Source organism: Vicugna pacos, chromosome 12, assembly GCF_048564905.1.
Source record: "Vicugna pacos chromosome 12, VicPac4, whole genome shotgun sequence".
Taxonomy (NCBI): Eukaryota; Metazoa; Chordata; class Mammalia; order Artiodactyla; family Camelidae; genus Vicugna; species Vicugna pacos.
In genome coordinates, this window is record NC_132998.1 from 60,726,389 (window position 1) to 60,797,583 (window position 71,195).

The window sequence follows — 71,195 nt, forward strand, 5'->3', positions numbered from 1 at the left end:
CCCAGCCCCTCAGCCCCGACCCCTGCCCCTCCCCCTCAGTCCTGGGCGGCGGTTACCTGCGGGAGCCCCCCGCCCGGTCCCTCGGCCTCGGCCGGGGGCGGGAGGGGAGGGAGCGGCGGCGGACGGCGCTGCGCGGGGTGGGGGTGGGGGAGCCTCCGCCGCCTCCAGCTCCGGCGCCCGGGCCGGCGGCGGGGCGGGCCGGGGCCGCGGCCCCTGGAGGCTCGCTCCGGCCCGCGCGCTCGCTCCCCGGTCGGGCGCGCCTCAGGGCGGGCTCCCCCGGCGGAGGCCGCGGCCGCCTCGCAGGGGCCGAAAGCCGCTCAGCTCGGGGTTTTTTCTCTCCATTCTCCCAACACACAGGAAATAACAGAGCGTCAGGTGACGGCGCGCGGCCAATCGGAAGGCCCCGGGCCGCGGCGCGCGGGCGGGCGGGAGGGCGCGCGGCGGGGCGGGGCGCGCGGCGGGGGCGGGGCGGCAGGGGGCGGGGCCGGCGGGCGCGCGCGTGCCCACCAGCGTGCAGCGCCGCCGAGGCCTGCGCGTGTTGGGCGAGAGGAGACCCCTGCCCTGCTGCCCGGGTCGTGCGGGGGTCCTCTCAGCAGCTGCGGGTCGCAGCGCGCGTGTCTCGTCTCGCGCCCAGTGCCATCTTGGCCGGCAGCTCCCGGCAGTCCTGGGAGTGGCCGTAAGCCAACTTTCTGGGGAGTTGGTGGCCCGGAATCTCTCCCTGGGATTTCTGGAGTTCCCTGAAGCCTCCAACGCCAGAATCGCGCCTCGGGCAGCCCGCGGGCGAGGGCCTGCTCTGCTCCCAATAACCTGCTCAGTCAGGCCGACTCCTGCCTGTCCAGTGCCCTCCCGGCCGCAGGCCTGGTTGCCTTGCCACCTCCACCCCTTGTTGCCGCGTGTCCTTGGATGAATGACTTGGGCCCTCTCGAGCAAGCCTCAGTTTACACTGCAATAAAAACTAGGAGGAGGGAGGCCCACCAACCTTGCCGGTAAAACAGATGCTCACCAAATACCAGTTGCCTTTGCCTGAGGCGGCACTGAAAAGCTGCTATGCCTGGCTGGACCCAGGGTCCAGAATTAATTTGGAGATACGGTAGAGCATTTGTGGTGCCAAGGCCTCAGAACGTTCCCAGCCTTCTTTGGCAAATCTCATGTGTTTTATGGAGCAAAGGAATGGCTGACTTAAAGAAAAGAAAAGAAAAAATCTTAGTTGTAGAACCACCACCGAGATGTTTGTGCCCCGTGACCCACTGCTATCAAAAGTGAGGAGGCCAGCGAGGGTAGGATGTTTTGAGAGTGTTTGTGATCCTCCCTCTGACTCACCCAGAGACCTGGCCAAATTCTCTCCCCACTCTGGGCCTCAGTTTCCCGTTAGTACAATATGGGAAGGAGGAGAGTTCGGACTCGATGTCCCTAATGTTGGCTAAAATTGCTGATTCTAAATTAGGCCCCCATCGGCCCTAAATGTTAAGGGAGTAGGTAGCTTACTTTCCTGAAGCAACCCAACTTGAAAGTAAATTGGAAGTGGAAGAGTGCTTTGGGCAGCAGGTGGAGGCTGATAGGAACCAAGTGTGGCCTGAGGCCCAGTTTCAGTATGTTTGAGGTGCACTAATCCTCTGGGGCCTGGCTCTGCCCTTTCACCCACCTTAACAGAGACATTAACTCTTTGCCCTGCCTTGGGCCACCCAAGGAGGGTCCTGGCTGTGGCAACACCTGTGCCCAGCAAAGAGATCTGAAGCAGGGCCCGAGTTGGTTCTGGCACCCCAGGAGGATGTGGTTGGGGAAGGCAGTGATTTCTTCTGGCTTCTGTCCAATCACACAAAGTGGGGGCCGGCTCCAATGTGGGTCAGGGCTATTCTTGGAGACTTGATTCCCCAACACCTCCTGCATGCCAGGCAGGGTGCCGGTCTCTTCCGGGGCAGAGCTGAACAGGCCGCCAAGCCCTGCCCTCTGCCTGTTTCCATTGTTCTGTGAGTTTCATTTTCAAATTCTTTGGCACCAAGACTTAAAAGACCAGCGCTGGCTTCTGCTTTGAGTCAGAGCTACAGAGGGAAAAAGGAAAACTCTCAGCATAGACCCATGTTTTCTGGACAAATGCAGGGTGATGCATGGGAGCTTCCACTTGGGGTTGGGGGCACCCTCAGTTTCTTGAGAGAATTCATGAAGAAAAGGGAAGTCCTTTTCCTTACAGTCTCCTGCCCGATCATTCTTTCCTTTCTTTCCCTTCTTCCTCAGCTCACCTAGATCTCAGACTGGGGACCAGAATGTGAAATGGATAGTGACAAGCTATGCAGAGCCTTGTTCAGAAGGGAAGGAATGCAGACAGATAACTGAAGTCCACGGTCTTGTTTGTTCCTGCCTCCTGTCCTGAGACTGAGCCTACTTGCCCCTCCCCACCCCTAGGACCCTGCCTGAACAATGCCTAGCCGACTTCCACCCAGAAACTTCCTCAGTCCCAGGGCCAGGCCAGCCTGGACCTCTTCACCCCTGGCAGCCTATCACTTTCCCTTTCAGTACCATTCAGAAAGAGAATATGTGTGGGCATCATGACCTACAGACAGATTTGAGTTACCTTGGGCTGTGTGGCCTTGGAACAGTCACTTCACCTCTCTGAACGCTGATTTCCTCATCAGTAAAATGGGGATAGTATGACATTCATTAGGTGTTATGGGAATCTAAAGAGATGTGTGTAAAGAATTCAGTATAGTACCAGGCACATATGAACAATAGCTAAGGTTCTATGATGTGGACACACAAGCAGACTGAGGCTGAGAGAGGTTAAATGCTCAAGATCCAGTAGTGGCTGAAGCACAATAACTGGGAGCCCCCTCTGCTTTGATCACATTTGTGTCTTCCATTGTTCTCTCATTGTCTCATCTGTGACCATCCTGTTTTTCCTACCACACTTTAAGGAAAGGACAGTAGATTAGTTGGGTTTTTTTTTTCTCTCTTCTAACCCAGTCCACTCGAAAAATACTTATTGAATTGAATCAGTGGTTTCAATTCCAGAAGCAAAATTAATCCTTTCCCTCCTCCCCCAGCTCAGAGATGGCTTTTGGAAACCCTGTGTCACTCCCTTTATTACAAACTCCTCTGTCCTCCTCCAGGCACCCGGGCCACTCCGGGATTACAAATGGAGCCTTCTGCCTCTAGGTCACTGATTCCACTACCATCTGTCAGCACGGATTGATTGAGGAGACTGGCCCTGCTCGGCAGATCAGTGACTTGTGTGAAGTGAGCCGGGGTGTCGGTGCCTTCAGCGGCAGGCAGATGTCCTTCCTCTCACTCACTGGCTCTCTTCAGTACACATACAGCCCTCACCTTTATCCTTCAATGGGCCCCAGCTCTCCTTCCTCTTGGGAGGGGCCTCCTGCTAACTCTAGCCCGCCAAAAAGGAGGCCTAGAATTCCTGCGCACAGTCCTCTAGGAGACAGCTTAAAACAGCCTCTGGTTAAGAGAGTAGGGAACCCCACTGTGGAGCCCATCCCAAGCCAGGCACTTTCCCCATGCAGAGCACCAACAGCAGGGGTGGCCAGAACCTCTGTGGGCATGCCCTCATTCCACACAGAGCACCTGCTGTGTGCTAGGCTGTAAGCCCTGATGACGGCTAAGTCATGTGGGGACAGCCACCTGCAGTTTCCAGGAGGGCTGTGCCCAGCACAGGGCTCCAGGAACGAGAGATGAGGCTGCGGAGGTGGGCAGGGGTGGGATCCTGCAGGGCCTTGTAACTGTGCCATACTTGGCATGAGTTTGTTTCACAGGGTCTCACAGTGACCTCTGCTCAGGAGATTTGCCCTTCAACCCTGCGCTCCACCTCACTCCTCCAGGATCCAAGTTGTGGCTCCTTCCTCAGCTCCCACTGGTCACACTGGGCTGTTTGTGACTGTATTTGTCTTTCCCTCAGGACTCTGAGCATTTGCAGGGCAGACACCTCTGCTTCCCTCAGCATCCTGCATAGGGTGAGGCACCATAACCATAAAAATGGTAATGTTAATAATGACAATACAGCCCAGAGGAGTCCAAGCTCACTGGCAACAGGCACCATGTGTTTGCAACAACATGATGAGGTTGGTACTGTTACTGGTACCCACTTACAAATGGGGCCACTAAGGCTCAGAGAGTTTTCAGAATTTGTCCCAAGTCACACAGCTTAGAAAAGGCCAAGCTGGGATTTGAACCCAGGTCTTTAGGGGTTGTACTCTTAACCAGCAAGTTTCCCAGCTCTTGGTAAACACTAGAAAGATGGATGGACACAGACAGGTGGTGGGTCCCAAAGTCTACAGGAGAATAGTGAAAGGAATGTGAGGGGACAGCAGGGTTGGCACCAGCCTCTCCCCACAAGTCACATGTTAAAGCCTTGGACACTGGGCAGTTTGCAAGTGTTGGACCCTCAGACCCCACGCCTGGAAGACCTTGGCCTGCCCAGCAAGCGGCAGTGACTGTGCACCTGTGCACTTGTCTTCCCGCAGGTGAGCAGAGAGAACACCAGAGGAGACACAGCTGAGCCACTTCAGGCCCCTGCACCCTGGCCACACAGATCACCCTTCAGGCCTCAACACTCCTGCCACTAGTGGCTTGAGTCTCCCTGGGCAGCCCCTGGCATGGAGGCCCAGCACAGGTCACTGAGCTGGGGGCCCAGCCTAGTTTCACTGATGTATGTCCTTTAGCAAATCACTCGATGGCTCTGAGTCTCAATTTCTTCATCTGGAAATTGGAATGGGTGAGGGGGGTGCTGAGTGGTCCACCAGCCTCCAGGAAATCAGGTCCCTTACCATTCACTCCTCCCAATAACCTTCTGAGGGGGGGATTGTCATCTTCATTGTACAGAGCAAGAAATGGACAAAGAGAGGCCAAGAAACTTGCCGGAGGTCACACAGCTAGCAAGCTGCAGAGCTGGTCTGAACTCAGCCTTCTGGCCCCGGATCTCCCGCTGAGTCACTTAAAGCACTACAAAGTGTTAAAGCTAAGATGAAATGATCTAACAATAGTAGTGACAAAGGCGTGTTCTAAGCACTTCACTTGCATTAACTTGCTTAATCCTTACAACAGCCCTATGAGGTGGCTACTATTTTTAGCTCATTCTGCAGATGAGGAAACTGAGTCACAGAGCAGCTAGGCAGAGTTGGAATCTGGACCCAGGTGGGTCGGGCTGCAGAGCCCCTGCATCGCTTTATCATTAAACAACAGTAGGGAGGTTCCTCTCCATTGGGATTATTTCTGCTTGAAAGCTCAAGACTTTTAGCCCCATCACTGTTGGGCTCCATGGGAAGGCAGTGCTGCATGCTGAGGCATGCTGGGAAAAGACTTTGTTCCATCCTGTTTTGTTGACATGCTCGTCATTTTAAGCCTGAAACCCAAGCTTCCTGCAAAGAATTCAAACCGTGGAGAAAAACGTGGCCATGATACAGCCACTACTTCCTGAGCCTCCAGCATTCCTTGAGCTTGGGGCTCCATGTGTGTCCTCAAACTTAACCTTCACAACACGTAAGTAACCCCCACTTCCCAGCTGAAGAAGCTGAAGCCCAGAATTGCTAACAAGATGCCTAAAGGCACACAGCTGCTAAGTAGTAGATCCGGGACTCGTCACCAGGTCCTTCTTGAGAATCCTGGCTCTTAACCACATCAGCTACACCCCGGTGGGGGCGCAGAGATGGGTCTTGTTTGCAGGGCTTTGATGGAAATGCTTCTGCTCATCTTCTGCCACAGGCTGGTCCCTCAACGTCACAATTCCTGGGCCACAGGGAAGGCACTAGGACACAGGTGTGAGAAATGCAGACATCAATGTTCCCTCCACTCCATCTATCCCTCCAGTGACTCAGAAATGGCTGCCCTGCCACCTAGGTGATTGTCTTCTGGAAGCAGTCATGCCCTGTGAGGTTCCTCACCACTGCCCTGCGTCTGCCCTGCATCTCCCCAGGAGCTCACAGGATAACTCCAAAACACATGTGTGGTTCCGGGGAAACAGAAAGCAGCAGAGTCAATGGATTCTCCAACTCCCAATTGGTCCTCCTGACTGCAGCCTCTTTCCCTGGCCCACCCATCCCTGCAGCAAACTCATTAGTGTTACCGGAAGCAACCTTACTCCCACTGGCTCAAAGGTTGTCGGTCCCAAGTAGCTTCAGAATTCAAGTCAATTCTCATCCACCTGGAACGCAAAGCCCTTGTCTGGCCCCAGCCCCTTCCAGCCTTCCCTCACATGTCCCATTCTGCCTGTTTGCCAAACGAAATGAGTTGTGTTCCCACCATGTGCCTGTCTGCTACCCAAGGCCGGAAGCCCTTCCCTCTGCCCTACAGAATGAAGTTACACCCTCTTTCAAGTCTTAACTCAAATGCCACCACCTCCACAAAGCATACCTTAATACTCATCATAAATTCATTCAGCAAACATTGAGACCAAGGGTCCCTGTTGTTATGGAGCTTTCAGTCCCATGGGACCATTAGGAAGAACAATTCATCACATAAATAATCATTTGGTAGCAACCATGATACACATTAGTAAGCATGGCAGGTGCACAGAGGGTATATAATGGGACCCCGGGTCTTGGGGATCCAGGACATTTGAGCTGAGACCTGAAGGACAGATAGGAAGTAGCCATGTGATGAGGTTGGGAGAGAGCTCCAGGCAGCAGGCACAGCATGGGCAAGTGCCCTAAGGCAGGAGGGAGCAAGCAGATTTCCAGGAAGAAAAAGGAGGCCAGTGCAATTCAAAAGAAATGGGTAAGCTGGAGATGCAGCTGGAGCAGGACAGCACAGACCACGAAAGGCTTGGGGACTTTATCCCAAAGGCAAGAGACGGAGCCGCTGAAGGATTCTGAGCAGATGAAATAATCAATATTCATTTAGAAACGATCCTGCCAACTACCCTATGGCTGAGCATCTTCTGAAAAGCCCAGGCTTTGTGTCCAGCCACCCCGAAGCTTGGACGTCTGGTCATTTAGGGGTAGAGTTTTTGCTCTTGAGGGCAGGGCTGACCTCTGATTCTCCTGCATCATCCTCACCACGCGGAGCTGCTCCAAAAACATTTGTGGAACGAACGGATAAGACAAGACACTTACCAGCATTTCCCCCGGAAGGGGCCAGGCTGCCAGAGGGGCCTTCCACGTTCTCTGGAAATCACAAAATTCAGGGGTTTTAGTGAGATCACGACTCAGGGAGCCCTTGAGAGTAGAGCGGGCATCTCACTGATGTCAGCGCCCGGGCCAGCATCCAACATGACACCATGCAGGCGTCTGCCCATGACCGTGTCATGAATGACCAGAAACAGAACCGAAAGATCCCAACAGCTCTAAGTTGCTTTCAGGTTTACAAAGCATATTTCACATGAGCAGCCTCACATAGGGTCAACCCTCTCAGGTGGGTACGGTTACTGCCCCGTTTTATAGATGAGGAAGGTGAGGCCCAGGCAAGGGAGGGTCCCTGGCAAGTTGTCTCAAAGCCAAGACTAGAACCTGACAATTGTTCAGGCTACTGATGGCCCCCGTGGGGTTAAGAAAGCTTTCCAGAAATTTCTTTTAAAAACGTTTTAAAGTGACATATTTCATCAGGATGTCTGTCACGCCAGCAGTGGGAGCCAGCACACCAATTCTCACAGGCCGTCCCCCCTACACGTCAGATCCACACACTCAGCCCTAGGCTCTGAGGCTGGCGGCTTAGCCCAGGGCGCAGGAGGGACCTGAGTGATGAATCCTTGCTCCCTGGGCTTGATGCTGGCCCCCAGCAGGTGCTCAGGAAACGTGAGCTGATTTAAGGGGATAACAATAGAGAACATTCCTAAAGCTCTCACATGTGCCAGGAGCCATGCTAAGTGAGTTACCTGCATTCATTCAAGTCATCCTTAGAACACACCTATGAGGTGAGTACAATTATCCCCATTTACAGGTGTGGAAACTGAGGTTCAGAGCAATAACTACTTGGCATGCGATCACAGCCAGTAGTGGCAGAGCTGGGATTTGAACCTACCCAGAGCCCTTTAAGTAGCCCTATGCCCTGGCTGAGTGAAGGTGGGCACAGACACTCCTGGCAAAAGGAACTGTGCATCCTTAACCATGACCTTGTGGAGCACCCCTCCCCCACACACCTGATTCCCATTCCCGATATATCCTGTGTGGGCAAGCACTGACACACTGGCATGGTAGCTACCTCATCACAGATTTTGTGTCTCCCCAGCCTCCCTCCCCCGGTGGTCTCTGGGCTCCCTTTACCTGTCCTGCCACCTATGGGCTCCCAGCATTATAATCCGTCTCAGCTCCTTTTTGGTAGTAGGTGGGTGTACAAAAGAAAGGAAGGGCAGAGGGTGATGCTGCCTTGAGAAAGCTCTCTAAGTTCTAGAGCCTCAGCTTTTTCATCTGTGCAATGGGACATTAACAGTCTGCCACGGAGGGCTGCATCCACACCAATGCTTAATCACTGACCTTGCATCTAAGCACTGGTTCCTTTATTCTGGCCTTAGGTGCCCCTTGGGAATCACTCATCCCTTGAGCAAGCATGCTCAGGAAAGTAAGGTGCCCACAGTCACCCAGTGCAGGCACAGTGGAACAAGGGGTGAGAGGTCTTTCTGACTCTGAAGCTTAAGCAGAGAGAGGAGAGAGAGTAAACGAACCATGTGGGTCTTCCACGGCAAGTCAGCATCACATTGCCAGGTGTGGGCTGGACATGGCTCCCGAGTCCTATATACACCCACTCCCAGCGCTCTCCCCAAACGGTGCACATCACATGGTGTTGGGGCAGCCCCCTGTCCTCCAGCGGCCTCCTGGAGGCCACTATCTTGCTGGACCCTCTCAGCCCTCTACCCCAGTCCAGATGAGGTGTGCTGGTGGGAAGGCCAGGCACCAAGGTTCACCTGTGGGCTGGTTACAGAACAGAAGGGAAGAAAGCATCCTTTCTGGAAAAAATCAATGGACAGATGATACTGACCAAGTCACAACCTACATGGAAGCAATCCAAGAAAATCAAAGAGACGAGAGAACTGCCACCCCTTACAGCAGCTGGGGACCTGAGAGGTGAGTGAGCCCAAGCCCTCATTAGACAGATAGGAAAACCAAGGCCCAAGGTGGGGCTATGACCAGCTCAGGGCCCCACAGTGTTTTGGCAGCTCTGCCATGTGCGAGGGGTGTCCGGACCCAGCTGGCCCTCATGCCTCACACCCCCACCATCCAGTTCCCTCTGGTCTTGCCCACACTACCAAGTGTGCCAGTTTAGCCTCACCTAGAAATCACCAAATCTCAGGGGCTCTTCCCTGCATGCTTTTGGCTCTTCCCTGCATGCTTTTGGCTTCTGGGCTACCCTGCCCACCCCACCCCCACCCTCATATGTTAGGGAGAGTTGGGGGAGATTGATTCAATAAACTACTACATAGTTATGCAATTAGAACAGAGCCTGCCTGACTCATGGGAAGTGCTCATAAATATTAGCTATTATTGCCAGGCACAGTTATCATCCCCATTTTACAGCTAGGGAAACTGAGGCTCAGGATTGAGTAACTGGCCCACAGATACTAGATGCTAGAGCCTTCAATCTCCTGGGCTGATTTGTCTTTAAGCTAACAGTTGTTGAGCTCTCCCTGGAAGCCAGGCTCTGGGCTAATAACTGCTTTGCAAGAGTTAATCTCACCTAATCTTCACCACACACAGCCCTGTGATTTAGGTACTATTGTTACCCTTGGAAACCGAGGATCAGAGAGGGCAGATGGTTTGCCTAAGGCCACACAGCTGGCCAAGCCAGGATTGAACCCAGGCAGCCCAGCTCCCAGTGCAGTGCCATCTCAGTCGAGGATGAACTGGGGGGATCAGTGACCCTGGCCTCTTTCAGGAGCTTCAAGTCACTGTGGGGTCCCAGGCTAGAGAAGCTACTCCAGGAACCCTCACTCAAGTTGAAGACTAGACGTCTACTCTGATTCCCCAGCAATGCTGCCCTGGCTTAGTGGGCCTGGGCCAGTCCTAGACTCCAAGAGTCCTGAGACTCCAAATTAAAAGGAGACCCAGGCTGGTCCTTAAATTCCCAGGCTGTCTGGGAATCCCAGCACCACAGGGCCAGCCCAAGAGGCCTGATTTGGGAGGAGCTAGAACAAGCCAGTTTTTGTGTAAAACCTGCCTGCTCTGTCATCAGTTAGGCTCTGCCTTCCCGACTCCCACTGCTGAGAGGAACAGGCTTTCCTCTCCCCCTTCCTGGCCTCCAGCCACTCAAGATGACTGACTGGCCTTTTACACCAGCAGCTCTGCTCTCGCTCTTTCTTCTGGTTGCACAACCTCCCCTACCTTAGCCTGACAAATTCCTACTCATTCTCTAAGTTCTTCAAATGCCACCGCCTCTCTGAAGCCCCTCTTGGTTGACCTTGATTGTAAGAATTCACATGGGTACCCCAGGGAGAACCTTTTTCGTTGTACCTCTAGGTTGCTGGCATAGCCAGTTCCCTCATAACCACAGCCGCCATTAATTGAGTATCTGCTGTGTGCAGGAACTGCACCTACAGTCTCCTTAATCCCCACAACAAGCCTGCAGGTAGAGGTTACTACCACCAGGTCACTGCCTTTTAAAACTGCAGCTCTGAGAGAAGAAGAAACTTGCCTAAGTTCACATAGCTGGAAAGTAGCCAGGGAAGACTGCAACTCAGAACTCTCTGACTCCAGAGCTGCTGGGGGCCATCAAATTGGGGCAGACATTGGGAGGGGCGTGGCTGTGTGTCTCCAACTATGTATGTCAGGAGGGTGGGCATACAGCTCCAAGTGGGCAGGCTCTGAACCTCGGCTGGGTGAAGTGAGCTGACCAGCCAGTTGGAACCTTGCCTTATGTTCCCAGCACCTCTGGCCAGCAGGGTCCAGAGCCCTGGCCTGGAATGGACCCAGCATCTTGGCCTTGGAGAGAGTCTATCCACTGTTTCTTCCTTTTCCATATGGCAAAGGAGGCTCCATGGGTACCAGAGCTGCACAGGTGAAGGCCAGGCGGGCAACTGCTCCTCACACACAGCTCCCAGCTCCCCTCTGCAAGTTGGTTTGTGGGCCCAGGACCTGGGGGAAATACTGGGGTAGATGAATGAGCCAACAGCCAGTTTCCAAAGGGACATTAGCCACAGGAGGCTTTCCAGCTCAGGGCAGACACCCCTCATGGACATGGCTGCTGCTTGTCCCCACATGTCAGGCTCCATGGGGAAAAGTCCCTTTTGGGTGGGTTTGCCCAAAGGAAGTGAGCCATCACCCCTTCTAGGGTGTGAGGCAGGGCGACTGTTCCATCTCGGTGTCCCGCCTTCCTGGGGTATCTGCAGGTCTGGATCTGCTCCCCTGGCTTCCAGGCACAAACCTCTGTGCCAGCTGTGGGCAGGTACTGGGAACACAGAGAGGATGCCTTAAATGGCCCTGTACCAAAGGACCTGACAGCAACCACAGTGCAATCAGCACTGTGATGGGGAGGCATGGCAGTGGGCATGGCACAGGCCCCCAGGCCATCCAGGTAGAGAGCTGTGAGGCTTCCTGGAGGAGGCTGAGTCCAGAAGGATTTGATCAGGCAAAAGAGGGAGTGAGGTCCAGGTGAGGAACCAGCTCCTGGGGAAGGAGGGCTAGAATGAGGGCCACAGCCTGAGGCCTAGTGTGTGACAGGCTGGACCAAGAGGGCCACAGTCTTCCCCTGACCCTCCATCTGAGGAAGGCTCCTGCCTTGGCTTCTCAGCTCAGATTTTTCCATCCCTGCTGGGGCCTGAGCTATGGCCTGGCCCTGGTAAAGCCCCACTCTCTGTGTTCTCTGGAGACTTCCTTTAGAGACTGACCACCTGCGTGCATACCACTGCCCTGGCCTGAGCCCTGATGCAGCCCACAGCCACGAACTGCGGTTGCTTCCCAGTCCAGGTCAGGCTCAAGCTCTCTGACCTTATGAGCCCCTCGGAGGAGACAAGGTCCTGGGATACTCTGCCAACACAGGCCTGGCTGCAGAACCCGTTGCTAGCCTCCCGAGCAGGCTGGACTGGCACTGCAGCTGGGGGCATGCTCAGCCCTGGCCTTGTATCTCTGAAGCCCCATCTCAGCCTCAGTCCCCAGCTCTCTCTCTGGTCATCCTTGGGAGGCAGTTGTGGGCAGAAGTAGCCTTCTGAGACCTCAGGCTGCCCAGGCTAAGAGAATGATGGACCTTGACCCTAGCTGGGACAGAGAGACCTAGCAGGGCAGCAGCCAAGATGGGGCGATGGCTAGGGGTCCTGAGAGTGGCCTGGGCCTCCCGCAGGAGTGAGGAGGGGGCTGGCATGCTAGGGAGGAGGGAGGACCAGCTCCTCCCCGCCATGCTGGCCTGTCTGTCTCCAGCACTTCACTGTAAAAATAAATGGAAGAAGAACATGCCAGACAGAAAAAAAGGAGGAAAAAAAAAAGAACCCAAACCGCCCCACACGGGCTCCCTCGGCGGGTTTGGGCCAAGGCCTTGGCCTGGGTTACTTGCTGCTGCTTTTCCCGGGAAGCTGCTGGTGCCAAATTTGCATTTACCACAAACAGAGACAACACAATGTCATAATCCTTCTCCTGTCATTCTCCCCTCTCTTCCTCCTCCCACCTCAGACACACACACGCTAACACAAAATGACGGCTCCCTCGACAGCCTGAATGAGCAAAGCCCTCGATCTGCCTCTTAATTGTTGGCGTTTCTCTCTGGCCCTGTGCTCCATGCCCCTTGCCCAATTTGGAGCAGACCACCCACTGCCCCCTCCTTTGTCCCGAATCACCGCTGACAAATGGCCTGCTGGAGGTAGAATATGCCTGGAAATAATGGAGGGGGGGAGCCAGCCTCCCGCCCGCCGCCTCTGCACCCTCCCTGCTGGGGTCCCAGCCCTGGACCGGACGCTGGCTGGACATGAGGGGACAGTGGCAGCTATGATGACTCGGCCCCTGGGACTCTGACCCGGAGCCCTGCCCTTCACGCCCCTGCTGCTGCCTCCCTGGCCGCTGCACTCCCAGAGAAGCCCCCTCTCACCCCTCCTCTTGCAGCCACCCTCCCGGGCACTGCTCTGAACATCCCCCGCGCTCCCCTCCCTCCATCGCTCTTTATGGCAGTTTCAAAGCTGCAGCCGCCACTCGAGCAGCTGCGGCCTTTGATGGGGACAAGGCAGTGAAGGCCGCCCGGGAGGCCCCTGGCCGCCCTGCCCTGGCCCGGCCTAGCCCTCCGCGCCCCCCCCCCCCTGCGCCGGGAGCCTTGGGCCGGGCAGCGTGGCGCGGCGGAGCACCCAGCGGGCACGCCTCGCACGCCAGAGCAAACTTTCGTGACCGGAGGGAGAGGCACCGCGCACGCCACGTTACCTTTGCAGCAGCATCCTTCCTGGCACTTGCTCCAGACCCTCCAACAGCCAGGCGACCGGCCAGAGGAAAACAACTCCCGAGCAAGGCTGGGGAGGAGGGGAAGGGAAAAAGGAGAAGGGAAAGGAAAGGGGGCAGTTTCTAGTCTCTCAGCCTCCTCGCGGCTCCTCCTGCCCAAGCCGGCAAGTGAAGTCACAGGGCCGGGGCGGTGACATCAGCCGAGCCTCTGACATCACGGCCCCTGCCAGATCTCACCTCTGCAGGGTGGAGATGGAGGAGCAGCAGGAGGAGGGGATGGATGGAGGAGGGAGGGGAGCACCGATCCCTCCATCGCCCTCAACTGCGGAGAGCGCGTGCCAGCGTGGTGGGGGGTGCAGAGGAGGGGCGGGTGGCTCATCTCTGAAGAGTATGTTTTATCTCTATAGATAGGGGTGATTATGTGTCTATTTATAATTGGCCCCAGAGTGAATGGCTTAAATGGGCGAACACCCACTGCAGGCAAGAATCACAGCTCGCTGCTGTTCTTAGAGCCCACTGGGTAAAGGCCAGAGCGACTGTTCACAAAGCACCTACTGTGTGCGGAAATTCACACCCGGCACTGTGGGCGGTGATCGCAAAGACCTTGTGGGGCTCAGAGAGGGAAGGGCCTCCCCGAGGCGGCTCAGCAGGAAAATGAGCTAGGGCTTGGGGCAGGGAGCAAAGAGAGTGGGAAAAAGCCGGTCAGGGCCAGCCAGGCAGCTTTGGGGCTTTCTGAAGCCTTTCACCAGCTGCTGGGTTGAGGCCTTGGGTCTGATTACTCAGCCCAGGCCACCACCCAGCAAAGGTGGACTTCAGAAGGAACAGGCAGAGTGCAGCAGTCCCCATCAACCAAACTCCCATCTCAGGGGGTGGCAGCAGCAGGCAGCCTGCCCTCAGCATGTGGTCAGCAGAACTAGTTTGATGGGCTGAGCACCTACTACATGCGGTCCCAGCACCAGGCATTCACACTCTCCCTCTTACTCCATGGCAAGGCCTGAAAGTAGGCACCAACGCCCCATGTCAAGATGGGGAAACCAAGGCCCAAGACATGGGACAAAATAGGGACCCAGGTGTCCAGTGCCTGGACTCCAGACCATGGCCAGATCCTCGGCCCTGCAATGCCCTTGACCTGAGCCTCCTACTCTGCAGATGCTCTATAGACGCTCTACAGACCATCCCCAGCCTGGTGGGGTCTCCCCTGTCCAATGCCCACCTCCACTGAGTAAACCTCAGGTGCTCTGGCCTCTGCCCTCAGATGAGAGGCCACACAGCCCACCCTGCTATGCTCCCTTTAGCTCAAGACCCCAACCCAGCCCAGGCCCCTCCAGGCACTAATGTGCCAATCCCAAGGCAGTACCCTCTTCCCTGGCACCTGAAGCGTCTGGGCTGCTGACCATTGGCTGCCCATAATTTGGCTCACAGCTTCATCTGAGCTTCTGGGCCCAGCATTTGGTGAGGGCCTACTAAGCACCAGGCTCCAGTTACTTCATTTCATCCTCCCCACGTCCAGGATGCCAGGGTTAGCAACCAGGACACGGGGCTGCTCCCAGTGTCTGGAAAGTACTTCCCTTTCCCTCAGGCTTTCCCCAAAGCCTGGAGCTAATGTCCCCATCTCAGTTTTCAGGATTCCAGCCAGACTTTGCACTGGTCCTTCCCCTACCAGGACCTGACCAGAGTTCACACAAGGCACTCAGTGAAGCCTTGAAGTAAATTGACCCTACTCACAGAAGAGGCCCACGTGAGCACAAACACTAGTGAGGAAACCCAGAAGGAACACTTTCATTCTGTTTCCTAAACCAACCACACTCCCTCTTTCCTCCAGGTCTTCACACGTGCTGTTCCCTCTGCTTGGAACTACTGAGACATCACTTCCTCTGAGGAGCATTTCCTGATGTCCAAGTCCAAGTGAGATGCAGCTTTCCATGTTTTTTCCCCATTGCAGCTCCTACTCAGTGTCCTGGGAGGCAGCAGGAAGTAGTGGAAAGGAATGGGGGCTCCAAGGCAGACTGCCCATGTTCATATCCCAGCTCCCCAGCTCACTCATTGTGACTCTGGACAACTTCTCTATATCTGTTTCTTCCTTTGGGAAGTGGTGGGGAACACAGCAGTGGGAGGGTCTCAGCACAGCACAGCCCCTTGCCAGACCCCGCAGAATCATATCTGCCTGTTCATCTGCCTGCCTCCCCAGCCAGGCTGCTAAATCAGCCAAGGAGAAAGGTCTGTTTTGTCTTCTGACCCCTAGCACAGTGGGCACTAAAGAAATATGTACTAAGGAAACCAGGTAAGGTTGGTTGACACAGTAGACTGGAGAATTTTTGGCAGGCACCTCCATCAGGCTGCCTGGTTTTAAATCTTGGCTCTACCACTTCCTTCCTGTGTGATATTGGGCAAGTTACTTAACTTCTCTGAGCCTCATGTGCTCCATGTGTAAAATGGGTATAATAGAACCTACCTTATAAGGTTGTTGTGAGATTACAAGATAGAAGAGATGCAAAATGCTTAGACCAGTGCTGACTCTTAGCAGGAGCCAGACCCATGTTAGCGTCGATCATTATTAGTCTCTCTGATCTGGGCCTGCCAGGTGCTACAGAGGATGGAGGGAAATCTGAGAGAGATGTGGTGGAACAGTGGGAAGGAAGTGGGATTTGGAGGAACACAGACTGGGCTCCAACATAATCTCAGTGAACCTCCATTTGCCACACTTGAAGCAGGGTAATTAATGCTCCTAACTTTGCAGACAAATGTGCCTACACAGAGCTAGGCACTTAGTAGATACGGAATAAATACAGGTTCCTTTCAGTCTCCTCAAACCATGGACACACATGAACAACTATTCAATATCTTTTCACAGAAGCCTCAGTGTGGGTGAGGTGGGATCACAAGTCAGGAACAGAAAAGAGGCTCAGAAGAGAGGGCAGCTTTGGGAAGGTACTAGGGAAGGCTTCCTGGAGGAGGAGCTATGTGAGCTGGGTCAGGAAGGTTCAGGAAAAAGGAAGAGTGAGTAAATGCATGACAGAAGAGTCGGGGCACCCAAACCCCTAAAGGTAAAGCATGCTTCAAAGCAGCAACTAGGAGGCACGCTTGAGTGGAGGGGGCACTGTTGCCTCTGTTTCGGAACGTGGGTTTTTGGTAGCATGGTGGCTGAGCTGGAGGGTTCCATGAGGACCAAGCCTCTGTGCCAGGCATGTTGTCATGAGAAAAGGCCAACAAGACAGAGACCAGAATAACTGAGCTGGGTGGGATGCTGGAATCATCTGGCCCAACCATTCCACACATGTGGAAATGGAGGCCCAGAAAGAGGATGGGACTTGTCCGAGGTCACATGGTAGGTCAGTGGTAGAGCTAAATCCTACACTTAGTCTTGTAACCGCAAGGCCAGAATTCTTTTGATGATAAGGGCAATAATGAGTTAATGGTACTAACGTAGTGCTTACTGTACATCCCTGTCTTAACTTCTTATGAACTCGTTTGAACCCCACAACTGCCCTCTGGTGAGGGAATACCATTACATCCATTTTACAGATGAGACAACTGAGGACCAGGGAACTCAGCTGAGTTGCCCAAAGTCACACCACCAATAAAGAGCAGAGCCAGTATTCAGCCCCATGTTATCTAGCCCCAGAGTCTAGACTTTTAACCAGTAGACTTTTATTGCTTCTCCTCATAGTCTGTGTCCATCCCATCATGCATGCGTGCAACCACACACCCAGTCAGGAATGCAGTCATTCATTCAAGCACTATTTATTTGAGCTCCTACTGTTTCGGGCACTCAAGGAGTCATCAGTGAGTGCACAGCCAACCCCACGAAGGCCTGCCTGCCTCTCCGTATTTCCTGCTGCCTTGCACTGTGCCCAGACATTTCAGAGCTCACTGAAATCTGTCCTCCTGAAAAGTTGGTCTCATATTTAGCTGCTCAAGACCACAGACTGCTCTACTTTTGGGAAACCACAGACCAATCCCCTTTCAAAGGCCATTATGTTGCCTCTTAGGAAAGGGGGAGTGAAGACGACTGATCCAGTATCAATTTCTGGGTAGAATGGTGAGTTGTACAGAGGTCCAAGGCCTCACAGGCAGAAAAAAAAAAAATCCTGCAAATCAGAGTTGGAAATATGCAGTCCAAGGGACTTGAAGCAATCAAGCAAAAAAAAAAAAAAAGTGCAATGGTTGAGTTCTGTGACCACAAGAGCTTTCAACAAGTCCAGCCCCCTGGGCAGAGAAGAGGTAGGCCAGTGGCAGGCACTGGGCACCTTTTCAGATAGCCTTCGGGGCTCCCAGAGGACCCTTCTCCTGCTAACAGCAGAGCGCCTGCTCTGTCCAGGCCCACTACACTGTTCTGGCATGACCGTCCCACTCCCCAGAAGAGCAAACAGACTCAGAAAAAAAGAAGAAGACTTTCCCAAGTCAACACAGGCCTGGCTGGTTCCATCCAGCCTCAACATTGCCACTTCAGTGCAGCCTTGGGCCGGCCTTGCGTCTTCTCCTGTCCTCTAGTTTCCTCTTCCTTAAAGTGAAGATGCTGAGGAACAAGACCAGGAAGCTCCCTTCCAGTCCTGGCATTCAGTGCTTCCATCTGATGAGGCTGCAAGCTGGGGCCAAGGACAGGAAGGAGGGCCAGGCAGACGTTCCCCCAACCCACACCACCACCACCTTCATCTCACCTCCACCAGTCCCCTGAGTTAGTCTGTAAACAGCCCCAGAACAACAGATCTTAAAACAGAAATCCACTTCGGGGACGTGAGGAATTTCATACCTATTCTACAGATGGGGCTATAGGTTCAAATCTCTAAGATAAGTACTCTCTCCCTGCCGCTGCCTCCCCCGACACACTGAGAGGGTCTGAACATCATCTGCCATTGCCCAAAGAGCAGAGACAAAGCAAGAGGAACTGGGTGGCTGCTGAAATCAGGTTATTAGTAGGACTATTAATAATAGTCCCCAGTATCTGCATAATAGCACCGTGCCACTTCCTGGCTATGCAAATGCTCACAGCCTGTTTCCTCTTCTAAAAGTGGGAATAATAGTCATTCTTCCCTCAGATGGCAGGACAAGAATCATGAATCCCATTTTGCAGATGAAGAAACTGAGGCTCAGAAAAGTGGTATTAAGAGCTCTGAAGCCACAATTTAAACATGGGTCTGAGACACTTAACATAGGAGGCTGAAGGGAAAGAAAGGTCTTGGGTGGGTGCCGGGTGGGCTGAGATTCTGAACCGAACACAGTTTTATCTGCTGGCAGTCTGCTGATAGCCACAAATGAGGGGAGATCCGCCCGCCCGGGAGGCCATCAGGGGCCTGCAGCCTGCCCCGGGCACAGCTGCTGCCCTGGCAGACCCCCAAAGAGCCCCCCGAAGAATCGCTGCGCTCCCGAGCTTTTTTCCCATTCCAAACATGCCAGAGCCCCGCGGACCCCGGAGGCTGCTACTTAGCGCCAGATTAATCACACCGAATTCTCCATCCAGATATTGCGTGCAGGCCGAACTCCCACCGCTAATCGCCGTAATATTCTCCTCGGCGTGTGCAGGCGGCCGGGGCGATGTTCCAGGAATATTAATTCTCCACAGCCGGCTCCCTCCCACTGCACGCATGCGCCCCCTGCATGGCCTGCTGCTGTTTGGGGATCAGGGGGCCGGGCAGGGGGACAGGGGGCCAGCAGGAGGCAGAGCCCAGGCCAGAAAACCTCCCGGGGGGGTGCGGCCTGCCCTGTGGGCAGCCTTGGCCCCAAGGCCTAGCTGATATTTTAACCTGAGCCACTGCAGGGCTGGAGGAGGCTCGTGCTGGTGGTGAGGGTCACCCTGCTCACCCGGTCTCTTCTCCCAGTTTTGTCCCTGAGCCCCTTGTCTCAGGAATTGCAGGAGGCCCAAGGCCCCTGAGAAGCCACACTGCACCAGTTCTCTGATGTCCTCTCAACACAACAGAGCTTTGAGGAAATGGGCCGCTAGGGACCAGCTAATCCCAGGCAAAAAAAAAAAAAAAAAAAAGAACACACACAGAAAGGAATGAAAATCTTTCATCTGCTCAAAATATAAAAACGTGGGCAGTGGAAGGGACTCAGGTGAAGGAAGGTTGGGCTCTGCTGTGGGCCTGTCCCAGGGTCTGGAGGGGGCAGGCCTCTGCTGCTGGCAACACCTGACCCTTGCCTAGCACAAGGCGGGGACTCCCCCCTCAACAGTGTGGCCACTAATAAGAGGAGCCCAAGGATGGCCGGTGGGTCCCCGAGGAGAGGGCGCACACCTCTGTCCTGAGCCCACTGGCTCTGGCTGAAGCATTCCCTACTGGGTCTGGGGGTGAGACACCGGTCTGTCCTCAGGGAGGGCCCAGCAAGCCATCAGTTCAAAGAAGATGACAGCTTCCCCGTGCACAGGCCCCGGGAGCAAGCCTCCTGCCCACCCTGACCTAGAGGCCCCCAGAACAGCGCTGGGAAAAGTCACATCTTTAGAGGCTTCGTAAAGACCCCTCTTACCTTATCCTGGTTCAAACTCAGTACAACCATGGGAAGCAGCTTTAACATGCCAGTTCACAAATAAGGAAACTGAGGCACGGGGAGGTGAAGTCAATGGCTCAGCCAAATCAGCCCCCAGGCTGTCAGGATTCAAAGCCAGTGCCCTCTCCTCTCCCACCGCACAGCCTTGCCCCACACCCCCATCCTCCCCTCTCTGGGACTCCATCTCCTTTTCTCTGAAATGAACTTTAAGGTCCTTCCTGCTCCCACATCCTGTCCAACAGACAAAAACACTTATTGAGTGCCTACGGTGTGCCAGGCCAAGGATCCACAAATGCTTAAGTGTGCTCAGTGAGCTCACAGTCTGATGGCAGGAAAGATAAGTAAACCAGCCTGAGCCACAGAGGAAGGGGACTTCCCCCATGGCCTTGGGCTAGGGAAGGCTTCCCAGAGGAGGCAATGGCTGAGGAAAAAGGGGTCTGGGGAGGGGATCCCTACACTGAAGTCAGGACCAGAGGGGAAAGGTTGGGCGAGAGTGGTGTTTGTGTGTGGTGCAGTGAAGGCAGCCTCCTTGTGGGGAATCAGATGAGATCAGGACAAGTGGGCTGACAGTGGGCTGGTGTGCTGGGCGGAGCAGGGCCCCAGGCCCAGTGTGGATGCAGGTGGGCTGAGCCAGTCCCCAGCTCTGCCAGTGGTCCAGCCCAGCCCAGGCCAGGCAAGGGCAGGGCCCTGGGCCATGGGGTGCTGAGGAGGGGACCTCTTGAACTCAGGTCTCCTGACTCCTGGTCCAGTGACCCGACTGGGAGGCAGGGCTGTAAGAACGCCCAAAAAAGTGGGTCCAGCCTAACAAAGTGAACAAAAGGGATGTGCCTGAGGGTTTGGGGCTCAACCCAATTCCTTTCTGGCACAGACAGATTAAGAGAATCAAGGCTTAAACCACAGAGGTGAGGGGTGTAGTTCAAGCCCCTGCCCATCCCAGCAGCGGCATCTGTCCGGCCTGAGGGACACCAGCTGCCCCGATGCCCCTGCGGACCTGAGGCATCTGACCCGGGCAGATGCCCGGCACCTCTCACACTCTACTCCTCACGTAAGTCTCACGAGCACTAGAGAACCAAGGGGCTTTCACCCATTTCTCAGATAAGGAAATGAGGCTTAGAGACAAAACAGACAGAAATGAACACTCACGGCCCTCCTACATGCCAGGCTCGCCGCCCATAATCTCACAGGATGAGATTACAAGGCGGGAGCTCACCGAGGTCCCACAGGCAGCAGGAGACAGCATTTTATGACTCCCAGGTCCGGGCCTGGGTGTCCCTGCCCCCCCAGGCCCTGCTGCTCCCAATCAGAACATGCAGAGGCCAGGATGCAGTAAAAGAACACCTTCTCACCCTGCTCCTGCCCTTACAGTCCCCAAGCCACCAGTCCCGTGCCTTGGGCTAACTTTCGAGAAATCCAAGGCAGGGCTGGGACTCAGCTGGGACCTAGAAGATACTCTGAGACTTAGGGACAAGCCAAGGTCCAGCCCTGCCCTCAAGGAGGTAACATCCCAACAGGTTAACTATAACCAAGGTGGACTGTGGGACCCCAGGAGGGTGGGCAACGTCACCCTGGGAAAATCCCAAAAGGCTTTCTGGAGAAGGGGGCATTTGGCAGCAATCTAGAGATCAAGGTGGCCTGTGTGAGCTACAAAGCCGAACACACGCGAGACACAGGGCCCATGACTTCGAGGGAGACTGGGCCCAGGTTCAACTCTCAGCCCCTGCCTCCCCAGCAACCCTTTGCCAGGACCTCCCCATCTTCTGTACCCCTATCTTTTGCCTCCAGGGTACCTATGCCTGTGGTCAGTCCCAGTGAAGGAAGGCCCAGTCCCAGGAAAGCCCTACTGAATGACCAATCTGATCATGGTAGCACAGATACATGACTCGTGTGCCCCTGGGCTCCAGATCCCACACACCCCTCCCACTTGGCACTGCCCACCAGAAGTAGCAGGGCCTGAGTCTTGGGTGCTGGGCCCTTGTAGGCAGGGCAGATGGACCAGGGAGGCAGGCTCTGGGCTTTCTCCAGACTCAGCCCTGGAAGAGGGCAGGGCATGAAGCCTGGATGAACCAGGGGCCCAGTCTCCCAACCAGAGGTCTCCTGGTCCGGCCCAAGCCCCTGCAGGAGACTAACAAGTATCCTTCCTGGGCACCTCCCCTCAAGAGAATCAAAAGTTTCAAGTGTTCCCGGCTCCTCCAATCAGAAGACCAAGGTCTGGGCCCAGCCTCCCCACTCCTGACTGAGACTCTGAGCAAACCACCTGAGCCTCAGTTTGTTCACCTGAAACATGAACTGGGCACATCTGCCTTGCAAGGTTATTGTGAAGATTTCAAACGATGAGTTGTCTCACAGTGACAAACAGAAGAGGTAAATGTCGGCTCCTTCCCTTGGGCTGGGCATTTAAAGACACCCAGGGAAATTAAAACAGGTCCTCTCCTGGACAAGGGAATTCACACTTACCTCCTTGATGGCTCACGAGAGCCTGGAGAGGGAGGGCCTACAGTTCTGATTCTACAGGTAAGAATCTTAGGGCGGCAGGTGAGGGGCTTACCCAAGGTTACAGAGCTCCAAGGCTCAGGTGTTCCTTGCCTGACTCTCGAAGCGGGCACCTTCAGGCTTTGCAGAGTGGCAGGGGGGCCTGGGGCACCAAAACCAGCCCATTGGCCAACCCCAGCCTGAGGGCCAGGCTTGGGAGGCAAGAGGCTTAGTTCAGAAAGACCCCAAACCCCAGTTCAGAAAGAAAAGAACTCCCCACCCCCTGCCTCCCCAAGCCTGCAGCCATCTTGTGCTCTGGCAGGGGCTTGTTTTGAAAGCCAGGAGCCTATCAGCCCTAGGACGGAAGCCAGGAAGGGGCTGGGAATCGGGAACATCCCTGCAGGATGAGCCTCCTGGTGGGGAATCACCACCCGCCAGCATCCTGCCCGCCGAGCCTGCAGTGCGGTGCATTAACGGAGCACAAACGCTGCACTCACAGCACCGGCAGGCACCTGCCAATCTCAGCCCACGGCCCCCGCCCCAGCCCCCTCTCCCGGAGGACAGATAATTCTCTCGCTCTCCCAGCCTGACAAAATAACTAATGCTAACTCAATAAAGTCCCCCTTGAAGGTTTTTAATTACCAGACTGTGCCAAAGACTAAAGACTCCGGGAGCGGGAGGGAGGCCAGGGAGGCTGATGGAGGTCGGAGAGGCAGAGGCAAGGAAGCAGCATCCGTTCCAACTCCGAGAGAGGGCAGGGCCAGGCCGCTGCTGTCCAGGGTGCTGGGCCCGGCGGTCACAAGGATTTAGGATTCATATTTGCAACAGCGGCCACTGATGGAGGCAAGGCTAGTTTCCTGGCAGGGGCTTGACGAAGATTATCTCGTTTAAGCCTCACAAGATAGCCGCTGATGTCTCCACTGTACAGATAAGGACAACAAGGCTCAGAGGTGGGCAGTGGCGTGCTGTGGTCACACAGCCAAGCCTGGATTGTCCAGGTATACTTGGCGACAGGCAGAGTGCCTGGCTGCCTGCAGCAAGAAATACAGACCAGGGCTATGGTTGAATGGTGGCTCTGAGGGCACAGGGATGAGCCTCAGGAAAGGTCTAGTGGAGGGCATTGGCTTCTGTGTAGTAAGGTGGGCTGGGCCAGAGCACAGCCAGGAGCTGGCTGGCTGGAGGCTGCCCAAGGGATCCGTGCAGAACCTACAGGCAGGAGCAGAACACAAGCAGTCATGGGGCAAGGGGGCTCAGAGATCCCCCCAAGATGAACCCCCACTGCCAAGGAAAATGTTGGAGAGAGGGGAGGCACTGCAGGAGAGGACATGACCCAGCCAAGCTTTGTATTGCTGGCCTGAGCACTTCCTCTCTGACCGAGGGGTAAAGCTAATAAAGCCTGAAGGCACCTGCATGGCTGCCTCTGCCCCAGAACAACCCCAAACTCCTCCCTGCCCTCTGTGACCAGCCCTGCCCCCATCGCCCCACCCACTCCACTTCCCCAAGCCAAGGAGCCTTCCTTCCCCTCCTTCCTACTTGCCGAGCCCGTCCCGCCTCAGGACCTTTGCCCTGGCCATTCCCTCTCTCTGAGACACTCTTCCATTACATTTTTGCACAACTGGCTCTTCTCATTCAGGTCACAGCCCAAACGGCACCTCCTCAGATAAGCCTTCCTTGAACTTCCTGCCTCAACCTTCTCTGTCAAAGGTCCTGAGCAGCTGCCAGCAGAAATGCTGTGCAGCCTCCAGCCCCAACCCCACTTCCACCCCTCCTCGTGACAGCTTGCCGGTGCCCCCAGCAGAGTGACCGGCTCCCCACGTGGTAAAGGCCTCCCTCAGCACTCGGGGCCTGGGCATCACTGAGCTGTGGACTCTGAAGCCTGCCTGGTGGGGTGCAAATCCTGCCTCAGCCATTTACTAACTGAATGAACTTCTCTGAATCTGTTTGCTCATCTGTAAAATGGAGGGTAAGTTCCTTATTTGTAGAGGACTTAGAACAGTGCCTGGTGAGTGCTTGGTGCTGCCTTCAATCACCATCACCATCACCATCAGCCTACCTCCCTGGCCAGGCCTCTGCTAACTTGATGCTGCATCCTTCCGCCCCAGCACAGGCCCTAGACATGTGGACATCAGTGAGCGCTGGTTAAATGTCTGACCCTGCAAGACAGGCCACAGAGGTACAACTGACTCCTTTTTCTAGATGAGGAAATAGAGGAGGCTCACCACTGCTCTGTGGACCCACTGCCCGGCTGTGCTCTTTTCACCACTGTTTCTGCGAATCTGCTCTTCCCAGCTCTTCAGAGGCACCAACTTGGGGGGCGGTGCTGAGAGCCAGCACAGCTGTGCCTGCCTCCCAAGGGCTGCATGGGGCGGCTGGAGGCCTCAACACCCAGCCCTGCCTGGAGCCTCCTGGCTGGGATCACAGCCCTGCGGCGTTCGAGCTGCTGCCCACCAGCCGGCCCCCTGGCATCGGGCCCGGGATGCCAGCCAGCCAGGAGAGGAGTCAGCTTGGCTGGCAGCCAGCTCACAGTGCCCGAGCTGTCAGTTGGGAAGCAGGCCAGGCAGGGCCAAGACCCCCGCCCCTGAATGGGGCCCTGGCCAGGCTACCGGGACAGGGCCAAACTTCTCACCACCACAGTTACAAGGGGGCTCTGTGGCTGCCAGCCCCAAGCAGGACTCGGGGGCACTGAGTGGGGAACCAGGAGGACTCATCCCCATTTACTCAGCTCGGCTTTTCACTATTGTGGAAGCAGCACGTGGAGCAGAGGGAATTTTCAAGTCAAATAATAATAAAAACTGCAACAACTACAGCTGACATTTAGCAAGCGCTTACTCCATGCCAGGTGTTTTATGTGTGACTGCACTGACTCCTCTGAAGGGAGATGCTATTATTATCCCCTCTCTACAGATGTGGCTGCTGAGCTCAGAGAGGTGCAGCAACTCACCCAGAACCACACAGCAAGCTGGCGGAGTACTCAGAATTTAAACCCAGGCTTCAGAACCTGTGCCCCAACCTTTCCACTCCACTGGCTCAGGCAGGCCTAGGTGCCCACACTGGACAGTCCATCTGGGTGACCCTGGGAAGGAAGCCACTCATCTGTAAAATGGGCACCATCAGAGAGGACCACACTTTAGTTCAAGCCTGGGCAGAGGACATGTTCCCTAAATATGGCTAGGGGGCTAGTTACATGCATTGAACTGCAGGAACAAGGAGTAGTGGGCCCCAAGATAAGGAGGCCTATCCCATCAGAGTCTCCCCCAGCCTGCCCCATCCCCCCACAGCCCCCTGGGCACCCTCCATGGGCAGGGCAGGGCTACAGGGGTTGGGCACTGGAGAGGGACAGTCCTAGAGCCAACCTTGAAAGCCTGCGAAGCGAGGGCCCTGAGCTCAGCCCCTTCATACCTTCCTCTCCCTACCGCCCAGAGAAAAGCTCAGGTTCTCTGTTCCCGCTAGCAGCTGCAACCACCAGGCAGGGCCCACCAGTCCTGGTTCAAGGTCTCAGAGAAAGGGCATAGAGGAGGCACTGGTGAGCATGTGCCAGGTTCAGGGCTGGGCATTGAGGGTGCAAAGGCAACCTCTCAGCCCAGCTGCTCACATTTGTACAAAATGCTGGAGGCTTTTTTTTTTTCAACCATCTCTCTTCTCATTCAGTTCAAAACAAGCCCATGGGAGAAGATATTGCCATTGTTCCCATTTCCCACATCCCCAGAGAGGGACAATGCCTTACCCAAGGTCACACAGCTGATCAGGGTGCAAACCGGGATCCTGAGGCCCTTGGCACACCTGTCACCAGATGCCCTAACTCAGGGAGGGCCAGGACCTTGGGCTCAAAGCCACTGCTCAGCTCCCAGAGCAACTCCTCCTAGAGGCGGAGGGAAGCAGGGGAAGGGCCTAGGTGACAGGTTTAGATGAGCAGAGGTCTTCGGGAGAGAGGTTAGGTGAGGGTCAGCACACTGGCGTTTACCTTAAGACAGGCTGACTGTGGCTGGGGAAACCCAGTGGGCAACCAGAGGCAGGAACCAGCCCCAGCATCAAAGACTAGGGCTTTGAGCAGGGAAACCGGGCAGATGCCAGGAACACTCCTGGTGACTCAATAGGAGGGCTGACGAGAAACGGCCAAAGCCCCAGTGGCATCACAGAAGTCCACCCTGTGCCCTGGTGCCAGACATCTGGGCAGCAGACGGCGCCCTGACCTGGGTGGGGATGGGGGTGGCAGAGGAGGGTCTGGGCTCCAGCTGTGCTGTGTAACCACGAGGGTCTTGACGCCTCTCTGAACCTGGGCTTCTCATCTGTATGGTGATGGAGCAGGACAGATGACCCCCTCACTGCCCCTGGGAAAGGCTGGGCACACAGTAGGCCTACCAGCCTGCTGGCACAATTACAGTTTTGCCCTAATTGCTTAGTTTCTGCACTTGCCTTTCATGGGCACGCCTGCCAGGAGGACAAATTTAACCACAGAAAGTAGAGCAGGGACAGGCCAGAGCCTGGGGGCCGGCCGGTGGACATCCCTCCCCCACAGCACAGATTGCCCACCTCAGGCCAGTCTGGAACCAGCCAACCTAGCACCTTAGACTCCATCCCTGTTGCCAGCTGGCCCAGAGGAGTCCCGCACTGGTGTGTTCTCAGCCTCAGTGACTGTGGACCAGTGGCTGGGCAGTGAATTATGGGGGCAGGGGCAGGAAATCACAGACACTAAGATTTCCACACCCACCCCCTGCCCTCTATGGATGGGGAGGAAAATGTAGGCTCTGTGAGGCTACCAGACAAATCTGGATATGGACCTAGGAGCACAGGCTTTAGAAGGCTGGGGGGAAGGGGTGGTGGGCAGATGGCAAAGGCTCCCTAGGGCAACCAACTTGAGATCCTAGAGAACATTTACTGGGCAGGAGAGGGCAGGCAGGTGACAGAGGGGTCCTTCCCAGCCTCTCTCCCCTCAGTCCAGCCCCCTCCTTTCCTGATTGTCTCTCCCCCGAAACCCCTCTGCTCTCTGCACTGCCCACTCCTACATTCCTGCTCTTATTCTCCCCCAAGATCCCTCCCTCCCAGTCTACCCTCTCCCCTCCCCCCTTCTGCCAGTGAGCCTCCAACGCCCAAGGCCCCAGTCTCCCCCCAGGACCAAAAGGCTGCAGCCCTGAACAGGGCAGCCTTGGCCTCAAGACCTCATGAATACAAGATGCTGGCAAGAGTGGGTCACTCAGGAACAGGTAGGACTGGGGAAGGGAGTGGAGGGGGGTCACTCCTCCACAGTGGACACAACCCCCATTGGTCAGCGACTCCTCTCCCCCCCCCCCCCGCAGCCAACAACTGGCCAACTTTTGCACCTCTCCCCCCTCGGCAGCCCCCTCCCCCAAACTTCAACTTCCTGGGGTGACTTGGCCAGGCCTGTATTGTCAGGCGTGGAAGGCAATTAGCAGGTACCTGGAGGAGAAGGGGGGAAGAGAGAACAGCAGAGGAGAGGAAGTGGAGGGGAAGGGGAGGAGGGAGAAGGTAGGAGGGGGAGGAGGAAGTAGGGGAGGAGGCAGGAGGGGAGGGGAGAGGAGAGGAGAGAAAGGGGTAGGAAGGAAAAGTGGAGGGGGAGGGGAGGATAGAATGGGGGGAGGGGAGAGGAGGAGGGGGAGGGGGAGGGGGAGGGCATCTGAAATCCCCGCAACATCAAAGCCTTCCCAGCCGCAGAGCTCAGTCACGTGCGTGGCCTCGTTCCTCTTGTTCCTTTGCTTGGAGAAGCCGCTGGGCCCGGGGCTGCTGAAAGAATTTTAAAACGAGGCAGATTGCCTGGAATATTGGGGGGTGGGGGGTGCAGTCAGAAAGCTTTGTCTCAAGCCAGGTTTTGAAACCTTTCCCTCCAAGGAGAATGTCAGGGCAGAGGGGCCTCTGGTTGCCGGGCAGGTGGCCAAAAGTGAGGACCACCCAGCTACTCCGAGCCCGCTGGTGGGAGGCTCATGGCAGGGCCAGCTCAGTTATCAAGGGAAGCCGGAAATCTGGATTTTTATGTGAAAGCTTCCTCTTTTTAATATGAGAGAGAGAGAGAGAGAGGAAGGAAGAAAGAAAAAAAGAACACCACGTGTGCCAAATTGCACGCACTGACTTGGGCCTAGGACCTGGATCTGCTGGGCTCCAACCAACTTGTATCACAGGTGAGGAACTGAGGCCCAGAGAGGAAGCGGCTTGCTCGAGGCGGCCATTCAGAAGCAAGGACTAGAACTTGGAGACCTCAGGACCCGCAGGCTGGAGCCTCAGGTCAGCAGACAGGCCAGCCTGAGGGTCCCAGAGCCCAAAGGGTGGGCAGGACTGTGGCTGATGGGGAAAGGGTTAGGCAGGGGATGTTGTCAGGACCCCACCACGTCCAGCCTGGGGCGGAGGTGCCCAGCACTCTCACCCAGACCCGCCTCCCCACCCTCACTCAGCCGGCTCACCCTGCTCACTTCTCATGTTCCACCCTGACCCATCCAGCCAAGTCCTTCACTCGCTAGGGCCCCAGCCTCAGCTGCACTGTTACTAATTCACTCTGCTGTTGACCCTGCTGCCCACTCCCACCAGGCCTGCCCGGGCACCACCCACAGATAAGGCCAGGGCCTGGGACACAGGCTGGACTACAGCTGGGATAGAGAAGCAGGGCTTCCAAGAAGGCAGCAGCTACCTCTGTAGAGTGGTTACTGGGAAGGGGTGGTCTCCCCAAACAAAAGTCCCAGGGCAGGGGACAGAGAATTCCAGGCAGAAGGCACAGCACCTGCGTTCATGGGAGGGTGGCGGAGATGCAAATGGCCACTGGTGGCTGGAGGTAAGGCTGGGTGGGAGGAGGACATGGGAGCCTCGAAAAACCAGAAAAACAAGCTTGGGAGGTCTAGCTTAAGGACACCGGGGAGCTCCTGGAGGTGTCTGAGCAGGAGAGGTCTGCTCATATCTTTGCTGTGGGGTCCCAGGATGCAGAGCTGGCAGACAGAGGTGAGGCAGGCGGACAGGTGCAGCCCTCAGGTGGTGGGGGAGGCTGGCGTGAACACCACGGACCCTGATCCAGGGTGAGGGGGCTGTGATGGGCCCAGACTGGGTGGGCAGGTGACTTGGACTGAGCTGCCTGGTCCCTCCAAGTAGGACCAGAGGGCGGCACAGGGAGCAGCAGGTGCAAAGCCCAGAGGTGAGGAGAGGAGGGGCTCTTCTAACTAGCACAAGGGGCTCAGCAGGCCAAGGTGTGGGCAGGAGCCAGGCCAAAGGTGACAGAGCTTCCTGGCTTTATCCTACGGGCAGCGGGGACAGGGAGGGAGGGAACATGACAACTGATGTTTGCGGGGCGGGGGACAGGCTGCATGCCTTGGTTCTCCGATGGGATTGGAGGGAGGACTCTCTTTCCATCTGCAGAACCTGAGAAGATGGGCAGCAGTTCCTGTGGACAGACTTCAGTTCCAGTCAGGGAAGAACTTCCTAGTGCACACAGCCCTTTGGCTGGGCAGTCACAGGGGCTGGTGTGAGCAAGACTCAGACCTGAAGGCCCAAAAGCCAGACTCAGATAGCTGGATGACCTCTGGCAAGTCCCTCAACCTGAGCCCCCTGGAGGAAGCGCCCTTGGAGAGGAGCTGTGAGGACTTGAGGGAACCCCTACAAAGGACCTAGCATGCTGCTGACCCCTCACCTCTCACCCTGGAACCAGCATCAGAAGGGCAGCTAAGGGGACAGGGGGGAAAGGGACCAGGCTTGGGAGAATTGGTGGGTACTCCTCACTGAGCAGGAGACTGGATGCCACCAATAACAACACTACAAGGTGTTATGAGCTCCATTCTCCAAATGGGGAAACTGAGGCGGGGTTCCTACAGCAGAGTCAGGACTGGCACTGAGGCTGGCAGAGACCAGTCAGGGTCTCTGAAAGGGATAAGGACAGGGCAGACAGACCCCAGTAGAGGGGCTGCTCTGGGACAAAGCCTAAGATCTCTGGGCAGAGGGTCCAGAGAAGGGACAGCCTTCTCTCTCAACCCTGGACAGTCCACCAACAGCTGAGGGGGCTGAGGGTGTAGAGGGGAAAACCACCCATGCAGCCTGCCACCTTCGCTGGCATCTCCATTCATCCATCCTGCACCCAGCCTGGAGCAGGTGTAGGGAGGTGGGGCATGGAGATCAACCTCAAAGAGCTCCCACCACACCTGCCAGCCGCCAACAACCCTCCTTTTACAGATTAAGAAACCAAAGCCAGGAGAGGATGCCTTGCCGAGGACACCGGCCAATGAGAGGCAGAGCCAGGCGCCAGCCCTCTGCTCCCTGGTCCTGCATTAGTGGGATTCCTGGATGTCTCACGTCGGGGGTGGGGGCGGGAAGAAGGAAAGGAAAAAGGAAGGAAAGAAACTGGCACTGCTGCTGGCCCTGCCCCAGACAGGCTCTCCCAGGACACTTCTACCATCCTTAACCCACAGAGCACAGAGCACCCTCCTGCCCCGCAGCTTTGCAAAGACTTCTTCACTGGGTGATCCTTTTGGGGGGAGGGGCCCACCTGGCTCAACCCCAGCCTCCAGCCCTGCTCACAGCACAGCGTTAGTAAACACTGGGGTGAATTATTCATGGAAACCACCATGTGCCAAGTCCTGTAACGATCTGTTTGATCCTCACTACCTCATCCTATGAGGGGGTAAGTGGGGAGTGTGTTATTCATGCTACTGTACGGAGGAGGAAACTGAGGCTCAGAGAGCTCCAGCCTCTCCCCTCAGTCACAGAGAAACAGGGAACTCCAGCAAACACTCACAGGGCATCTGCCCCTTGGGGGGCAGAGATCCAACCACCCTGCGTATTTACTCATGTCACCTTTGCCACAAGCTCTTAGGCAGCTATTACTGTGCCCCCTTTTTCCAGAGAAGGACCTGGATGCACAGAGAATTTAGGTAACTTGCCCGATAATCACAGGAACTGGGATTCAGTCCCAGGCTGTCTGGACCCAGGCCACACCTCTAAACACCTTCCCCTACAATCCCTTTAAACAGCCTCCTGGTGAGGGAGGAAGCGGGGCTTGGGCCCCATCTGTTCTCTATGCCCTGTGCTCTTTCCACGCATTGACTGAGGAGACCCTCGTGGACGCCAGAGGGTTGGCCACAGACGGGAAGTATGCACAGCTCAGAAGGGACTCAGGTCAAAGAAAAGAGGAAAAGGAGGGGAAGGGGGGAGTAGGGGGAAGGAGAGAGGGAGAGGAAAGAGAAGGGAAGATGGGTGAGGAAGGAGGGGAAAAAGACAAAGTGGAAGTAGAAGGGGTGGGAGGGAAGGGAGAAGAAAGTGAGGAGGGGGCTCCTCTCCCCCAAGAGCCTGGCAGGCCACATTCCAGTCCAGCTGGGGCCAAAGCCCCAGCCTCCTCTGTGCCAGGGGATATCTGCCCGGTCCCCCTCCTGCTAGAACATCAAAGCTGGTTCCCAGCCAGTCCCTAGGTAGCGTCCAATGAGGTCTGGCAGAGATGGGGCCATATTTCAGGCTGATACAAAGCAGGCTGCACCCACCCGCTCCTGCCCGAGATCCCCATCTGGGTTGTCTACTTAATACCCCATTACAGGAGAAAATATACAGTCAGCTCCCGCCGGCCTCAGCTGCCCATTCCTCCCTCCCTGGGAAAAGATCAAAGCTGTGCTAGATTCCCGCCCAGAAATTCCGCAACCAGAACACAGACTGGGGGAGAGGCAGGTAGAGCCCAGTGCAGTGGTGACTCCAGAAAGTGTGGAGGCTGGGCAGGTGTGGGGGGGGGGGATCAGGCTTCTAGGTGGGTGCTGGGGTGGCTGGCTCAGGAGCTTGGAGCTTGGTGGGGACTTACGGTGGGGGTCACATCTGCCTGGCACCGCCCCGCCGAGCCCTCCCAACTCACCGTCCCCTTGGCTCACAAAGCCTGTTGCCTTTACGTCCGTGATGCCCTCTGAGATCTTCCTTGGCCCCACTGCAAGCCCTTGGGGTGAGGGACAGCTACAGGTCAATCTGTATCTACTAGAATCCACACACAATGCTGTGGGCATGCTTCGGGCCAGGCCTGTGCCAGGTAGGCACTCCGATGAACATGTCTCACAGCAATGCTGTGAGGTGGGCGGAATCATCCATCTCCTTTTATAGCTGGGGAAACTGAGGCACAGAACTTAGGTGACTTGCCCAGGGTGGCAAGCAGCTGAAGGTTTGGGCTGCCCAATGTCCACTGCTCCAAATTGAAGGATACAACTTCCACTGGGGAACACTGTCACTTCAGGGTGGCCGTGATGGGATGTGAACCCAGGGAAGCTGACAGCCACAGCCTATGCAGTGGAGGCGCCACTGGACCCTCTTTTGGACTGAGGGGTTTTGTCCCTGGAGTATCTAGCTTACCTGGCCCTAGGTTCTTCCAGCAGCACCATGCCCTGGTGTTTGTCTCAATAGCTTATGCCCCTCCAAACCAAGGAAATAAATTCAGAGAGGCTCAGAGACCCATAGAAAATGCACAACCCATGGGGAGCTCTGGATATACAATAAACCGTCTCCCTGGTCACTCAGTGGGGAGGGAGAACAAGACCTTAAGTGCATACCCTCTGCCCCGCCCCCACCAATGCAGTCCCACAAGCACTAAAACACAACTGGAGCAAATGTCAGCCCTGCTCCCCAGCACTGTCTTCTCCACCCTAAGGCCGCAAGTGAGAATCAATTAATGAACTGGACCAATTCCCTAATTCATACTAGGTAGTGACTGACGTCTTCCTCTTGATGAGAACTGTATCCATCCTCCCCTCAAACTGCCCATCATCCTGTATCTCCCTGCCCTCTTCTCAAGAAATGGCATTTTCATCTACCTGGGGCCAGAAACCTGGGGCCACCCCACCTCCTCACCCACAATGTTCTTCTTGGTCTTCCTATGTCCTTCTCCCAAACACTCGCCACACTGGCTGCCCCATTAGTCTTTAGATTGCACATCAAACCAAGCCTCTCTCAGCTCCCAGTGGGGAAGGGGGCACCAAACTCCTTGCCCTGGATGGATATCCAGTTTGTCCTTAACTCCATGTCAAATTATTTCCCCAGCAGCTGCTTAACTGACATCTATCGGATGAAGGGAGGGGTGAAGTCCTGTTCCTTGGCATGTTATTCCAGAATTAGGGAATCTCTGTCCTATCTCCCCAGCCATCATTCCAGACTCTGGCCTCCCCAGGCTGCCCACGCTCTGGTCTCCATCCCTTTGGCCTGTCTGATGGTGACCCTTGGCCAGGTGTCGTCACTGGTGTGTCATCTGCTTCCCTATGGCTGGGAGCTTTGAGGACCGGATGGTGTCTGATCTCCATCTACCTCCCTATGTCCATCCCCACAGAGGGCCTAGCCTTCAACTGCTGGAAGGAGGAAAAGCTTCTCAGGAGGGATGTTTGAGGCACTGGTAGCCCCACATTCATTCCATCAGGAATCAAAGGCAGAGGTAGGGTGCCCCTGGGGGCTCAGAGACCTCTGTCTCCTCATGGTCCACTGAAGGCTGACCCTCGCAGATCCCTACCTTACTTCCCTTCCCCACTGGTGATGGAGCAGCAAGCACAGGGCGAACCAAGCAATTTCCCAGACCTAGTAGGGCTCAGCAAGCCAATTTGAACATACAATAAACCTCTGGCCTCTGCGAGGGGGCACGGCAAACGGAGTGAGCACAGTGGCTGCTGCAGCCCTCACAGCCACCCACTACCCTGAGCAGACAGCGCGGCTGGCCAGGAGATGCCGCGCACGGCTGCCAATTCCCCAGCTCAGCAGAAAGCCTCCATTTTGCAGCGAGAAATTAATGAAAGGGAGAAGCCTGGGAAATTACGAGTTGCCACCTGCAATTTCTCCTTCCAAGGAAAGTGGTGCGATGGCTGATTAAAGCAGCAGCCGCCCTGCCAGGCTGGGCCAGCAGCTGAGAACCTTGTCTGCCTGTTAGGAGACAGGTGGGAAGCAACTGTGGGGGGACCACTAGGGGACCCTGGGCTTAGACAGCCCCCCCAGAACCTCCAAACTGGGGAAACCTCCAGCTGAAACTTCTGTGCCCCTTCTATCAGCAGGCTGTCAGTGGGCCTCTCTTGTGAGCCAGAGCCCCATAAACTAAAAGTACCCCACCACCACCCCCAGGTGCTGGGTTCCTTGTAGGTTAGTGGGAAAATTAAGGAAATGGCACTGGTGGAGCTTCACCCATGCCTAGGGCTGTGCTGGGTACCTTCACCCAGTGAGTCCACAATGCCACTGGGATGGAGCCATTGTAGCCATTTCACAGACCAGGAAATGGAGGCTCAGAGAGCAACACTTGTCCAAGGCTGATGATGAGAGAGAGCCAGGGGCCAACCCAAGCCATTTGGTGGCAGTAGTAAGACTCCATTGACAGCAGAGGGCAGCCCCTGAGATGAGCCAAGTGTGGACAGTTGGACAGGACATCCACTGCAGCAGCCACAGCTTGCATCTGGCCAGTGGCATGGAACTGTCAAATCACAGCCTCCCAGCCTGGTCACCATCCCAAGCCTTTCCTTCCATAATCAAGCCAAGTTCCCAGATTCCTGGCCTACTTTCTGTATCCAGGGCTAGGGGAGTAGACAGCTCAGAAGGATAACTTCAGAGTCACTGCTCTGGGTCCCACTGCCCCATCTAATCTGACAGGAGCCAGACCATTTCTCCCTTCAAATAGTCCACAGATCTCTAGCTCCCTCAGATTTCAGCCCTCACCAGGATATGAATTCAGACTAAGGTGTGAATGACTGACACCAGCTTCATCTCCCCTCTGCTAGGATTTACATATTCTGAGGCACTAAACTTGACTTCCTAACTGTGAGGATGGTGATTTACAGGGGTGAAGAATCCCCTTGGATGAGAATCTGGAAGCTCCAGCCCTGGCACCAAGCATCAACCACCATAGAATGGAGCCAACTCAGAGGAAGACCAGGCCTCCTGTGCCAGCTCATTCTCTTTGGCTGTGCATCTTAGGGTAAGCCTCATGACCTCTCTGAGCCTCAGTCTCCTCTCACTCTCCCCTCCTAACTGGGTGACCCCAGGCAAGTCCCTCAGCCTCCCTGGGCTCCAGCTGGGAGAGCTGGGAGGCAGTCTGCCGTGGTACCCTTTGGAAGGCAAACTCTAAGGCACCGCGATCTCCCAGCTCCACGGCCCTGGTCGTATATTATTATAATGGCCTTGGCCAATAGGGGCGCAGGCTATTAGAATGAGTTAAGACCAGATTAATCTGCTTAAAAAAATATGCCTGGTTTTTACGCTGTGCATTCCCTCCTAACAACTCAGGCTCCTTCCAAGCCATTATCTCGTTTTATCGTTAATTCAATTCCATAAACATGTATTAAGTGTCTATTATGTGCAGAGCCCTGATCTGGTAGCTGGGGTGGGGTGAGTGGGCTATGGTGGGGGCAGCCCCAGCCCCCAAGGTGCCTACAGTCAGGCAGGGGGCCCACCTGACCCTCAGATCTCACCATTGGAGCATGAAATGAGTGAACCAGAGCTTAAAGGAGGGAGATGCTCACCAGCCTGGAGGACCGGGGGTGCTTCCTGGAGGAGGGAGCCCATGAAACTGGGACTGGAGATAGTAACATGCGGTGTGGACAGAGAGCCTACTAATGTGCAGAGTACTGTTCTTAGCACTTGACACAGAGGAACTCAGTCCTACCAACAACACATGGGGTGGGCACTAATGTCACCCCCATTTCACTGATGAAGAAATTTAGGCTCAGAGAGGTGACTTATCAGAAGTCCCAAAGCTGGTAAGGGCAAAGCCATGAAATGTAATCACAGAGTCGGCATGGACCTCTATGTAGGATCTCCAGTGCCTAGAAGGTGGAGGGCAGGCACATAGTCTCTGGGAATGAATGAAGGAGGGAATGGAGGAATGAACACTGAGCCTCAGCCATGTGCCAGAACTGAGTTTGGTACTTTCAGGCAGGGCCTTGAAGGATGGTTGGATTTTGGTGAGCAGAGATGAGGCAGGGCTGAGGGAGGGCGGCTGGGGTAGAAGCAAGACTGTGGAGCCAGTCAGATCGGGGTCCAAATCCTGGCTCCACCTCACTGGCTGGGAGATCACACACTGTGACTTAACCTCTCTGAGCCTCTGTTTCAACCTCTGAAAATGGGCAGTAATACCTGCCTTGCTAGGCAGAGGTGAGGATGAAATGGGCAGGGACAGCCCACTGTGCACCCAGGGTGGACACTGGTGCTTGCAGCCTGGTGTAGAGGGCTGACAGGGCATACCAGAGAGGCCAGCTGGCCCAGACCGCTGGCTTGGGAGGCCATGCAGGAACCATGGACCGTGGGCCTCAGAGATGTGGCCAAGGCTGGCCTGGGAGGGGCAGGTAGCACATTCTGTAAGTGAGAGACCGCCAAAGAGGGACCCAGCAAATGCTGCGTAGCAGTCACTGGGCTCCTTCTCAGTTCTTCTCCAAGGATATATAGACAGCAAACAATCCCCAGGTCCCCCATCTGCCCTGTCAGCCTGGAAGGAACAGGGTGGAGACTGGACGGACAGAAACAAGGGGCTGCGAAGCCTGGAAGCTGCCAGAAACCAGAGCCCACAGCGGCCACATGCCAGGACCACAGCAACAGGCCACATGCCAGGAGCTTCAATCCATCACCCAGGTCCTCCGCAGCCACCCATGGCCTGGCTCACTTCCCCTGCCTCCTTCCTTACCATTCCCTTTCCTCTTGCCCCTGGCAGCTCCCAGGTTCCTGAGCCTCCCCACTCCCCAGTTCAGGAGTTCCCACCCCGACCCCACCCTCTACCATTCCAGACCTCTATCTGCACAGCTCGCAGAGCCAGCAGTGCCCTTCTGGTTCTCTCTTTGCCCTCCTTCCAGTCTCACTTCAGACACTTTTTCCTCTGCAAAACCTTCTGTGTGACCCCACCCCTGGCCACAAACATGGGGGTGGGTCCTCTACATTCTCCTTCACACTTCCCTCGGTGGAAACAGAGCAGCAAGTGACAAGGAATGCAGCTTTGAGTTCAAGTCTCACTTTTCATGAACTGGTTGTAAGTTATGCCACCTCTCTGAGCCTTGTTCTTATCTGTAAAATGGGGTAATACTGGCACCTCAAAGTGTGCTGATACAGATGAAATAAGCAAATTTTAAGAAAATTGCTTGGAATAGTGCCTAGCCTTTGTCACCATCTTCACTATCAGGATGCTCTAAAGTTGCTGTCCATAGGGCTAACTCCTCACTGATCCTAACCTCCATCTCTCCCAGTCCTGTCTCCCCAGTGCCCTGAACAGGGCCTGATGCCCAGCAGCTGCTGGATCAAAGGGCAGAACAATCAACTCCACCTGGATCAGCCAGAAAGGATTTGTAGAAAAAGTGGTATCCACTGAGGTTTTGAAGGCAGCATAGGAGTTCACCAAGTAAAGGGCACCAACAAGGAGGAAACTCCAGGCAGAGAGAATTGTTTCATTTAGACCCAACAGGCCTTGAATGCTACACTGAATGTGGACTTCATCCTAGGGGCAGTGGGAAGCAAATTTTTAAATTAGGGCTATGACAGTCACATGACACTCATTCACCAAAGATTTGCTGAGGGCCTACTACGTACCAGGTACTGGGGATGCATTTGGAAACAAGATGAATGTGGTCTTGGGGCCATAGAACTGATGTTCCAGCGGGGGAAGACAAGACAGTAACAGAGAATCTCATAAATAATTCATTGATTCCAGCTGTCTAGAGGGTTCAGCTGGGGAGAAGGGGTGCTGTGAGACCACTGACAATGACAGGAATTCAGCCTGGTGTGGGTGGGAGCTCTGAGGAAGTGGGGCTTCAGCCAGACCTTAACGACAGGGCATTAGCAGACAGAGGAGGGGACAGAGCATGAAGAGAACATTCCAGGCAGTGTGAGTAGCACAGGCAAAACCCCTGAGGTGGGAAGGAGTGTGGCCCGTGGGAGGAAGTGGCGGCCGGTGTGGCTGGAACATGATGATGGAGCACCAGGTGGCAATGGACCCAGAGCGGCAGGGCCTGTGGGCTGAGGGGAGCAGTTTGGGTTTTATCTCCCAGGCAACGGGCAGCCAGACCAGGAGCCTGAGAATGGAAGATTGCCAGGTCCTGGTCACCCTGCAAATTCTTGGACAGGGAGAAATGAATCAGCCCCAATAGGTAGATTTGTGGTTTAGGAAGACCACACTGAGAGCTCGGGAGAGGCCGGGACCCCCGCCCCAGCCCAGCCCGCATGCCCGCCCTCTCTCCTCCCCGGCAGAGCGGCCACAGGCAGATTGATGAGGCAGAGACTCGATCCGTCTTGAGTTTAGCTCAGCTTCTGGCTGCGTCTTGGGTGACAGTGGCTCATCAATACTTGAAAAATACAGCCTGGAGGGCGGACCAATTAGGAGCTACCCAGGGCTGGCCAGAGTGGGGTCCGTGGACACGTGAGTGCGGGAAGCGGGGAGAGGTGGCCAGGTCACTGGGCTGCTGGTCCAGGACCCGCAAGCCAGCTCACCACAGTGGGCTCCAGGCAGGAGGCCCAGCAGGGCCAGCAACTGGACCTGCAGTCAGGGAAACAGAGAGGACTGCCTGAATGCTTCATCTCTTAGCACCAAGACCAGGCCCGAGACCCTCATGCCCCCGTGCAGGGGTGAGGGGAGGCACTGGGTGGTGTGTCATAAGAATGGGTGCACTGGCTCTCACACCCCATCACTGGAAGGCCGTGGGGAGGGGCCCTTGGCCTCTCCATGCCTGTTTCCTTATCAGAGAAACGGGAACATCCCTGCCTCAGAGGGAGGTTGCTAGGCTCAAACCAGATTCTAGAGTGACTTTCAAAAGGCCCTGAGGATCGGGCTCTCCTTCAGCCGCTGTGAGCCCAGGGGGTGCCCTTGGTGCCCCTCCCAGTGTCACACGACCAAGTCTTGGGCAGGCGTGGGTGCAGCAAGCTCAGCCAGACCCGAGTACAGCTAAGGAACCTGCTGGGTGCCTCAGTCTCCTCCCCCACAAAACGAGAATAAAAACATCCTCAGACCAGGGCTGTGGCGTCGGGCAAGTGCAAGAATGTGTAATCCCAGGCACCCTGCAGGGCACAGAACCTGCCACTTGTCCTCCTGACTCCGCCTCTTTTCCGTCTTTCTCCTGTAACCCCGAGGCACAGCCCTGTACATTCAAGACAGACCTAGCCTCCTAGGCACATGGTTACCCAGAAACTAGGACTCAGAAGGGTCTCCTTCCTGAAGTGGGTACTGAGACTCTAGGGCTTTGCGTTTTAGAAGGGGAACTTGGACAGGGCAATGGTTATACCAAAGGAATGTATCCTTAATGGTAAAATTTCTGCCAACAGGCACAGACAAGGAAGGAAGACACTGAGGGTTGAGGAAGGTCTTTCCTAGGACTTTGAAGTCACCTTGCAGAGATGGGCAGTATTTATAGGGTACGTACTATGCGGCTGGCAAGATACCAGGCACTGGGGCCATAGAGAAAATGGAGACTCTCCAATGCCTAGGAGGTGTCCATCATGAATAAATGAACAAGTGATTGGAGGTTAAAGCACCAAGGACCCCACCACTGGCTGCCTCCTGCTGGTCAGTAGGTTGTCTGCCTAGCACCAGGACAGCACACGCAGCCATGGCCCTGCCTGGTCTGGCCAGACTCTGCTAGGAATGGCATCCTAATGGCACAGCAGAAGAGATGGGTTCCTTGGATGGACTTGACCTTCCTAATGAGGGTCTGACAAAGCCAGGCCAGGTGGGGTCCCAGGCCCTAGAAGAATCCATGAAAGAAACTGTGAAGGTGAGTACAGGGGACCAAGGTTTGGGGGTGCTTCAATTCTGGAATCCACTCTCCCTGCCCTGGCAAAACCACTGTTGGGACCCAAGCCCAAGATGACGGTCTTATTCACGGTCACCACCATCCTTACTGCCATTCCCCGGTGTATGGTACACCCCATGGGGACAGACAGCCCATGGCCGCCCTGGTTCAGCCATCACTGCTGCGAAGTCCCACTCCTCCCGCTCCTGCTCTGAGCCTCAAGCCCCTCATCTGAAAGGCATAAATGGTCATCCAAGCCATGAAAAGCCACGGGGCTACAGACCCCTGGAAGCTCACAGAGTGCCTCCTTCTCCTCCCAGGGTCTAAGCAGCCGGTGAGGGCATGGGCTGCCCAGCTCCTGGCCTCAAACCTACCCACACCCACATCTTAATGCCAGTCCACATTGCTCAGAGGAAAGGTGCCCAGAGGACAGCTGGATGTGGAGATGGGTATCAGGGGTGGATCATAATTCCCTGTCCACAAATGTTCAAGACAACCAGGTTCTTGCAAACTTCCCAGCTCAGGCCTCCCTGCCTGGCTCAAACCACCACCACCACCAAATAAGAGGCCCCTGGACAGGCTTCTTAACATCTCTGAGCCTCGGCTTCCCCACCTGGGCGTGCAGGTGACAACGCCCTCCTATGGGTAGTGCCCAGCACATCCTTGGTGCCTTGTGCTTAACGGGTCTATGCTGAGTGGAGATGGCTCCTGGGGCGTGAGGCGACCCCCAGGTCCACGGCAGGACTTTAGTCTCAATGCTGCTGACTCCCTGGGGCCGATGGTGTGCGGTCACCCAGGTAAGTTACCAAAGGCTTCCGAAAGCCCAAGGTGGCCTGGAATCACCCAGTGCAATACGGCATTCTCTCCCCTTGTTGGAGAGGACCTCACAGCTGCACATGGAGCCCTGCCCAGCACGCACTCTCCTTCTCACCCCTCTAGGCCTCATTCACACTGCTCCTGCCTCCTAGGTCCCCCCTCACATCTAACTCCATCAGGCAAAATCCTGCTACACTTCTTGCCTTATACACACCACCACCTCCTCTAGAGGTTTCCTTGATCATTTGTCAGAATTCTTCTTGCTTCCTCTGGACCCCTACAGGGCTCTGTCAGGGCCCTGACTTTAACCTTGGATAACTCCTGGGTACCCGAGATTCACAGCAGCCTATACAGCATTCTGTTCTGTGAACACAGAGACCTTAGTCTCAAATCAGGATCTCTTCACGTGCTGTTCCTTCTTCCTAAAATGCTCTTCCCCAAGACCTATGCATGGCAGTCTCCTTCCTGACTGTCAGCTAAAATGTCACCCTCTCAGGGAATGGCAGGGGCTCTGTCTGTTGTGTTCAGCGCTATATAGTGGATACGGGGCAGCAGGGTCGCCGCATTCCTGAGGGGCTCCAGGTTCCTACTGAGGCTGCCCCACCAAGGGTCCTGCAGGGTCTCCCCAATATGGGCGGGAGACATCTCCACTAACCCAAGGACCTAAAGACAGACACGGAGGCAACGTGGTGCGTAGCTGGAACTGGCCGGGAACCCATCTCTTCTGGATGTGTGCTCCGGGGCAGACGCCTAATGTGAATCGTTTCTGTCATCAGGACACGGAGGGGCTTGACACAGACCAGCTGCTGCTGCTGAGGGACAGGCTGCTGGAGCGCCGATGGGCTCTCAGCAAAATTGATGACCGTTGTCAGAAAATGATTTCCCCATGGCCCAATGCAAGCCCTCGGAGGAGCTCAAATCCCAGGCAGCGATGCCTCCTGGGGCGGGTGGGCGGGCAGCCAGGCAGGCAGCCAGGCAGGCGGCCCGCACCTGGCCCAGCTGTTTCCCAGGGCCAAGGAGCCTGCAATCCTCAGGCGAGAAGAGGAGCCAGCAGGGCCCAAACCCGGGAGGCCCGCACCCAGGGGCGGTGGGGCAGCAGGGAGCCCTGCCTCCCCCCAGATGAGAGTGGGGCTTCCTTCCCATATCCTTCTTACTCTTTTCTGTACATCCAAGCCCAGTGCAGAGCCTGGCACAGCGTAAGTACCCAGTGAATGTGGAATTAATGAGCAAATAGATGACAATTCTAGAAAGCTTCAGAGGATACTAGACCAGCATCTGGAGAAGGGATCTGCCAAGTGGACAAAAAGGACAGGGCATGGGAAGCTGGCCACCCAGCGTCCACCCAGTGCCCACCCACCCATGTATCTACCCAGTGAGGGAGGGAGGGTGGGAAATGGCAGAATAAGACCCCCATCACGGCCCACCCTGGACCAGAACCCCCTGGCACAGTCTTCAGCTCACTCCAGAGGCAGCCAGGTGGAGGAGAGAGGGTGTCCAGGCAGAGGGAAGCATGCAAAGATACAAAGACAAGATGTCGCACAAGGGGAGGGGCTGAGCCTTTGTCCTGAACATCAGGTGTCCCTGGGCAGGTTCTGGAATAGGAGTGACCAGGCCACATATGCATGCCAGAAAGGTCAGCGAGTACCAACAGGACAAGGCTGCAAAGTGCCATGCAGGCTTCTGGGGTCGGGGTAGTGATGAGGAGATGCCCAGAGGAGGCTTCCAAACGCTGACCCCATGAAAATGTGACATCCATAAGTGCATGTGTGTGGGAGTCTCACCTCAGCTCTGACCTCTGGATTCTTGGGTCCTTCATTTCACCCACCCCCAGGGCCCCTTTCCAGCCAGGGTACACTGTAGCCACTCAATAAATACAGAGTGACCTACACATTAACCTATCAGTGCCAGGAGGGTCAGGAGAGCTTGGAAGGGTGAGGTGGTCAGAGGCTCCCCACCTGTGTGTGCCCTGGCCCATCCAAACCACGCCTGCTTCCCCCTTGGTGCCCATCCTGCACGGTGCCCTCTGACCTAAAGGCCATCTCTTCCTATCTGGCCAACTCTTCTCTCAAGACAGCCCAAACAGCCCCGTTCCCAGGAAGCCTCCATTGACCGCAGGGCTGGGTACTGACCCACCCCAGCACTGAGCCCCTGGGTGGGGACATTACTCACACATACACTCCAGTGCTGCTGGTGAGCCCCTCAAGGGCAGGGCCACATCTGGCCATCACAGGTGCCGAGGGCCCTGTCCAGCCCTGATACCAAGCAGGGGCCCCAAAACTATGGGCCAGGAAATGCGGTGTGTGGAGAGGAAAGGAGAGGTGATGAGAACACAGACTCCCTTGGCCAGGAATCCTCCATGCTGGCTGCCAGGAGCCTCAGGGGCAGCCCAGGCAGAACGCCCTCCCTCCAAAGACACAAAGCCACACCTGTGCCAAGGCCAGAACACAACCAGTGAAAACCTCAGTCCCAGCCAAAGATCAGCACCCCTGCTCACCTCTGCTGCACCTCCTTCCAAAATATGTAAGGCAATAGCTTTTACCTCCCACAGCTCCCCACTGCTCCTGGAGCCCAAGAGAACAAATGCTCACATCAACCTATTATTAATTGCTCCATTTGGCAGATGAGGAAAGCAAGGCCCAAAGACATCATCTTTCCTGATCCTCTGCCCAAGGGAAGAGCAACTCTTGACTACGAGGGGCTCCCAGAGGGACTGGAACCATCTCGGATTATTTCCACCTCACACCCAGCCCTCTCCAGCCCATCTTTTCTTTCTGAAACCAGGATCTGATCACATCAGTCCCTTACTTGAGTGCCATCGATGGCTCCCACTGCCTCCTGGACCACATCCAAACTCCTTAGTTTCCAATCCCTCTGGGACTGGCACCTGTGGAACTTTCTGGTATCACCCCCGTCACTTTACTGCAGGCACAGCCAAATATCACCTTTCCCCCAAAGGACAGGTGTCCCTTCCCACTTCTGAGGCTCTGTGCCCAACCTCTTCTCTCCCTGGAAAGTCCCTTCCTGCCCCCTTCCCTGCCAAGTGGGCTGTGACCCAGCCTTAAGGCATCAACGGTCTCACGCCCTGAACAATCCTCCCAGACACCCCCAATCCCCAGGAGCAGTGGCTGCACCATCTCTTTGCTCCTCCAGCCCACTGAGCGCTCATCATTCTCGGCCCTACCCAACTCACCCCCCCTTCCCCACCCGCCCTCACTTGGCACACCCTCGACATTTGCTGAAATGAATAAATTATCCCATTTAGTCACAGAGCACGCCCAGCTCGAATGTCAGCAGTTCAGCCAAGAGCCCTCGTGTGAAAATCACCACAATGAAGGTGGCAGTATTTCACCTCGCCCAGGAATTTACTGCAAGTTCTCGAGTCTCACCAGAGTGTGTGTGTTTGTGTTGGGGCGGGGGGGGGGAGTGGTTCTGGGTGACAAAGCTTCAGTTTAAACAGAGAGGGCAGAAAATCTCCTCAAAATGTATCAGGCCCATCACCCTCACCCAGGCCCCTCCTGACTGTCACCTCATTAGCACCTCACCACCCTGCGAGGTAGGTAGGCAGGGAAAAACCACCCCCATTTCACTGAGGTGGAAACTGAGGCTTAGAGAGGCCAAGAGACCAGTGGATAGTGTCAAGCCACAAATGAAGGGCTCTGCTTTTTTCTCCCTGTTGGGTCCGGGCAGCGGTGGGGCACCTGGTTGGGGGGGATCTGTGGGCCGTTCCTAAGGCCTAGAGGAGGAAGGAGGAGCCAAGGTGGGCACAGGGTGACCCCTCCTTCACAGACCTGAAGAGAAAAATGGCAGCAAGCCTGCAGGGCCCAATTAGGTATCTAGCTTCAAAGGCATCCATAAGCCAAGAGGAGCCAGATCCCACTCGAGCTACCGGGCAGGGAACCATCCCATCTCCATGCCATGCATGCCTCCCATCCCTTGGCAGCCCTGTTGGCCACACTCCCAGAACCCCATGGGGCAGCCTGGGCCCCAGTGTAGAGGCCCCTACCGGCCCTAGCACAGAGCATGTGCCGGGAGGCTTGGGCCCTGACCCCACCACCACCCGCAGCCTGCTTACCTGCCAGAGGCCGGGGCCATGGCCACAGGCCCTGCTGGGGCATCCCAGGCCCCACCCTACTCACCAGGCCTTATTTGCATATGCTAATTAGCTGCACATCCCTTGCTCCCCTTGCCAGCTTGTTTGGGGAACGGCTGGATCTGGCTATACCTGTACCGTGCTGATGTCACGCCGAGCTATTTCCAGCCTGGTTGCCATGGAAACCACAAGGCCTCAGCTCCAGTTAGGAGTTCAATATATAATTTACTTACTCCCTCATCCCCCAGCCCCACCCCAAAGAGACTGGGGCGAATGGGGAACAATTGGCTAAAATATACAATAATACCCTCCACCTCCCTCAGCCTGTGAGGAGAGGGGAGGAGAAGCGGGGGAATGTGGTACAGTGGAATCGTAAATCCGTTTTGGAAGAAGTGGGGACAGCAGGGAGAAGAGAAGAGCTTTCCTCATTAACAGGAAAAACAGCGGCTGGCACTTGGGGACGATTCCAGAGAGTGGGCTCAAGCCTGGTGAAGGGGGCAGGACAGGGCCCTCTGCCCAGTGACCCCCAGCACTGCCTGGCCAAGCCTTCATCTAGGGCTTCAGTTGAGGAACGAGTCCATGATGAGCCACCAGGCTGCGGGTGACCAGCTTCACTCTATGAGACCCCAGGGCTTGGGAGGGCACTCTATTGCAAATGTCACAGAACCTCCAGTTCAGAAGCTGCCCTAAGAAGGACACTGGCCACTTCCAGGCCTGTGTGTGCAGGATACCCCTGATGCCCTGCATGGCCAGCTGGGACCTGGGGCCATAAAGTCAGTCAGGGGTGCCACCTGCCCAACAAGGTTCAGGCCCTGACATTCCCCTGGCCTGAGACTGATCCAGCTCTGTTCTAGGCATTCACCGACACCAGCTTCACTTCATGCCCTGGGAGGGGCGCTGGGGGTGCAGGAGGGCTGGAACACAGCCCGACCAGCAGGGAACCCCCGGGCTGGGTGGAGGAGGACAGATCAGGGTGCCAACAAGGTCCACACTGAGTGACATGAGCAAAAGGCTATGAGGGAACCAAACTGGTGTGTGATCTTTAGGAACAAAGTCAGAGAAGTCTTCTTGGAGGAGATGCTGGCCTGAGCTGAGACTTAAAGGGCGAGGACTTGGCTAGGGGGTAGGGCATTCCAGGGAGCTAGCACAGCATAAATGAAGACCAGCATGGGTGTTCCTCTGGCCCTACCCTTGTGCCCCACAGGCAGGGAGACCTGAGGGCTGGGCCCACCTGCCAGCGCTCCAAGCTCCACCGATCCCAGCCAGCTCCTGCCTGGGCAGCCACAGGCAGCGATGGGGGCCTCACTGTGCACGTCTGGAGGGGGACAGGGATTTAATTCCAGGTCTGTCTCTCTCCTGCACTCCATAGCCCTCTGGGCCTGGCCACATTGGGATCCAAATAGACTATGAGCAAGTCTCTTTCCTTTCTGAACTTCAGTTCCCTCCCCATAAAATGGGGACATTTACATGCACCCCAATGTTCGCAGCAGCATTATTTCCAACAGCCAAGATAAAGATGTAACCTAAGTGTTCATCGACAGGCGAGTTGATAAAGATGATGTGGAGTATATATATTTGTGTATGTGTATCTATAGATGTATACATACATGAGGGACTACTACTCAGCCATAAAAAGGATGAAATTTTGCTATTTGCAACAACACGGATGGACGTGGAGGGTATTAGAGGGTATTAGAGAAAGAAAACTACTGTATGGTATCACTTAAGTGAGGAATTTAAAAAATAAACTAGTGGGTATAACAAAAAAGAAACAGACTCACACACACACAAAATAGGGACATTATTTGAGCCCAGAGAATCAAATGAGAGAACAGGTGGTCAATAAGCAGGTTTAAACTTTCTGCCGGTGCCAGGACATTATAACCATTATATCTCATTCTCATAAGTATCAGGATTCCCATTGTCTGGATGAAGAAACTGAGGCAGGGAGTGGACAACTGAATAAAGCATCAGGGCTGAGCTTTGAGCCCCTTCCTCACACCAGGCAGAGGTCTAGACGAATGCTCCCTGGTGGGCAGGCAAGGAAGCCACCTGAGAAGTCCTGGTTTTCTGGTCCCCAGAGGAGGGCCACGGGTGAGGCTGAGCAACTGGGCTCCCCTGGCCTGGCCTTTCCTGGGAAGCCTCGCTCTCCCTCCCACTCATCCTGCCCCAATGCCCGGAATTCCTAGATCCTGCCCAAATGCAGGTTTCTCCCCTCCCCTGCTTACCACCCCCCACTCTCCCCCAAAGGCACAGTGAGCAGTGAGCCCTCAATTCCTCACGATCAAGCCCCTCAACTTCTCCACCCTCCTCTCTTCCACTCTTATCCCCAGTCACTCTGTTCCAGCCACACTGGCCTTTTCCTCAGACTCATCAACCACGTTCTGGCCCTCAGGGCTTCGCATGCACTGTCACCCATCTGAAATGCCTTTTTTCCCCAGAGAGCCATGGAACAGAGTGGTGAGAGTATGGATGATGGAGCCAGAAGGCCTAAGTTTGATGCCAGCTTTTCCACTTAGCAGCTGTTGGCCTTGGACACCATCTGCAAAATGGGCATGATGATTGCATGGCCTTGTTGTGCAGGTTAGATGAGTTAACATGTGCAGATCAAGGCCTTGGTCAGTCATGGTCAGTTAGTGCTACCATGACCATCACAGAGCCACGCAGCTGGCTCCCTACCTCCCTCAGGCCTCTGCCCTTTTCCCCAGCCCCCATGGCTGACCACCCCCCATCTAAGGCCCTACTCCTATCCCCCTACTCAGCTCTCCATTCCCCTCAAAGCCGTCCTGGCCTTGGCACCACCACCTGTCTGTCAGGTCAACATCCGTCCCCCACAGCACACTCTCTCGAGAAGGCAGGACAGTCAGTTGTGCTCCTGCTGGGTCTCCAGGCTGGGTGCACAGAAGGTGTTCAGCATGTGTCTGTGGATGCACGAGGTGGTGGACACAACTGGACATAAAGAACAATGGACCCTTGGAGCCATCCCCAACCTGGATCCTGAGTTCACCAGCCACACGGTGGCATCTGCAGCTTTGGGGTGACTCTGGCAGTGTGAACACCTGGCTTGCAGAAAATGCCTCTTGTAAGGGCTCACTGGAGGCTCCCCTTGACCCAGCCAGCCCCCAGGACCAGGCACACTCACAGCTGTGTCTGTCCATGTGCATGGCCATCCCTACTCCCCCACCGCCCCGGTAATGTACACACAGCCTCCCAGGAAACTGCAAAAAATGAGTTAATGTAACATTATGGCTGAGAATTTAAATACACAGGAGTCAGGCAACGCAGACTTACAGTTCCCCAAGCAACTGTAAAAACCGCACAAGCAATTCAGGAGCGAGGGCTAGGATGGGATTTAAGGCCTTCTCGTTCAGACACAGACCTGGGGGCTGCGGCACCCTGACCTGCCGGTGACGGACAGAGGCTTCAGACAGACTGTCCTTCGGAGCACAAGGAAGCACAAGGCACCAGGGACACACAACTCAGGCCACGTGGCTCATGGATACGGCCTCTTTGAGGACATAAGGGAGGCACCAGCCGGAGCTGAAAGGAGGACCCCTGCCCCACAGCCCTATGAGCTAGGTCCCTGTCTCCCCGAGCTCTGGCCGCACTCGCACCCCCACCCCAGCTTCTAAGGCCAGCTCCCTCTAAGGACTCAGGACCCGCATGCAGTGACTCCCCCATCCTCTCTGCAGAGGCACGTCCCATTGGGCAGCTTCCCAGGGCTCCTGTCCCCTCTTCAGTGAAACAGATTCTTGTCTATGATGACTGATGCCAGAAGACTGGCTCTGGGGCCCTGCTGGGTTTACATCCAAACCCCCTCCCTAGGAGAACTGAGACCTTGGGCAAGTGGCTGGCTCAATATGCCCGTTTCCTCAAGCACATGGGGGCACTGGTCCTTCACAGGACTGGGACACCTGGATGAGTTCATACAGGTGAAATATTTAGGACAAAGCCCGCACGTAGCAAGTGCTCGGTAAACAGAAGCACTTATTATTGTTATTGTTAGTTTTCCTTCCAATTCAAAAAGAATCCAAGGAAGCACAAAACACAGACCATGGCCCTTTAAGTGAGGGAAGTGGAGTGAAGAATTCATTCATCCACTTAGTAAAGGCTGCTTGAGAGCTTAGTGTGTGTCGGGCCGCATTCTGGGCCCTGAGGGGCAGCTGTGAACACTCAGAAGATACACAAGATGACTCTGGGGTAAGTGAGTCCCAATACACACCCTAAGATCCTCTTAAAGGCTGGCTGCAAATCTGGCTTGGGGCGTCCCAGCAGCCGTCACACACGCAGGGGTGGGGGTGGGGGTTGGCTGGAAGATGTCAGAGCAACAGCCAGCCCTTTGCTTGATCATGACATCAAACCTCAGCAAGGAGGGTCCAGGGGCTCTCTGGGGAGGACGCAGGGAGGGACTTTCCATGGGAGAGACGGGGCCTGAACTGGGCTGGGACAGGCTGGGGAGAGGTAAGGACAGACGTTCATTCCTTCACCGGGGAAGCATTCATTCAGCACCGAGCTAAGCAGCACGTGTTAGTGTTGAGGGAATGAGTGAGTGAATAAATGAAGAGGTGAATGAATGAGAGAATGCAGGTGCACTCTGTGAATCCAGATTCAGATCACTTACCCAGCTCAGTTTTCTTCCCCTACTGGACAAACCCAACCAAGGACGTCTGAGCTCCAGGACCCAAGTCCAGGGGCCTCATGAAGGCTTGGGCAGCAGCCTCTCTCACAGCCAGAAGAGGACAGGGCCAGCACCGGGGGGCCACTCAGACGAGAGCAGCTGTGTTCTGAGGACGCTGGAGCTGAGAGGTCGCCAGAGGTCATCCAGCTCAAGCTACTGGCACCACAAGGGGAGTGTGTGTTCAGGTGAGGGGACAGAACGACAGTGAGAAAGGTGGGGGTGTCACCCTCGGTCAGTCAGGGATGACCTCCCTGAGGAGGTAACAGTGGAGCTGAACCATGCACAGCCCTGGAGTGAGAGGCTTCCAGGCAGAGGATTCTGCAAACGCAAAGGAACAGGAACAGGAACAAACCTGACCTGATGGAGGAACAGGAGACACAGGGGAGGTGAGCACCAAGCAAGGTGAGCAGGGGCGAGACCAGAACCAGGTCTCCTGACCCTGGCAGATGGGCCACGTGCAGCCAAGTTTTCTTCACTGAGGCAGAAACAGGGGAAAAGCAGAGAAGCAGGGGGCACCGTGGTTCAGAGCACAGACCCCAGAGCCAGAGGTCCGGCTTAAAGCCAGCTCTGAGCCTCAGTTTCCTCATCTGTAAAATGGGGAAGACAACTGGACCAAATTCAGGAGGCTGATGTGGGGGTAAACAAGTCAACATGCACCGCAGAAGGCAGTGCGGGGGGGCACTGTTATTATTATTATGGGAAGGGGCACAGACCAAGGGAAACGAGGACGTGGGAGGGAGGAGGACAAATTAGCCAGCAACGGTAACAAGTAAACATTAATTAATTTCACCAGGCCTGATAAGGCGTTGAGAGAAATTGAAGCTGGGAAACAAACAGTAGTGATAACACAAATAACCTACAATTGAGAAAATAATCACCATTTGTTCTGAATCGTGCAGTTTGCTAATGACCCTCCACAGCCACTGTCTCAGGTGATCTCTGGGCCACCTGGACAGTATTATTATCCCTACTTTGCAGGTGAGGACACCAAGGCCTAGAGGGGCCACAAGATTGGCCCCGCGTGCCTGTGGATGAGGAAAGACCAGAGGAACCCCAGCCTGGTTCGCTCCTGGTCCCTAGCCCAGTCCTTTGCCCTGTGCTCTGCACAGGGCTGGACTCAGGAACGAATGCTGAATAGACAAATGAATGAATGAGCAGATGTCAAGCAAACATGGGCCAGATCTCACACTGGCAGCCCCAGTTTCAGGCCCCTCAGCCGGCCCTCCCTGACCACACCCCTGCTTCTCCTCCCCGCTGGGCACATGGACACTCACTGAAGCCATTGGAAGGTCCCAGGGACAGTAGTTATCAGTCTCTGGGCTCCCCAGGCAAAGGAATGTTCCTTCCCCAGGAGCCCAGGAGAGCAGCAGCCACCCCCAGGCCGGCCTTGAGACGGAGAACCTCCAGGAAAAGGACCTCCACAGTGTCCCCGTGTCTGCCTCCTCCTCCTCACCTCACCACGCGGGGCCTCTGGGGCCAGGCCCACCTGACTGCCCCCGCAACACCGTTTCTCGCCCAGAAAACTCTGATTTCCCCTCCATGGGCATCACTGAGAGACAGGGGCTGGCACCAGCCCTAACTGTACACAGTGGTGGGTCACACTGGCTGGGGCCAAGGAGAGGCAAAAAGGGCTGAAGATTTCATCCAGTCCTGCTGGTGTCTGTGCAGCGTCACAGGCTCAGGCGTCGTGTAGGTTTCAGGTGGGCAGAACACCATGGCCTTGCCCTCAGGGAGCTCACACTCCAGACCAGGGTCAAAGCTGGGCGCCAGTGACCATGGCAATGGCTTGCACCCGAGGAAAGAGCCTCGAAGCTAGAAGGACAGAGAACATTCGCCCACCAGGGCTTCGAGAAGCTGTGGTAGAGCCAAGACGGCCTTGGACAGAGAAGAGGGCACGCCCGGCAGAAGGGCCTGCAGGCCCGGGGTCTGAAGATGCATGGGTGCCTGGGCATGGAGGCTGTGGTATGCAAGGCGCCATGTTCAGAGCCCCAGTTCTGCCACTTACCGCCTGCAGGCCTGTGCACCTCATGAGCCTCCATCTCTCAGGCTGAAAGTGGTGACTGGGAGTCCTACCAGGGTTGCTGTGGGCGTCAGAGGCACAGAAGGGCCAAGGCTGCTGTTTCTCCCATCCTTGACGAGATTAAGCCCTTGGCGCCTAACTGTTGACGACATTAAGATGCCTGTCATGGTGCACCATCCAGACTCCTTTCAGGGCCACCATGTAGGTTCCCCAGCTGCCAGGGTGATGGTGGCTGGGGGCTCACAGCCATGTTCCTTGGCAGAAAGGAGCCCCACTTCGAGGCCTGCCCTCCCACAGGATAGCTGTACCAGTGATCAGTCAATGCAGGGTTCAGTCTGGGACAGCTGAGCAGCAGGCTCACCCCAGCTCTGGAGTGCACACGGGGTCCTAAGGCCTCGGTTGTGACTGCATCGCAGCCTGATCTCATCCCATGTCCTGGACAAGCATTGTTCCAAGAGTGCTCCCTCAGTAAGCTTCCCGCACAGACACTTTAGAGTCTGTTTCTGGTGAAGCCAAACTATGACAACATCCCCTCCCATCTCGGCTGGGGCCCGAGGCCATGTAGCAAATCCCCAGAAGATGTGAAACGTTCACCTTTGCCTTATGCGATTCTGCAGCCTCACCTCCAGCAGACATTGCGACGTGCATCAAACATACTGCTCTAAGTTGAGGTGTGTGCTGGTGCCCTGCTGGCCGATGCCAGGTTCAGGGCGAGGACAGGGGACATCACCGAATGCACCTCCAGCACCATCCGGGGAAGGAGCACTGGATTCAGAGCCTCATGGCAGCATCCCCAGTTGGGCTGCCCCAGGCCAGAACTTCACCCCTCTGGGCCTCAGTTTCCTCACCTATGAGACCACAGCTGTGGGTTGGTCCAAGCTTTTAAGCTGGCAGAGAGATACCACATTCACTCTCCAAGGTGGCCTGCTCAGCTTCCACAGAGGAACCCAGAGAAGGCACATGATCTGCCCAACGTCACACAGCTGGGTGACCCCAGAACTGCCACTGTGGGCACAGCCCGCCCTGCTGTGCTAGAGCCACTCAGCCCTTCAGTCAGTCCTTTAACAAGCACTTACCAATGTCTTTCCTGGTGAGGAAAGTGCAGCCCTTTCTCCACAGCCTGAAATGAATCCCTGTGGCATCGGATCAGGAAAGAGAAAGGAATGAATGTGTATGAAATGCCTGCTATATGCCAGGTATGTCCCCAAGGGACCCTAACCCTCTTGACAGTTGCATGAGGCAAGTGGCGCTACCACAGCTTAGAGGGAAGGGGCGGAGGCACAGAGCTGTCACAGAGCCAGGCCGGGCTTCACTCCACATCTGACTCCGAGGTCGGCGCCGCTGCGGTGGGGCTGCAGGGAAGTCCTAGCCACAGTGTCTGAGAACACTGCTGCTGGATGCAACCTCTCCTGACGTCTCCAGGTGGGGAGAGGTCTTGTGCTGAAGGAACAGAAGAGGGAGTGGTGGGCACCTGCCATGGCCCTCAGAAGACCTTGAGGGCACCTCTCTCCTTGGCTATGAATTCACCTTTCCCCGACCTGTCAATCAGATGGAAGCCAAAGGTGGGGGGCACAGGCCTCCCCAAGCACCTACAGAGGGTGAGTGAGAATCCTGGGAAAAGGGAGAGGGAGGAAGGCTCACGAATTTCCTGAGTGGGACCTTCAGGGCCATGGCTGGGAGTGGGGACCTCACACAGGCATTTCACACACACATTTTCACACTGAGTCCACACATTCAGGCTCTGATGCAGGGAGTGAGCCCATTTTATAGATGGGGAAACAGAGGTAACTTCCCTACCCAAGAGAACACACAGAGGAAGGGGTGGGCCATGAACCCTGAGATTTCCAGGCTTGGGGCTATGAGGACTTCCCAGATTCACAGAATCCAGAAGTACACCTGAAGTGACCACTCCCCAGCTTAAACCAACTCCCTGGAGGTCCTGCCTCATCAGGTACCACATCTCTGCCTCCATATCTTCTTGCTCCAACCACACATTCCACCTTTCACTTATTCAGATATAGGCACTCTCTACCATAGGGCCTTTGCGCACACCTTCCCTAGGCTTGACACTCAAGTTCTCTGCTTCGACCCATTTGATTCCTCTCTCTCTCTCCCATCGTAACTCTGGGCTTCCTCCTCTAGGACACCTCCCTGATCTCCCTAGTCTTTGCAGCCTTGTCTCTGTTGCAGTGTTATTTTAGTATCTGTGAGCATCTAATTTGCCATTCCTGTTGTTGGGGCAGGCCCTGGCTTCTCCTAGGTGAATGAATGCATCTTTTCCACTCACACTCCCAGGCCTGGCCTGGAGAGGTTGTGAGCTGCTCTCTCTGCAGAAAGCCCGCACCTCTGCACCTCTCTGTCTGCTCTGCCCACATGTTCCCTTCAGCCAGGCTGAACAATCCCCCCTGCAGAGCCCAGCTCTCCAGAAGCTGTTTCTCAGCAAATGACCAGGGTATCCTGGGAAGGCAGATGGCCCAGAGCCTTGGCCTCCTTGAGGGGTGTCTGGGAGGGCTTTCTTAAGGCAGGACAGGGCGGGTGCCTTCAGGATCCAGGTACCTGACGGCCCTGAGGCCCAGTCCTCACCAAGGGTGTGTGTGAAGGCAACTCGGCCCCAGGACACCAGCAGCACTCAACCCACATTCTCGAGGACAGCTCCCACTCCACAACCCACCCTGCACCTGGTCTGGTCACCTGCCTTCCTCCCTTTCGTAATTCCTGTCTCTTGGTTACAAGACCAGTCCTTAACTTTAGACTGTCCAGGATCAAACCCAGCTCACTCACTTCCTGGCTGTGTGACCCTGTGCAAGTCACTTAACCTTTCTGGGTCTTAGTTTCTTCATGTGTAAAATGGGGAGAGAGACCATAGTTGGGTTGTGGGTTGGGGTCAAGGTGATGATATACGTGAAATGCTTAGCCTGGGCCCAGCACGTGGCAAAGGTCTGACATGCCTCCAGGAGCATCTCTGTTCACTCTCACTGAATTCATTCACTGTGGCCTGTTCCAGAGCCCAGAGGAGGCCTGTGATGCAGGCCTCAGCCAGGGAAGGGCATACCAGGTGGGAGAAACAACATGAGCACAGGCTGGGGGAGGCGGAATCATGAGTTTTCCAGTGCTCTTTGCCCATCCTCGCCAAGGATGGAGTCCAGCCCATGCCTCCCTGCCCACCATTCGTGGGGCCTGAGATGCCTGGAGTACTTGACCACAGGCCTGGAGCAAGCTGGGCCCACTCTGCCCACACCTGCGTCCCACCAGCCACCCCCCCTAACCTCGGGCTCACTCCACATCCCTCCTTTGGCAGCCTCACCTCCCTCCATCTTGCTCTGAGCAGGGCAGAGATCTGGTGGGGCCTCCCAGAGGCAGGCAAGAGGCGGGCGAATCTGATAAACTAGTTCTTTTCCAGAGCCACTGCCTCCCCGGGCAGACGGCAGTGGCAACAGCGACAGCAGCAGTCACACCACGCAGCAGTGCTAAGGAGGGAGCAGAGCAGTGGGAATTCCTCCCTCCCTGCAGTGAGGCCATAAACCCGTCCCTCATCCCAGCTCTCAGGCTGCCGAGGGCTGCTCCCGTCTGCCCAGCAGCGGGGATGAGCGCCTGTCGAGTCTGGCACACACCTGCTTCAGAGTGGCCACAGGACAGATGGCTGTGTAGGACCCAGGGCCCCACACTCCCCGCAGGAGGAAGAAGCTGTGGTTATTCAGGGCAGAGTAAGGAGAGCAGGGGGACAAAGTGAGGAGGGGAGTGGGGGATGAGGCTGGGAGGGATGGGCCAGAATGCTGGGCCAGAATGTGGCTTCGTGCTGTGGCAGCAGGGGGCCATGGACGGTACTGGGAGGAGGGAGTATGGAGACAAAAACTGGGAACAGGATGGCCACAATAGACACATGGGGAAAGCTACCCAGGAGGCCAGGGCAGGGACACAGCGGGGTAGAGACAGGACCTAGCTTTAGGTGGTGGCAGAGAAAACTGGAAAGCAGCCAAGGGCTGTCCATGGGGGAGGCCAGTACCCTCCCACACTCACCCTCCTGAGTCCCCTCCCTTCACCTCCCCCTACCATTCCCTGATCCAAGCCAAGCCCTCAGAAAAGGGTAGCCACAAACTGGTTGGAAATGTCTAAGTGGGTGGCAGAGAAAGTATAGGCTCAGGAGCTACGAGCTCCTAGCTTCTATACAGGTCCTGCCCCAGAGTAACAGGAAACTTACTCACTGTTCAGAGGCCCCAGGCCGCCTGCTGGCCCCCCTCCCCCACCCTCCTCCACTGTGTAAGGGCTTAAGCCCTGGACAGCATCCCAGGCCCCAGCTCAGCCCCCTCCTCATCTGAGTGCCCTGTGGACTCTAACACACTGAGCTGACAGCTCCTGGTCCAGGGCCTCTCAGAGGGCCCACAAGTAGACCTGAGGCTGCAGAGGCCTACAGGTTACCAGTTTCCCATGATGTGGGCCTCAGTTTCCCCATCTGCAGCATGGAGCAATGATCCTTTCTTCCAGGTTGTCAGAAAGGTTAAATGAAAGGTCACACAGTGAACTTGCCCAGCACAGGGCATGAACTAAGACCCTTCCCTGGGAGGCACTGACACCTTCAGCATGTCACCAGATGACTCATATTCCTCCCTAGCACCACACTCTCCCTTCTACCTCAGGGCCTTTGCACATGCTGTTCCTCCTGCCTGGAACACTCTTCCCTGTGTCCCTCTCTCCTCTGGTTGTTCTGGACTCTGTTGCCACCTCCTCCAGGAAGTCCTCCCTGGCTCCCCAGATGAGGTCTAGGTCCCATGAGTTTCTCTCACTAGAACGCAAACTTCATGAAGACAGGATGGTGACTGGCTTGCCCACTGCTGTGTGTTCTTATAAATATTTGCTGAATGAATGAGACACAATGACAATCATGCAGACCTTCAGTGACAACACAGGGCCATCGGGTGATGGGGCCTGTCTTGAGGGCTGTGGGTGCCTGTCGAGGCCTCTGACTCAGACTGCAGACTCTAAGAAGGATTCCCAGAGAAGGTGACTCATTGGCCTGAAGTCTGAGACTTAAAGATACAAAGAATACCCACTTTACAGATGGGGAAGCTGAGGTCTAGAGTTGGGGGCTGCCCTATAAGTAACCTGAGAAGCTGCCCCGCTCCACTGTCCAAGGTTCTGCCAGTCCCTTAGCCCCGGGTGGCCATCCCACTCCCCTGGGACTGCCCCACAGCCCACCCAGGGTGGTCTCCTCTCCCAGCCACCCTGGTAGCAGGGCTACTTGGGGCTTGGTGGTGCTGGGCATGCGCTTGCACGGCTGAGTTGGGCAGCTGGCAGTAGCGCAGCTCCAAACCAGCTGTTTGGATGACAAACTGCATTCAAGCTTCATTAGGGTAATCACGGGCTCCCCTCCCGGCAGCGCCGCGGAGCGCGACTGTCAACCTGAACTAATCAAACCCGGCCCCAGGACACCCGCCTGCCTGGCTGACAAGCCACTAAGCCGCTGAGCCACCTAGCGCTGCACATCTCCTGCACGGCTGCCAGCAGAGGCCCGGTCCAGCTGGGCCCTGGAGAAGGCGGGCTCACAGAGACCCACCCTACCCTGCCCAAGATCATGTGAACCTCAGAGGCCCCATCAGAGTAGGACGACTGTGACTGTCACTCATATTTTTTACAGCTGCAGGGAAGTGATTTGACCAGGACTACACAGCTGTAAGAGGGTGAATCCGGGTTCAAGCCCAAGCCCCTCCACTCTTGTTCCCACTGCCTCCCACACCAGGGCAATCCTACTTTTTCCTTTCCTTCCCAGCCTAGCAGGCCAAGCCTGGAGCTCAGAGGCTGGGTCACTGCATGGCCTTGGCAAGACCTTTGATGGACTTGGGCCTTGAGCCCTTTGCCCCAACAAGGACATCAGGGGCTCTGGTAACGCAGGTGTGCAAAGCACCCTGCCAAGCAGTGAGACGAGCACTCGAGCAGGCATTGCTGTCTCGGACAGAATCTCTCCTGTAGCCTGAGGTCACCTCCCTGCTCAGCTGGGCTGCCCCGAGGCATCTGCCAACCAAAGCCAGTCCATCTGTCCCACAGCCTCGAAATCAGAACTTGGCTGGAAGAGGTAGGTCTGGTGCCTTCGTTTGACAACTGGGGAAACTGAGGCCCAGAGAAGTAATAACAGAGACAATGGAATGTAGTGGAAAGAGTATGAACTTTAGAGGCAGATGGACATACAGTCATTCACTCATGCATCCATCCATTCACTCATTCAACAAATACTAAGAGACTTCAGCATGGCAGGCACTCCGTATCTGCTGAATGAACAGATGACTAGAAGGATGGGTGAGTGAATCAATGAACATGCTGGGGACGCAGCCATGAACCCAGCAGAGACCATCCCTGCCTCCCAGAGTTTACTGTCTAGTGGGAGAAGCAGATGCTTAACAGACAGTTAATTACAATTGACACCGGCAGAGAAGAAAAAGCATGAACCAGCCTCATGACATCCAGCAGTGGGGCCCAGCCTGGTCGGGGGAAGTCCAGACAGCCAGGTTGAAGGAGGTGACACTCCAGGTGGGCACTGAAAGGAAGCTGAAGGCAGACAGGAGGAAGGAACAGCATGTGAAAAGGCCCTGAGATAGGAAGGAGTTTAGGGCTCTTGAGGATGAAAGGTGCATCCGTCTGTGTGGCTGGAGGGCAGGGAGAGGGGCAGGAGCTAACACAGCAAGGCCTGGGTTGCGGGGGGGGGGGGGGTGCGGGGGGGGCGGGATTTGAATCTTTCTTCCAAATGCAACGGGAGCCACTGGAAGGTTGTGGGCAGAGTCAGCAGGAGGGTTCAAATTCCAGTTCTGCCGACTTTTGCTAGATCAACAGCACAGACAACCCACCCAGACGTGCTGAGCAAGAGTGGCAGACGTGAAAGCAGGCATACTGTGCAATTTCGTTCACATGAAGAGCAGAGACGGACAAAGCCGGCCTCCACTGTTAGATGCCAGGTGGACGGATGTCAGTAGCAGGTGGGTGAAAACCAGAAGGGGTGTGAGGGAGCCTCCTGGGGTGCTGGGAAAGTTCTAGATCTGGACGTGGATGGGGGTTACAAGGTTACACATGTATGTGAAAATCTATACAGCTATGCACTAGGATTTGTGCACTTTTCTGTACTAAGTTATACCTCCAAAAACAGTAAATTACAAAATCCTAGCTCTGCCACCCTGCCTCTCTCAGTCTGCTTCTGCATCTGCGAAACAAGGGCAGTGACAGGACTTGCCTCGCTGCACAAAGGGTTCAAGAGGATGGTGTGTACCCAGGCTGTGCACAAGCCTGGCCGACAGCCAGTGAACCAAGAGTGCAGGGCACGCCAAAACAGAAATGCACCTGGTCTCCCTCACACCTTGGCCCTCTGTGGGGGCCTCATCTGCAAGGGGCCAGTAGTCTTCACTTGGCTCAGGGGCAGCAGAGAAAAAGAGGTAACACCTCTCCTATCCAAGCCTCTGTGAAGCCCCTACTCCTAGCCACAAACTTGAGAATAATTCAGACTGTGGCCCCCATGGTTCTCATGTGCCTCTCCCAGCTCTGCACACAGTAGGTACTGAACCAGCCACCCAGTGCCCAAAGCCATACACAGGGGTCAGTAGGACCAAGGACAAGCCTAAGCCTCTAGGTGCCCATCCTTGTGGGTACACGGTAGGCCCTTTCTGCACACCTACTATGTGCCAGGCCCAGCCCAGGGCCTCCCCTCTAGGAGGAATGCCAGTCCACCGTGATGGCTCCTCCACGGGCCACCGGGATTCTGGACAACCAGGATGGGGGCAGTGGGAACCCAGGCTGAGGGGCAGGGGAGCTGGAGCTTAGGGCAGATTCCTGTGGGAACAGGCTCTGTGAGGTCATGAATGAGCCGCCGGACAATGTAACATCACCCTTGACATCACAGGGAACACTGGAGGTAGGCAGAGGCCTGATTCCCTGTCTGGGGCCTGAACATCTCACTGGTCCCTAGAGACTTTGGGCAGTGTTGGGATATCAGATGGTGTCATTGCCAACTTCCCTCTGGGCTCCGCTATCCTCAGGGCCTTTTTAATATCATTTTCTCATGAGTCTGCCAATGACCTGAGGATGGGTCTTGGGGTTCAGGATTACCATCAGGCTCCATTTTACAGAGGAGAAAACTGGGGCTTGGAGAAATGTGGTATCCCAGGACTACCCCGGATGGCTGGGATCCCCACGGTCACTGCGCCAGGTACAGCCTAACCTCCCAGAGGGGGAAGCCAGTGGGGCTTGTTCCCTGTCTTCCCCACCACCGGGGGACCGCTCATTCATAGCCAGTTCACTCACTCAGTGAGTCAGTCAACAAACACCAACACAGCACCCACCATATGTCATAGGCACTGTTCTAGGAGCTGAAGGTAGAACACTGAACAAAGCTGCTGGGACACAGATTCCAAACCAACAACAGCCCACCCAATGCCACTCCTGTGCCAGGGGCTGCACTATTACCCAATTTAATCTCTGAGCAGCCTCATTAGAAGGCTTGCCATGCCCATTTTACAGATGAGGGCACAAAGGCTGAAATTCAGTGAATGTCTGAGGCTGGGCTCACAGCCTTTAAGGGGAGCAGGATCTCACCCCAGGCTTGCAGGCTCCTCATTCCCATCTGCCGAGTGAGTGTCAGCCCTTCACCTGCATCACCCCACAGGACTCATCCCGTGTCTCTGGCTCAGGCCCCGGCTGGGTACAGACCCCAGCTGCATGCTCCTAGGCTCATAATTGAACTTGACTTTTGCCTTTGCCTATGTTCCTGGGATCTGAGCTCCACGGGGCCACCACAGACCATCCCTACCCCTGAGGACCCTACTCAAATCAGTTCAGCCCCAGTGAAGACCCCAGCTCTGTGCTGGCTCCAGTGAAGCACGCAGAGTAAGGGAGACACACAAGAAAGCAGACAGCACCACACGGAATGCTCTCCCCCACGCTTCCCATGGCTGGCAACTTCTCTTCCCTTGGGTCTCAGATAAAAGCTTCCCTGACCACTCTGCCTCCATTAGTGCCCCCCACACCCTCTGACCAGCCTCCTTCAGCTTTCCTACACAGCCCTGTCCACAGTCCGGCACTAGATACGTTTCTGCTTGTTTACTGCATGGCTGTCTTTCCCGCCATACTGTGAGTGCTGGGACCTGGTCTGTTTTATTCACAACTGCCTCACTCCTCCATCACCCCCAGCACAATATCTGATGCGTAGTAGGTCTTCAATATCCTTATTAAGTGAATAAATCTGCTGAATGAATGTTGCAGAGGGAAAAGCCCAGGGGTTGTGAGAACACAGCAGGGACATGTGCTACCCCTGATCTGAGTTGGGGGAAGGGGGAAGTGTTCCAGGCAGAAGGCACAATAGAGGCAAGGGCCTGAAGGGCCTCAAGGGCCTCGTGGCAACACCTGGGCTCTGGGGACCTGTAAGTGCAGTTGCTGAGCATGAGAGGAACCCAGAGTGTGAGACAGGAAGGCGAGCAGAGTCCCAGAGAGGGGGACGGGGGGGCTCCAGCTCTGGGGCAGGGGTCTCCCAGCATCCAGATCACCTCCCAGCCCTGCCTGGATCAGCTTGACACCCCAGCCTACAGGCACCAGGAGCACAATCTTGGGTGCCCACCCACAGGCCAGGGAGCCAGCCCACCACCCATGCAGGCTACAGCCTGTGACCTTGGCCCCATTACCATGGCCTCTTCCAGCAGAGCAAACCAGTTGGCACCAAGGGACAGAGCAGCTAGGATGAGCTTATCACTGCAGAGGGTGACATGGATAGCAGGCTATGTCACTTATGTGCCCCGGCCAGCGGGTGGGCAGGTGGTGGTGGTGGCAGGAATTGGCTGTATTCAAGGCAGCAAACAGCTCTCACATCCCATACCAGCACCACCTGGTACGCTCTGGCACAGCTGGGGTGGTCAGGTGGGAAAAACCACTCCAGACAACTTCCCTCTCTCCAGACCCAGGCCAGGCCTTGGCTCCTGCCTCCCTCCCCCTTGAATCACTTCAGCTGGACCCCTGGACCCCTTCACCCAGATGTCCCCCAGCTCAGGCCTGCTCCAGGCATCCCACCTCCCCAAATGGCAATTCCATCTCCCAAGGCATTCAGTCCAGAAACTGGCACCCAGCCCTGGCCTCCTCTATCCCACCTCCCCAGAGTACACGGACTTTCTCAGCTCCAGCCCCACTACCATCTCCCTTCTTCCCTGATTTCTGCCTCCAGATCTGCTACTGAGACCCTCTAAAGATTCCCCATCACAGGGATAATAAAGCCCAAGTCCCTTCCTTTCTGCCTTCTGCCCCTTGAAAGGCCAAACTCAGACCTGCCACAGGGTCTTTGCACCTGCCTCTGCCTGGGGTGCTCCTCCCCCTGACCTCCCATGGCTCGCCCTCGTCCTTCAGGTCTCAGTTCAAACGTCTCTTCTTAGAGAGGCCTCCCCCAGAGCACCCCCGCCAGTGGTACCCACATGCCCACCCCACTCCAGTCACCATCACTTGACTTTCACATTCTCATGTATCTGCTTTCTTGCTCATTGTATGTCTCTCCACCAGCCTGGGAGCTGCTTGACTCCATGGCCATGTGTAAGTGGTCACTTGCTGTGTCTTCAGAGCCTGGCACATAGTAGGGGCTCCATAAATCTCGACAATGAATGACTGCACGAACTGCCAGTCTCCCGGGACCCTGTGGATGCCGCAGTCTTGTATTCAAGGCCCCTGTGATCTGGCCTTTGCCTACTTCCCCAGTCTTGACTCTGAGGCTCCTCTTCTCACTCTGATTGCCAGACTCACACTGTGCTGGGATGCCCTCCCTGTTCCTTCTCTGCCAGCAAAGTCCTACTTATCCTCTCCACCACACCTTCTCTGACCTGCCCAAGCCCATGCCTCCAGCTCCTGCCTGTCTCTCCCACAGTCCTCAGCACCTTCAGTCTATACCCCAGCTCAATCTGGCATTCAGAGTCTGGCATCAGCTTCCATCCCCCACCTCCTTTACTGTCACTTGTGCTGACAAGCCCTGGTGCCACAGGCAGTACTTGTTGTCCCCCTATGTCCTGCACTTTCACATCTCCATGCCTTTGATCCCTGCTGTTCCCTCTGCCTCAGTGCTTTTCCTCCTTGTCTCTACTGCACAAACTCCTATTCATCTTTCAAGACCCAACTCAAAATGTCACCTCTTATAAAACCCTATCTGGTTTTTCCCATCCATCGGGACTCTTGGTTGCAAGAAAAAGAAATCAACTCAAGACAGCTTAAGCAAAAAATTGGAACATGTCTGTTTATGTAACTAAAAACTCCAGGGGTGGTTTCAGGCATAGCTGGATCCAGAGGCCCAAATAAAGTAATATATACTTCCATCTCAGCTCTCCCTCCCTCCATGTGATGACCTTATTGGAGATTCCGCACCCTAAGCATGGTCATGAAAGAGGACAGCCAGCAGTCCCATATGCACACCCTCTGGGCTTAGCAACAGCCAGGTCAGTCTCCCCCACAGGCTTGAAGTCAAAGTTCCAAGGAACACACTGAAGGCTCAGATGGGCCATGTGCCCATTTCTCAACCAATCATTGTGACCAGTAGGATGGGATGTTTGGACTCAGCCTGGGCAGTGGAAGACTGTGGGTCCCAGGACCTCTGGGTACCAGGAAGACAACCCCCTCGGGTCCTGGTCCCACTCTGAACACACCTCCCCCTCATCCCCACTCATCTTCACGCTGTGGGTTCTGTCTAACCTGCTGAGGCCCTGGATGTTCCCAGCTTCACGGGACAAAGAATTCCATCTCCCTCACTGCTGGTTCCGGGTGCCTACTCGGTGACAGCCCCAGAAGGCAGCCTGAGAAACTTTGCCTGATTGAATGAAGGTCGGCTGCGCAGAGACTACACGTGCTGGGTGTGTAATAACGGGTTAACCATCACCCCTGGCAGGCAGCAGATCTGCATTTTCACGGAGGCCTCAGGGGGACACAAAGCTTAAATGGCAATGCAGAAAGTCTAAAGGGGGGTGTCCCGGGGGCCCTGCAGAGCCCAGTCCCAGCAGCCCGGCCTGGCCTGCGGGGGCCACTCGGCCAATCCCGAAGAGCTCGCTAAGGGGCTGAGAGTGCAAGGGCTGGGAAAATAATTACCGAGGAGGCCCGGGAGGGAGGCGGGGAGGCTGGCGAGAGGCTTAATGAAACTGCTAACGTGTTAGTGATTCCTGCCTGCTCGGGAAGGCGGAGGCAGACAGCCATGTTGCCAGCTCCTGCGACTGAGTCTGCCAGGCGGGACGGGCTGGGCACGGCGCGAGGCGGCAACAATAGGCACCTCTTCATCATCTGCCTCTCAACACGTGACTTTCAAAGGGCGATCTTAATACACTGAAGTCTGGATGACAGTATATTTTAACACATCTCATATTAAATCCGGCTGGAGTCCATTCACATGCACTATGAACAGAAGGGCTAAAATTCTGATTAAATGCGGAGAGATCTAAGGACCAGGGTGAGCAGGGTGTCTGGTCCCATTTTCCAGACAGGAAAAAAGCCCTAGAAAATCACCCACCTCTGGGAAAACAGGGTTGTTCCAAGAAAGCATCCAGCCCTGGAGTCCTCCCGTGAGCAGCCCCCTGCCCCCACCACACACCACACATCTTTTCATTCTCAGAAGAGCTCCGTGAGGCAGGCAGACGCCACGACCTCCTTTAACAGATGTGTCCAAAGAGTCTTGCTCAAAGTCACAACACAAGGCCAAGGGGGCAAGAGCACCATCCAGGGCTGACTCTGGGTCCAATGCTCCATCCTCCACACTAGGTGGGCACTTAAGGATCAGTGCAATCTGCACTGTGGTTTTCAGTTTACAACATTTCATTTTAGCTCCAGATGAGAAAACAAAGGCACAGAGAGGTTCAGTGATGCGCCCAAGTCCACACAGCTGGTTGGCTACAGAGCAAAGACTCAGAGCTGGGTTTCCTGACTCCAAAACCATGAGCTTTTCATTCAAACATTCCACGGTGTCCAGGGTGTGCTTAGTACCCCCTGTACCCCCTGGGGGGTTGACAGAGAGACTTGGCGCTGCAGAGAACCCCCACTCCACTTAATCAGGGTTCTCTGGTGGAGCAAACAGAAGCTGGGGCAAATGCCTAACGCAGAAATGACCATGAAATGGTGCCACTGTGTTCCACTCTGTCAGACTTGCGCCTGGCATGCAGCACAGTGCTGTCCCCACTGTGCAAGTAAGGAAACTGAGGCTTGGAGAAGTGAAGCCACATGACTTACAGAGACTAGTGAGCAGCACAGCCTGAACCATCCAACCATCCCACTGGGGAGCCTTGGCCCAGCAGCCATGTACCCCCTGCCCTGAGCAGGCATCTGGCCACCCAGGTGCTCCTGGAACCCAGTCCGAGGTACAGGCTGGAGGCCAGTGACACCAGGTACCAAGTCGGGCTCAGCCCCCTCCGCCCACCCCTGGACGCACAGGAAAGGCTAGGTGACAGGAGTGGGAGTGGGGAGTAGGTCTTAGTCCTTCCACACTCAGCAACAGCTTGCTCCCATACTCATCAAAGCCTGCTCTGGGGGACTGAGGGGGCCAGGAATGTGGTGCCCCTTTATCAGAGTCTAGTGCAGACAAGGTCTGCAAAGAAAGGCTGGACCATCTCTATCTCACGGGTGACCCCTTGGAGCCTTCCAGATACCCTCAGGCTTGAGGAGACTCCTTTGTAGCAGCTCATTTACTCCTGGGTTGGTTTCCCCAGGGAGGGCTCCAGAGGGTGAAGCCACTTCTGAACCCTCTGTGGGTACAAGACCCCAGTGCAGGAGACATGTCCTGAATGAACGAGTGAACGAATGATGGAACTAGCCCATGCCCCTTGACCTGCTGCTGCAGTCACTTCCCACAGCAGCTCCTGCCCAGCACAGAGGCTCTGTTTCTGTCCACCTAAAGGGACTCCCACCCAATGAGACCAGCCTTGGCCCTCAACCATTGCCAGACAGGGAAACTGAAGCTCAGAGAGCCCAGGGCCTCACGGGAGGTGGCAGCACAAAGATTCGGACCCAGAGAGCTGGACTTTAGTCTGTGCCTCAGCCCCAGACTCTCACTTGTCCTCATTTTGAAAGACAAATCCACACATGCTCCCTTTTCTGACCCCACTCACCCCAGGGGGCACGACCATGCCCCTCCCATGGATGAGGATACTTGGGTGCAGAGAGTCGAGGGCTTAACTCAAGGTCACGTGGTGATCAGGATGCACAGGTCTCAAATCCCTCTGATCTTCCCACCCTCATCATCCATTCCATGCACCAAAGCTGCCTCCTTCCCCATCATCAACGCAGCAAAGGAGAAGGGGCGGGGGAGAGGGAGGGAGTGAGGCGGGAAGCCCCCCTCCACCCCAGCCCTCAGCGGGCTCCTTTCTGGTCAGGGGAAAGGCCTCTAATGAAGGCCCCACAGATGCCGCTGAGCTGGCGGTGTCAGCCTGGGAGCCCTGTGGAGCTGCAGGGCGCGCATCTCTGCTCCCAATTAGCACACAGGTCCTCCATCAAAGCGCACGCCTGCTGCCAGGAGCAGAGGCCAGAGGGACGGCCCTTCTAACAGTAGGAGGAGGCCACGGCTCTCAGGCAGGCCCTGGCCCCTGCACCTCGCCTTTCTGGGGGAGTGCGAACCCCCAATCCCCTCACTCACTCACACCCTCTCCAATCAGCCAGCTCAGGGCAGACGCCGTCACCCCGGGGGACGCGCTAATGAAGATGGCCGACATTAATCTCTTCCCTCTCCCGACAGGTCAATTTATAGTTCCATGGGGAGCCCTGGCACTCGGCCAGAGGGCCTGACATAACTCTCCCTGTTCCCCAGGAGGACGGCGGGGGTGGGCTCGATGAGGCAGAGGGGGCTGGGGGCCCCAGAGACAGGGTAAGGAGGACCCTTCCACCTGACTGCCCACATCACTGCCCCAACAAATTCAGGTGGGGCCTTGGCCCCTGAATGCAATTGCTGCGGGTCAAGCCCTGCAGGTCTCTGAGAGCAAATTTGATCCTTGGCTCCTCAATCCAAGGCACCCTGCTCTCCATCAGGAAACCCCAAGGAGGCAAGAGGCTTGTGATTTCCCACTCCTCACAGACTCCCATGGGGTTATGAGAGCCCCTCCAAGGAGCGTTTGTTCATCTGCTTCTGACAGACTCCCCCGGTGTTCATTCATCAAAGATCACTGAGCTGGCCAGAGCTCCCAGCCCTGTGGGGGAGGCTGCCTTAGAAGCAGGCTGTCCCATGCTACACTATGCTGAGAGCCACAACGGAGGGACTCACCAGGAGCTGGGAGTGCCCACGGGAAGGAGCATGTGCTGCACCCACCCGAGAGAGGTGGGGGCCTGGGACAACCATGGGGAGGAGAGGACACAGCAGGGCCCTGAGGAGGAGCAGGAGTTCAGCAGGCCAGAAGACACAAGGGAGGGGCTGTTTGGGGATGAGACCATCTCAGTCTCAGGGGAGACCCAGTGCTCAGGGGCTGTGTGACCAGAGGACATCCGGCTCACAGGGGTGAGGATGCAGCCGGGGCAGGCCGACCACAGAGAAGCCTAGCCTCAAGAGACAGCTCAGGAGTCTGGCCTAGTTTAGGTTTGGCGACAACTGAGGCGTTCAGAAGCTCAGAGCTGCATTTAGAAAGACAGCTTTTGCTATGGTATCCCAGACCAATGGTCGAGGCTGGAGAAGAGAGGTGGGACTATCCAGGTCAGAGGGTAAAAGGAAGGAGAGATGCTTGAGGGGTAGAACCAATGGAACCCTCTGACTGATTAGATGGATGGATAGGTAGAAGTGTCTGGAAGGCCACAGATCATTGGTCTGGAGTAGGATAAGCAACTGGACCTCATGCTAAACTTGTGAGTCTGGAAGTTCCCAGCAGGCCCCCAAACTCAGGCCTAGACTTGGGAGAAGCTAGGACTCAAATGTTGCAAAATTCAGAGCACTGGACTCCTCCTCCAGGATGGAACTCATTTCCTCGGCAGAGGTGAAGCCAGGGGACTGCCACTGCCACCCTAGACACTGCAGGAGGAAGCAGGGGCCTGGCAAAGGCAGAACGTGGAGCCAGGCAGCCCCACAACGCTGGACAGAGCCCTCCTGCGAGAAGCATATGGGCCAGGCTGCCCCACCTCCTCCACTGTCAGAGCCCAGTTCTGGTTCTGGTGCGCCATGAGTCCCTGCTGAAGGGAAGCCTTTTTCTTTCAGGCCCTGGACCCTCCCCATCCCACCCCCCTTCAGGGCTACCCACCAGGTCTCATCTAATCCCCTCAGTAACCCTGAGAATGACCCCACTTTCCTAGGCTGGAGACTCAGGCCCAGAGAGCCTAAGGGACTTGCTCAAAGCTTCAGCTTCTAGGTGCCAGAGTCAAGCTGGAACCAGGGTCTAAATGACCCCAAAGCACACACTCTTAAAGAAAGGGGAAAAAAGAACAAGGCTGAAATAAAGAACCTAAACGCTTACAGTGGCTCCATTATGGTGGTGGGACAATGGCTGATTTTTTTTCCTTCTTTTCTACAATGAAATATTCATACCCTCACTCAGTGGCTGTGTGTGCCCTAGTGGGGAGAGCTCCAGCTTTGGCGTCAAGCAGCCCAGGGGTCAAATCCTGGCTTGGCCACTTCCTAGTCGGGACCCATGAGCAAGCTATTTGCCTGTTCTAGCCTCCGTTTTCTCATCTGTACAATGGGGACAAAAAAACCCCACTTCAGATGAGCCAGTCACGCCCGGCGCACAGTAGGCACGCAGTAAGTGCGAGCCTTAGAGCATCACACCCCCGCGTTCTCACCACCAGCCCTGCCTCCAGAGGGAACTTGAGACGCCCCCACGTGCCAGACGCTGGCGTTGGGCGGGCACCGGGTCCCGGGGGCGGGCGCCCACCCATCCACCCTTCTGTCTCACCCCGCCACGCCCGCGCTGCCCCCTTACCCTGGCGGCCGGAGGGCCGGCATCGGTCCCGCAGGAGAGCCCGGGCAGCTGGGCCGGGCTCCGGAGCGCGGGGCGCGGGCGCGGGCGCGGGCAGGGCGCGCGGGGGCGCGGGCCGCGCGCTCCGGGCCGTGCGCCCCGCGGCCGCCGCGTCCTCGCCTCCAGCGCGGGCCCCGCGCGCCCCGGCCGGCCCGGGGGCAGGCCCTGCGCAGCGCCGCGCCGGGTGGGGGGCGGGCCTCGCGGGCCCTGGAGAGGCGCCCGGGCGGCGCGGGTTCCCGGCGGGCGCGGGCGGCGCCGCTGCGGTGGCCCCGCTGCTGAGTGGTGGGACGCGATTTACTGGCTGCAATTCCCGGCGCCCCTCGATGGCACTTAAGAGAGACCGGGAGGGAGCCGGGGAGAGCGGGCGGAGGGCGGGCGGCGGAGGAGGGGCGGCGGGAGCCGTGCGCGCCGGCGGGGGAGGGGCGCGGGCGGGGGCGGGCGGGCGGGAGGTGGGGAGAGGCCCGGATGGAGGCGGCGGGCGGCCGCGGCGCGCCGGGCTGGGGTGGGGGGCCCAGCCTCCACCCTGTGCCCACCCGCGCCTGGTTGCCCCCCAAGCACTGGCGCCGCTGATGGGGGTTCAGCCGGCACCCCCCACCCAACCAGTCCACCTCACCCCAACCTCCCCCTACACAAATCCCCCACCATCCAACCAGCCCACCCCGCCCAGCCTCCACCCTTTCACAGCCCCCCCCAACTTCTAATCAGCGTGCTCCACCTCCAACGCCCTCTCCCCATCACCACCACCATTGGAGAATCAGAAACTCTTGGCCCATGGGCCCAATCCAGCCGAAGCCATGCTTGCTGTGACCCCATAGTATTTTTTATTCTTAATTAAAATTAATTCCCATCATTTAAAAATCGGTAATTTTCGCATAAAAATCCACATTTCCAGCTTAGTTTAGAAAAGAGGAGGCTCAGGCAGAAGCCTCCCCCCTTACAATGACGCTTGGCAGCAGCCTTGACAGGGCACTGGCCCATAGCTTGCCCCAGTCCCTACCAGGCCCACCTGCCTGGCCCTGGTGGCCTGTGCATTCTCACTCCTGCACCTAGCCTTTTACACTCTCGTGCCTTTGCAGGTCCCTCTCCCTAGGATACCCACCCCTGCCCCTTAAGGCCCCTCTTCTGGGAAATCTGGACCTACACACACACCCAGGGGCCACCCAGCCCCTCCCTGCTCCCACAGCCCCCCAGGAGGTGGTGGCGCCTGCCCTACCCTGCCTCATTCCTTGCTGGCTGGCACTGTGGCCTCTGCGGCTGCGCTCTCGCCACAGGGCTGCTGCTCTCTGGCTGGATTCTCCCTCCCATCCTGGCTCTGGGCCTGGCCCACAGTAGGCGCTCAGTAAGTGTTGGCTGAGCAGCAACCAAAGAAGAACAGCCGGGATCGGGATTCCACAAGGCGGCCTGGGCCATGGCGGGCACAGGGCACGGGTCCCTGCAGCTGATGTTCATTTTAAAAGCCCCAAATGTTCATTCGGGGCGGCTCTTGCCAACCAAGGAAACTAATGATTTCCACGCTTCATTTTTCTCCACCTTAATCCCACTGCCAAGGCTTCAGGGCCTCGCTGCTGCTGCTGCCCTCACACTGGCATCAGATCCCTCTCAGAAAATGCAGTCCACCTGGGGAGTGTCCAGGAGGCTCAGGGAGGTCCCAGTCGTGCCTCCTGGCACTTCTGAGGTCACGGCAGGCTTCAGGGCCACAGATTTGAGGGCAGCAGCTGGCCCGTGCCCATTGTGGGGACAGAATAGCCCAGAGAGCCCTCCTGGGCTGATGCAGCTGGGATGACTCCCCTTCATCCTGCTTCTTCCTGAGCAGAAGACAACGGGCCAGGCAAGAGCCACCCTTCTCCAGCCACTGGATACACCACAGGTTTTTCTGTAAAGCTGTGTCACTGATCCAGCCAAATACCAGGATCTCATTTTACAGGGAAGAAACAAGCTCAGAGAGGTCACAGGCTGTAGGTCACTAAGGCAGGAGCCTTTGTGGCCCTCCAGAGTGCCCCTGCCCTATAGTGAAGTGAGACCCCCTCAGGGCTGGATCCAAAGCAAAGACCAGGAGGTAGGACTGGTCTGTACTGGCGGAGATAGAAGCATCTGAATCCCAGAGCTGGCTCTGAGCAAGCTTCCCTCCCAGAGCCTTACATACCTGAGCAAATGTCCCAGGACCCTGTCCCCACCTCCTCAACCACCCTCTGGCCACAATGGCCAGGCCAGGTGCCCTGTCAGTGTTGGGGCCAGGAAGCAGTCATGAACAAGTAAAAACACCTTCCTGGGCCTCAGTGTGCCCATCTGCAACACGGGGGAACAACCTAGCCTCTATGGGCTTTTAGGGGCACAAACAAGACCGCAGATAAGGAGGGAGAGCCAGGAGATTAGTGCTGATTCATCCTAGGTTCTGAGCTTGAACCCTGACTTCCCAACCTACCAGCTATGACTCACTTGTTGGGGGCCTCAGTTTCCTTTCCTGTTAAAAGCATAGGGGTAGATCAGAAGATCAACTGACTTATCAACAGATCAGAAGTGAGGCTGACATGGAACAATGCATGTAGAACCACTCAGCACAACCTGGTAATCATAAGGTTCAAGGCTTGTGACCTTGACCAGGAAGGCAGAACAGTTAGATGCATGGGTTCTGGAAGGTTCACATCCTAGCTCCACTGTACCAGCTGTGTGGCCTTAGACAGGTTACACAACCTTGCTGGGTCTAGTTTCCTTGTCCATAAAATGTGAATATTAATGACAGTTCCCACACCATCTTGTTGTGTTATCTATTAAATTAGATAACTCAGGTCCAA